This window comes from Hakea prostrata, chromosome 1 (genome assembly GCF_041222555.1).
Source record: "Hakea prostrata isolate BN-2017 chromosome 1, UWA_Hpros_2, whole genome shotgun sequence".
NCBI classification, from domain to species: domain Eukaryota; kingdom Viridiplantae; phylum Streptophyta; class Magnoliopsida; order Proteales; family Proteaceae; genus Hakea; species Hakea prostrata.
Window position 1 is genome coordinate 59,345,947 of NC_142600.1, and position 72,089 is coordinate 59,418,035.

General features: G+C 37.0%; 1 protein-coding gene across 2 annotated transcripts; it reads right to left on the reverse strand.

Moving 5' to 3' along the window:
* Positions 1-12,209: 12,209 nt before the first annotated feature.
* Positions 12,210-41,593, reverse strand: LOC149029224 (uncharacterized). 2 transcript variants are annotated; one of them, XM_089141183.1, is made up of 14 exons: positions 41,135-41,593; positions 38,832-38,993; positions 37,911-37,976; positions 37,561-37,704; positions 27,068-27,181; positions 26,619-26,720; positions 26,314-26,499; positions 24,119-24,208; positions 23,921-24,055; positions 16,331-16,453; positions 15,045-15,130; positions 14,365-14,977; positions 14,149-14,226; positions 12,210-13,802 (listed from the first exon to the last, which is right to left on the reverse strand). In XM_089141183.1, exons 1-14 carry the CDS (start codon positions 41,405-41,407, stop codon positions 12,768-12,770), a joined length of 3,207 nt encoding a protein of 1,068 aa, XP_088997309.1. In that variant the 5' UTR covers positions 41,408-41,593; the 3' UTR covers positions 12,210-12,767. The 2 variants fall into 2 exon arrangements, with proteins under 2 accessions (XP_088997309.1, XP_088997315.1); XM_089141189.1 differs by lacking the exons at positions 38,832-38,993; positions 41,135-41,593 and adding an exon at positions 38,105-38,386.
* Between the last annotated feature and the right edge of the window lie 30,496 nt (positions 41,594-72,089).

Sequence of the window (72,089 nt, forward strand, 5' to 3'; positions counted from 1 at the left end):
GTTTTAACACCTTTGGTGCTCATCTCGCAAAGTTTTATACCGAAATCGATATCTTTAGAAAAATTTCGTTTTCTCTCAAACCGCTTGAAATTTTCGCACGAGATCAAATGCTACATGCTCAAGATGACATTGTAGATAGGTCCATACAATTTGATTTAACCAATTTCAACTTTTCAAAAATCCAATTTTGACCTAAATTGCAAAATCCCCAAATTTCTTCTTGCTGAATTTTTCGCTTTAATCCAAGTTTTCGATCGATTTTCATCAAAACAACTTCATAGACATGAAATTCCAAGTATTGTGCACATGCTAGTATGTTCAAATCAAATTTCCCCCAAATTTGAAATTTTCCGAAAAATTACGAAAATACCCTTTTGGCTCAAATCTTGAAGTAGCACTAATTGGAATTGTCTCTTGTCTCTTTCACAGATACATCATGCGAGAGGGGAGGACGAGGAGGAGGTAGAGGTCGAGGTCGCATCGTAGGTGCTCTCGGGGGGCGGAGGTCGGGTTCCTTTCGAGCCCGAGAGAGGAGGTTAGGAGACCGGACCTATTTGACACACCTCGGGCCGAGTTTCGTACGAGGCCTACTTCAGCTATTGTAACATCGAGATGGGGCGTCTACTTCACTTACGCCAGCTCGTAGCCTTCGGGATCCGGCAGAGGTTCGACACCTTACGGTGGACTCACCTCTTCACCGAGGATTTGCCGGTATACCCGGGAGCTAGTGAGGTTGTTCTTCAGCAACCTTACTTACACGAGAGGAGGCTCGGGGCCGGGGACATCCACTCGGACTTGTCCTCGGGAGCGGGGTCCACCGGACTCGGATTCGCTTCTCCACCCGGACACGGCTGAGATCCTGCAGGTCCCTTACTACCCACATCGGTGTGTGTGGATACCTGCCGGAGCGGACTGGACAGCCATTCGATGCCGTACGAGCTTCGCGAGATATGCCCTACGCTATGGGATAGCCGCCGATGCTTCACACCGTGGACTAGCGGACGGATGACGGGTTCTGCACGTATTATCGGTCGCATAGTCGGCCGAAACATCATGCCGAAAGCCGGACATCACCATCGGGTCACGATGATGGAGGCCTTGGTCATTTACCGCATCTACATGGGCTTCGAGATCGACCTTTCCTACATCATTCAGCAGGTCATGCTTGGACTTAGTTCTGCGGCCTAGCATGCGGAACCTTTGCTATGGGAGGCTTCGACTTTGATCTTCGGGCATTTCGGGGTGAGTTTCGAGGATACTCCGATGGACACTAGATCACGGGGATACCCCATTGGGACTCGGACCATTCGACGGATGAGACTACATCGGTTAGAGATCTCCTGGTCCGGAGGGTGAGGATGATGATGAATCGGAGGATGAGGATGAGGGATCCGAGGATGGAGGAGAGGATATCGGTCCGATAGTGATGATCAGGCCGGAGATGATACGAGATATGCGCGAGGGTGAGCCCGTGCATCACGAGTTTCCTTCATCACACTTCGAGGCGGGTGGCCCTTCACATGCGGTTCCGGAGACTTCAGATCTTGGTGCACGAGATGAGATCGATGACTTCCATGCTAGAGAGGATGGAGGTCGCGCAGGGAGCAGATGTACGAGAGGATGGAGTCTCGACGGGACAGGATAGAGCATCGGGTGACTCGGCTAGCGAGAGGAGTTCGAGCATATAGAGATCGAGTAGATCACCTAGATAGACTGTACCTTAGGATTTTCCATTTATGCTTTTCGGATGTAATCATTGTAAAACTTTTGAAATTAATGAAGTTCATTTTGTTTCTCTTTATTTATTGTATGTTATGCACTTTTCTTTTCCTTGCATTAGTGTCATTTGTTCAAGTATAATTATGGTATGTTATTCAGAAATGTTCTGTTATGCCTCAAAGTTCAAGTTTCTAATTCAGTGTTCTATTATTCACTTCTAAGAGTAGAAGAGTCACTTCAGATCAATGACTCAGGAATGTTCAGTTGTTGCCTTTTGTGGTTAGGATCTCCCCGAACCGGGGGCGCCCCAAACCCACCCCCCCCCCCCCGGGGTGGCGCCGAAAAACGGGGCGGGGAAAGCAAAACACTACTAGACAATCCTAGATATGTCATCCAACAGTTTAGGAAGGTGTCCAGAGGGCATCTCCGGAAACATCCCATAATATTCCCGTAGTAGTCCAAGGACAGAAATGTCAAAAGGACACCTCTCCTTCCCAAACCATACGTAAGCATACACATGCATCAATTCATATCATCACATATATGGTAACTCCATATATGGAAAGAAATCAATATTTACAAACATTTGTATAACATTGGTAAGTAAATCATACATGAATCAATTCAATATGAATAAGTAATGCTACTGTAATCAAAGTTATGCAACAGTAGTATATCATTGTAAGAATCTAATTTAGGAAACATATTAATGATATTCAAATATGGAAACTAGATTCATGCTATCTATGTAATTAAGGAAATAACCATCCTTACCTTTTATAACTCGCAAAGAATCCTAAGAAATCAAGTAGGATCTTGGCAAACTTGAGAAGAAGGTCCTAAACAAGTATATACCACATATTAGGAAAGATCCCTAACAGAAAATATAGCAAAGCATCCGAAAGCAGACCAATTCGGGAGTTCTTTGTACTCATTGGTCGAGTGGATTGGTCGAGTGGTCCAGTCGACCAATCAGTCGACCAATGCGGACGATAGCTTAGAAAATCGGAGTTTTGAGATATGAAATCCGAATTTGATGGTTCAAGAGGATACTAATCAAGGGGTAGACTACATCAGTAGTATTCTAGCATATAGGGGACCTCAAAACACTAATCAAATCAAGGTATCAAGACCCAAATTAGGAAACAAAAAGTTACCATAAATAAATCAAACATGGATCTTGATGAAGTTTGAAATAGAAAACAAGGACAAGAACAATAGGAAGATGGATCATTGCTTTCGGTAATGAAAACATGAAAACATGCATAGGTCTTCATGGTATAAGGCTTAGAAGCATAAATCTAATTAAGGAAATAAAACCTACCATATATGTACTATCATGCATCATGAAGAACACATAGTAAGGTAGAAGAGAACAACTAGAATTCTATGGATTATGGATCATAGAAAGAAAACACAACCATTAACCACTAACATGATCAATGAAAGAAGATCCAAAGAGATCGAATTCAGATTAGAAGATTAACGAGAGATTAAATCATGGTTTGATCATGAATCCTTCAAAAGCTTGCAATGATCATGGTTAAGATCATTGTTCTAGCCTTTAATCCTTAGGATGATCATGAGAACATGTTCGAGAGATGTTTGCAACGAGAGGATGCAGCATCTCTTCTACTGTCTCAACTCAAAAAGGAAAGAAAAACAAAGATGTAGGAGAAGAAGAGAGAGTAGACATACCTTTTGATGCAAAAAGAAGAGTTCCGACGAAGATCCGCCAAGAAAACTCCAAGGATGCAAGAGAGATGACTTGCGAGAGGTCTTTGGTTCGTTCCGGAGGGTTTGGAGGCAGCAAATACGAAGTGGACTCGAGGTTAGGCTTAAATAGAGCAAGAATCAACCTAATTGCCAAAGACAGCACCCATTGGTCGAGTGGATTGGTCGACTGGCCGATCGACCAATCGGTCGACCAATGCGACAACGACAAGGCCAAAACAGGGAATTGAAGGCCCAGATCAAATCCAAACCTAAAGGGGTTTTGCACACAAGTCAAGTGACTTACCTAGTAGGTAGAAATGCCTTCAAACCAAGATAGAGATCACTCCAAGTCCATCAACTAATTAGATCTTCATCAGGATTCTGTTTCCATAAATAGCACCTCATCATCAACCTTCATGGATTCAAAGCCAGACACCAAGTCCTCTACTGGGATGGCCCAAAGCTGACTTCTTACTTTACTTCGGGTCATCGGACCTACAAATAACAAGGTTTCCGGGTCAAGGTTAGGGCTGGGTTTCACACCCAGAATATTTACTTATCGGCCCTATGCAGGGGATGCATCAGATGAGCTGTCCATCATGCATCTACAATATCTAAGAAAGCCCGGCGTCCTCTAGGGTTTGCCGCCTGTATAGCAACATTCATACGCTCAAGGGATGCATACAAGTGGGGCATAGTGGGTCCCCTCAAGGAAGAGTCCACCATACGCAAGACCTTTACAATAGGCTCTAAGGTCTACAACACCATAGTAACACTTCTCCAGAGCTCATCAGATGATATTGTGTATTGTGCCTAGCATTGGGCGTGCTGAATTATCACAAAGTCATTAAGTCAATAGACACTAGATAACTAGATACAAGATAATCATAAACTCATAATATAAAATTTAATAATTTATAAGATGAAATAGTAGATAGTTATCTTACTTGGATCCAACCCAATCAAACCACTCCTGCGATGCAAAACATGGATCTGAGGCCCAACTTCTTATCTTGCATGCTGCTTAAGGCGACGAAATTTGTCGCAAATCTTGTCGGACTAGGTCGCACCAACTCACCTCCACATGATCTCCTCATCATTGCCAAAGCAGTGCTATGGTTGTAGATGAAGTTGGTTACCTGTCTTGCCCTTTCAACTGTGTTGTGGACAATGTTGTTTTTCCAATGTCCTTCAGCATTATGTCAATTGAATGAGCTGCACAAGGCGTCCAGAAAAGATGATAATCAGGTGAAGCCATCAACACTTCACCGGCCTTCTTAAAGTTGGAGCCATTGTCAGTGACAATTTGCACCACATTTTTCCTACCAACCTCATCTATGACATCCTGTAGGAGACCCATGATATATATATGGTCTTTAATATGACCAGTAGCATCCACTAATTTCAAAAAATTGGTTCTCCAATCACTATATACCATAAAGTTGATGATGGACTTTCTTGTCGGGCCGGTCCATCCATCAGACATGATGGTGCATCCATAAGTTTCCCAATGGGGTCTCATATCATCAATATACTTTTGCAACTCTTGCTTCTCCTCCTGAAGGAGGGTGGTCATCAACTCTGTAGGGTTGGGACCATCATATCCAGGGCCGGCGTCTGCAATAGTATCAATCATATGCTTGTAGCCTGTGTTGTGTTTGCTGGGATGTGATTGAAATATATCCACTTTGATACTGCTTTTTTTTACCTTCTTTGCCATACCTTTCCATGCACTAGATATCTTGGGCTTCTTGACCCCCTTCCTCCTAAATATATCAGGATCCTGCTCCATGATTGGGTCTCGACGGCGTGGATAATCAGATGGTGGCCGCGGTGGCACTGAACCTGATGTATGAGGGGGCCGCTGACTCTGTGATCTGCCAAACATGCCAGATACACCACCCCTCCCCCCCCCAGAATTAGAAGGTCTAGCCCCTACAAGCCTAGAGGGACCAGCTCCTGAAGCTCTAGCTCTGCCATATCCTGCTCCTGATGGTGTAATCGCCTGCTCTCTGCCATGGCCAGCCGCTTGTCTCTCTCATCCTGATCTCTATCCACATCAACAGGATCAACATCCCTATCATCATCTAAATCATTTAATCCATATGATGACGGTCCCCGCACTGCATCATTTAGTGCTCTATTGACTCTCCTTCAATCATCTTTCTTCTTCCCCTTCTATTTTTGTAAATCCCTAAGTGCCTTCACTACATCTGGTGTCACATCCACCCAGCCGGTACCCTATCTGGCATACCCGAGTGTGTGAACCACAGTCCACAAGATCCAGTAGTTAGTAAAATCAACCTCCCACATTCACAACAATATAATCAAGAACAAGACTAAATCTATGTTAACAATATTATTCAAATGAATCATAGTTAAGTAATGAGATAATCAACAGAGTGCGGAAATGATACCAATAGATATATAAATCAAAAGTAGAGTGAGGCGGAATCTCACTCCACGAGTACAGCGGAATGTAGTTCGAAAGGGATTACAACTGATTCTAAAGACAAGAAAGAACGGTATATTCTAACTAAGCTAGAGTCTTTTCTACTTTATAAAGGATGTCTTCATAAACATAGACTTCATCGATTATGCTCAAATGCTCCCACTCCACAGTAGGGCTAATCTTGGTAACAAGAGAGACCACTCGAGGGATCCTCAATGTAATCTTTGTAGTCGCCAACACTTTGCGTATGGTACGCTTCTTCATCTTGCGCTTCCTCATATTGTGCTTCATAGCCATCAAGACTTGTAGAATAATCTAACAAACGATATTGTACAAAAAGGAGCGAGTTTCAAAAGAAACTCAACAAGGCAAGTTATTCCATAATAGCATAAATAACATAGTAACACAAACAAAGCATAAGATGATATAATATGAGACAAACAATGTATGTATGAGTCTAAATCTATGTATGCTGGTCTCTATAGGCAGACATGCTTTAAGTCATGGCACCATACTTCTTTGGGTAGGTCAATCACTCCCCCTCAGCCATCTTAGCATCTTGGGTCTGCCAGTGGTAGTTGGGTCTTGCATCCTTCTTGGACATTCCTTGGTTGGGGGTTAAGTCACCTCTCTCTCACATCACCATTGGTCTAAGTATTGGCGCATGTCAGGGTAAAGCCTAGCCCAATGCAAGTCTTCTACTTAGTTACATCAACTCAAATCCAAATACGTCCATTCCTCGCCCCTGGCGATCCTTTCCGATATCCTTCACACTAGAGTCAGCATAGTCCCAGACTACGGACTCTTCAACCCTATAGGTCATCCACATATAGTAAACGGGAAGCTCTCATGTCTTCTCACGGGTTGGTTACCGGTCTTGAACGCCCATGAGCCCAAGTCTATCCATATGCAACTCTACCCATAAATGGCCCCCACAATGCGATTCATGTCCCCTCACGGGTTGGTTACCGGTCTTGAGTGCCCATAAATCCCCATTGCTACCACAGGTCTTTCGGTCTCAATACCCTTCCGAATCGGGTCTGATATAACAGGATATAACCTAGCCAAACACTGCTAGACAAGTCTTAGGTATGACAACAAATAATCCGGGAAAGCGTCAAAGGGCAACATTGGAAATATTCTATACTACTCCCAATGAGGTCCAAAGACAGAAATGTCAAAAGGACATTCACCAATCCCAAATCATACCTAAACAATCACAATCATAATTCAGTCATATCATCCACGATAGATATCTCATCATATGAAAGAGTATAATAAGACAGATTAAATAAATAAGAAACATACATGAGTAAGTATTCATACATAATCAAGTACATAAAGTAAATAAGGAAATAAGATCCTAATGTACTTGCAGCATTCATATCATAATAGAAACTAACATAACAGTAGCAAATCTAAGTAGTTCCCAAATTAGAAACTAAATCTATGCAATCTATGTTAATATGGTAACAACTTCCTTACCTTAAATAGATTGGAATGTATTCCGGACGGACAAGAGGATGAATCCAAAGTTCGCAAATAAACCCTAGAATAGCATCACACAATCATTAGGAAGTAGTCCTAAAAGAATAAGCATCAATCGAATCAAATCGGACGAAGAAATCAAATTCTGCTGTTGCGGGTTGATTGGCTTGGTTGACTGAGCCAGTCGACCCAGGCAGTCTGCCCAAGAGCAAATCCGAATTCAAGAATAGAATCTTGATCCGAAACCTATACTACACAATCCGGAATGTGACGAAACTTGGAGAGAATGTCTAACACAGTATTCTAAGACTAAAAAGCATAATTTAGACATCAAACAACCATTAAAACCATTACTTACTAATTTGAAATCATAGTTTCTATTTTGGTAAAAATCATGGTTTTCATTGGAAACATGCTATGAATGAAAGAGATGAACTAGAGATGATAAGATCTCATTCTAGTACAAGAACACAGTAGATCAAAGGTATGAACAATCATAGAGAAGTATCTATAATGCTAGAATAAATCAAAATAGGAATATGATCATAGTTTAAGAAGAAATCATAAGAATCATGTTAAGAATGAATGAGATGATCATGGCATAAGAGAATGAAAAGAGATTGTAAAGATATGACTACAAGGTTGCAGCATCTTCATCATAATCTCAGTTCAAAGATGAGAGTGATCATGGAAAGAATGAATCAAGAATAAAAAAGATTGAATACTAACATTTAATTGAAGAACAAGAGAAAGAACTTGCAAGTTTGCAAGGTTGGATCTTCTTCTTCACTCTTGGAGGCTTGGAGATGGTTTCCCTTCGTTCTCTAAGTGTTTTGGAGGCTAGGGATACTAAAATCACGAAGTCATGGGGGTATATATAGCAAGATACTCAAAACAGAAGATTCTGTTCGAGTTCAGCATCTCTGGGTCGATTGGCTGGGTAGCATGGCCCAGTCGACCCAAGCAGTCGACCCAGGCAGACAGCAAATCCAAAGACAGGGATTTGAGGGTCTTCCACTACTTGGAATCAAACGAAACTTTAAACACATATCTATAACATACCTAGCATGGAAAAATGGCTTTAAATCATATTCCACCAAGCTCTAAGGTCATCAACTAATCTTCTCTTCATCAAGGCGTAATCTCTTCTCTATATCCAACATTGTCTTCAAGTATGGGGCATCATCTTCAATCTCCATAGGTTCGGAGTCGAACACTATATCTTCTACCAATATGGCCCATAGTTGACTTTCACTTCTACTTCGGGTCTTCGGACCTACAGACAAAAGAGTATCCGGGTTAAGGTTAGGGCCGGATTTCACATCTGGATGGGCCTCTGTGCATGTAGTCACATCCTTTGAACTCCTAGTGATATGACCCTTGAACCTACTGATGCCACCTGAGTATATTCTCTTCCCACAAACATTACACTCTGTTTTATTTTTGTCTCCATCAATAGCCACACAGTATTGCCATGCTGGGTCAGTCCTCCCTCCTACTGCTGATCTCTAAGGCTGTCCCTGTGGCTATGGCTGTCCCCGTCCCTGTGGCTGTCCCCGTCCACCCTGGGAAGGCCCTGCTCCCCTCTGACTCCCACTAGCAGACATGATGACTGTTGCATTCAAAATGATGGCATAATCACGTAAGTCATTAACAAATAACAACATCAAAATAATTTTTTATACACAAATAAAAAATCATATATGAAATTATGAATATTGCATGTATGATGTAAATATGTAATCATGTACTTTATAAGTATATAACTATTAAGTTTTAAATACTAACTATTAAGTGTTAAGTATTAACTAGCAATTCTTCATCTTACTTTTAAAATACAAAATGAATTTTTACAAATTTTCTCCGCAAAAAAAATAGGCTGCCCATATCAAAACCTGCAATGAAGCCACATGGGCAACACAGCCAACAGTTGAAAAATACTTACATAATTATTCCATAATTTTCAAAACAATTTTCCCCATTTTCCCCTATTTTTTCCATTTTCATAATTATTGATATTTTTATTAATATTTTCATAATTTTTGAAAAATAAAATAATTATTTATTGAGTCAAAAAATATTTTGACTCCGTGAGTCCGTAGATCAACTCACGGAGTTCCACATATGTTTTTGTCTATCATCATACAACATTTATTTCACTTAAAAAGTAATCATACAAGATAATCAAAATATAATTTTTTACTCACAAAAATAAAAAATAAATTACTTTGCGGAAAAAAATTCCAACTCCATGAGATCGTAGATCGGCTCATGGTATTCAACATATATTAATTTCATAATCATCCAACATCATTATAGCATGCATTTTGTCAAAAATTACTTGGAGAAGAATGGTTACTTATTTGATGAAAAAACTCTCAGATCTGTGAGAAACCCCGCCTGATCGACAAAAACAATGTGATATCCGACAATAATGAAGCAAGATGTACTCATAGATGTCAAAGATCGGACCAAGATATGGTGAAAAAGTGCGAAAAATGAGAGAGAGAAGCTCTAGAGAAGTGAGATAGGAGAGAGAAATTGTAAAAAAATCAAGTGGGAAATTCGGGCGAAATTCGCCCGAATCCCCCTATTTATCGCCAGAAGTTGGCAATATATCGCCAACTATTTGTAATGTCGGTGTCGCTAGGGGGTATCGTGTCGCCCCCCAGCAACACCTCAAAATTTCGCCCCGTGTCGGCAATTTATCGCCGACATGAGGTACCATGCATGAGAGAGAGAGGGTCTCGTTTGATTGGAGCCGGTTGAATGGCTGGTTTGATCGCCCCTACCCGGGTGCAGGGCAGACTCGGCATTTTGAGCCAAAAACCCTATTTTAAGCTCCTAACTCCTCATAACATATTTTTTAGTGCTAGAGTGGGGTTTAGGGCTTGGAAGAGGAGAAATCCAAGGAGCTTGGTGGATTCCTTCCACGCGGTGTCACATCGAAGCTCGAATCATCACGATAACTCATAGAAATGTTAAGAAGAATCATATAGATAAACTCGGAGCAGAAAGAGGAGCAAGATGGAGAGGGCAAAACTAGGATGGATAAGATAAGAAACGATCAATAGAGTGGCCGGGAGTCTCCATAAGTGATAAGCTTAAGAAAGTCGTTGAGGGGCAGGCCCGTCAACGGAGACCTATAAATGCTCGCTCGGAGAAGTGAATAACCATATTGAAGGAACTAGAAGAGCTAGGGGTAGACCTAAGATAACCTTAGGAGAAGTGGTGAGAAAGGATATGTATAGCTTAGGCCTTGTATCTAGCATGGCCTTGAACAGAACCGATTGGAGGGCAAGAATCCATGTAGCCGACCCCATTTAGTTGGAAAAAGGCTTATTGTTGTTGTTGTTGTTGTTGTTGTTGTTTCATGGTATTTATTAGCTTTGAATGTTATGTGGTGGTTGTTGGTGTTGTTGAGTTGTATTGAATACTCCCCCTTGTTTCTCTTTATGGCTCCCAACATCCTTGAGAGTTGATTTGTGCAATCTTTACATTCGAAACCATTTCGAACCTCTCTAACGCCCGCAAGGCACACAGAGAGCCAATTTGAGGCTTTTCATTTGAGACCGAATTGGGATGTTTGGATGGTACTTTGGGGACCCTAATACTGTTAAATTGAAGACCCCAAAGTCCCATTTCGAATTGGAGTTGAAATCGAAGAGTTTGCCCAAGACCATAACAGGCGGGGGGGTTGACTGTCCAGTCAACCGGTCCTGTAGACCTATCCAACTGCACCTATGTTGGGTGTGTGTTTTGTCCCTCTTTTTGACCCCCGACCGATCTTCGATCATTACTTATTTTCTTATTTACATAGGGTTATTTTGGCCTAATTGCACTCTCTTTGGTGAATCTTTCAAGACTTTGAAGAGCATTTTTTTACTTTAAAAGGTGAGAGGAAAACACTTAACCATATCTTGTGTATTTGTTGGTGCTATTTGAATATTCATTTATCTATATCTTGTGTATTTGTTTGTGCTATTTGAATATTCATTTATGTTGCTATCTATATCTTGTGTGTGACTTTGAGCGAATAGGTAATGTTATTCTATATATGTTTGTTTCTACTTTCAAATTTCATGAATTGTGATATGGGAATGATGTGAATGTATAGTTTTGATGGTGAGACTCATTCCTCTTCTATGTATATGCCAATTAGGGTTGTGAGTTGCCGCCCATTACCATATATATATATATATGCACTTAGACCTAAGTGCATGGATACTATGTGTCTAACTATGTTGGCTAGATAACCCCATGAGTGCTAATACCCTTCCAGCAGGGGTATCAAAAAGGGTTGTTGATAAGGTAGTAATTAAACTATAATACATAGGTCATCAATAATTATAATGAAGTGCAAAATGGATATATATCCAACCTTAACAAACTGTTACACTACTAATTTCATAAAGAATAGAATTTAATTAGTAATTAAACTATGATACACGAGGGGTAACAATAATTGTCCCGATCCAATTTTATGAGTGGACTATTATATCTAAAGATTGACGTTAGATGATTAAAAAGGCATTTTTCCTACCATAATCGTCTCACAAGCACAAGTTACAATATAAGCTAGTGACACAAAGTAGTCTGGCACTGTCAAGCACCAAGCTTCAATCGAATCAACCATATCACACGTTAAATAAAGAACTTCAAAATTGAATGAAGACATTAAAATAGTCTCATAGATGGTTCATTACAATCAAAAGCGTAGTTGGAAAAAAACATTTCTTCAGTCCAATCAGACACTTGAGCCCTAAAATGAGTCAATACCAACATTACTTTGACCATTTTACCCTCTATCTTCTTTTTCTTTTTTTTTTTTTTTTTTTTCTTTGGGAGGGAGGGGGGTAAACATTTTACTCTGTCTGTACTTTATCACCGATTGTATCCATCACATACTGATATCAGTATAACTTGAGATAGTCTCTCTGCACAGGTTAAAAACGGTAGGCCAAGATACAAACTTGGGTATTTAACTTTATAATTCCTCTCTATACCTTTCTACAAACACAACACAATCTTGCATATAGACTTCACTGGATCTCCCTTTCCATTCAAGACAAGCTGATGTGTGAAGGCTAGGAATAATGGTGACGAAGTGAAACTATCCTGTACCACTTGTAGCAATCATCTATTCTCAAATGAACCATTCAGGAAGACCGAGCAAGCAATGTACACAAACATTCTGGGCCCACAAACTAAACATAGTATAAAGTAATGAAGCTAATCAACCCTCTGTATCACACATCATACTGTAATGCGGGATGCTTCCTAAAATGATCCCCATTTGCAGAAACTCAACTCCTCCAAAGCATAAGCTGATACATCAGTGACTGGGATATTACAGCATCGTCCTGTACAATGTCTAAACTAGAGTCTGCTTCTATTTCCGTAGGACATGTTTTTCATATAGAGCTAGCATTTCCTTCTTATTGGGATTCCTCAACGGAAACACCTCTGCCCCAAAACCGTGTTTAGTGAGCTCCTGCCTCAGTTTCAGCACGGTGAACTTGGTATAATCCTCTGAGTCATTTTGCTGAGTGTGATTGTTATCATCATCAACCTTAAAAATTGAACCCCTATCTGATGATTGTGTCACCTTCAGAGGACTAGTTGTGCTCTTTGACCTTTTGCTTTCTCTGGTTACATTGTCAACTCCCATATCCTGGACAGATTCAACTGCATAGTCTTCGATCCTCACACGTTTCCCATGTGATGTAGTCTTGAGCTTACTATCCAACGCTGTTTCATTCAGGCGAACCGATGTCAACTCTTGCTGGAGAAGATCTAATTTACCCTGGGTGGATTGTAGCTGTACTGATAGGGCTTCAGCCCGTCGGCTTGCCTCTGCTCTTGCTGCTCTTTCATTCTCCAGAAGGTTCTCAAGAACTTGAACAGTACTTACCCTCTGCTCATTATTTGATTTCAAAAGTGACTCAATTTCCTTCTCCCTCTCCTCAACTCTGGCCTCTAGTAGAGCAACTTTGGACAGGGCATCTTTCTCAGAGACACGGAACTTGTCTACTTCATCCACCAGGTCAGCTTTCTGTCTTTCCAGGCTCTCAATGTTCCTTCGCGCCCTCTCAATCTGGGCCACTTGTTCCATTGCTAACTTCTGAGATTCACTCTTTTCCTTTTGAGCAGTGACCGCATCTGCTCGTGCTTGATCAGCGATCTCAGTCGCTCTCTTAGCCTCCTTCTCAGCAATTTTGCACCTTTCCTGGACTTCTTCAAATATTTTCAACTTGGATGAATACTTTTGCTCCAGGTGGTTCTTTTCTTGTTCCAGTATCCCTACTTCTCTCTCATATGATTGCGCAGCAGCAGTCACTGTATCTAGCTTCTCAGACAAGTCTTTGATTTGAAGTTTTAATGCTGATGATTCCAAATCATAGTTCTTCAGTTTTGACTCTGCAGCCTGTGCATAGACACAAAACATCAGTATCTTTTTTAGTGCACATGCAAACATAGGAGCACAAAGCCACTAGAGCAGGAGAGAGAAAGAGACTGTTCACCACAGAGTATATTGCTTGCAGAATAATTGAATGGATCCTATGAGAACAGTCATTTTTCCCGGTCAATAGAATGAATATGATCCAAAATCTCAAGAGGGTCAGTTATACTTGCATCCACTCAGACGTAAATCCATTTACCTTTAGAAATCCTAGAAAGGATGGAACCTATTTAAAATGAAAATGAAATGCTAACAATTGATATGGTATAGTACAACTATGGGTTGAACATGCAATGCCTTAAAAACAAACCTTCAACTCTAAATTCAATGTAGTCAATCGCTGCTCAGCATATTCAATCTTTACTATCTTGTCATTTATTTCCTCTTCCTGTGATCAAGAATGATATCATCATTAATATTTTCAATCCTCAAGAACTGAAAAGTTTAAGCCAGTAGAATAAAAGGAACAAGAGAGCAACAAAGACACACACACACAGACACACACAGCGGGTGGGAAATGCTTCACCTTTTCAGCCAAAGTGGCTGAAAATTCTTCCCTCAGACTATCCTCCCTTTGTTGTGTCTGCTTATTTGTCCGTTCCTGCACTGCCGCTGCTTTCTCCAGTGCAGCCTTTGTCTCTCTAACAGCAATGTCAAACTTCCGTTTCCACTCCTCGGCCTCCTCCTGAGCAGACTGAGCATGTTCACGAGCAGCAGCAAGTCTCGCTTCAGCAGCACTGGTCCTGGACCTAAGAACAGATATTTCTGAATTGGCTTGGTTTTCCTCAGTTTTTTGCTTTGCAGATATTGCATCGTACTTTCTTTTCCATTCCAAGGATTCTAGGCTGGTGGAATCCAAATTTCTTGATAAACTTGAACACCTCTCCTCCAGTGAGCTACACTTGCTCTGTAAATTTGTAATGCGACTCGTATATTCATCAGCAAGCTTCTTCTTATCATTGATGGCATCCTCATAACGCCTCAGATAGTCAGCTTTGTGCCTCTCACTTGCTTCCAGTTGCTTGTTAAGCAACCCTAACTTGTCCTCAATTGTGTAGCATTTCAATGTGAGAGCACTCTTCTCCGATCCAATTTGGTTCAGCTGCTTCTTCACAAGGTCATGTATTGGACCCTCCAGACTAGAAAGTAAATATCATCAGATAAAATCAGTGGTATAAAGTGGAGGGAGAAAAGGTTGAGACAAACCTCTGCTGTAAGAAGCTAGCCAGCTTCTGCCACTTTCCAGGGCCATGAACTGCCTTCCCATAGTCTGATAGCAGGTCATCAAGAAGCTGCAGGAATACTAATCAATAAACAGATACACTGAAACAAAGTTAAAAAGCGGCTCAACATTAATGCCACAGCAGCCCACCCAATTTTATCAAACTGGAAGATGAGTCAACAGCCCACAACCATATGGATAGATAATGTCCATCTTATACCAGGCACATGTAAAATTTGTTGTCAAATCAATCACGCAGGCCCACTTGAATCAGACTATTCCTTCATTCAACGGTCAGTTTATTTTGCTCTTATCTCCAATTTGCAAACAACCTTTTTACTTTGTGTTTCTTTCCTCAGACAAAACTCAGAATATACCAATATTTTATTGGAAAGGTGAGGCAAAGTTTGAGTGCGATAGACAAACCTCATTGCAGATATAAATGGGTTGCCATACCAACCTTGCTATAATGGCCATTGTGCTACACCTTTCCCTTAATAAATACAAATAACAATAACAAGAAACACAGAAGTTTTGAGAAGCAACAATGCTCACTGCCAGACAGATATGTACCAGTATCCAAAATATCATCTATGGTAACTTTGAATAAGGGTGTTCAGCATGAACTGGTTCAGTAGACAAAAACTGACTGGTTCAATTCAGACCAAACAGAACCCTTATTTTTTTGGTCTGGGTTGGGTTTTGAAGCTGGTAGAAACCAAAACAAACATGACCAACTAAATGCACCCACCAGACCACACAGAAAAAGGAAAAGGGGAGGAGGGAAGTGGAGTGACCAAGACAATAAGAAACCTATAACCCAAGAAACCAGAATGTACCCATTGATTTGCTTATGTATGCATGTTAAGCCAAAATCGGCCAGAGCAAACCCGATAGCTCCTGATTACAAACTGATGAGCAACCAAAAGTGAAGTGACAGACAGAAAATCTTAGTTTTGAACATCCACTACAATATATGCATAAAATCAAAATATCTCACAAAATAATCTTGAGTTTCTACACAAATAAACATTTTATAAGAGATATATATAAAGCTTACTCTTAGAATACTGATTTAGACTAGCAATTCTGCAGATGGGTCTGAAACTGCATCAAACTAGATCTCTGGTCTCTCGAATTGCAAAATCTCACCATAAAAGGGCAAAAAACATTACAAGCATTCTAAACATAGAAGTATCAGAAGACAGAATAAACCAAATTATTAAGTATATTAATGCCCAAAAAGGAAAATCCAATTGAAAGAGCTTACCTTGATTACGTGATCAATTTTTGCATCAGGAATATGACAAGCAGCTCGTAATTTCTTTTCCAGGTTTTGTAAAGTTTCTGAACATTTCAAATCAGCCTCCATAAATGTGTTCTTTTTGTAGTCCTGGATCAGTGATCAATTATTAATCAGCACCAGCAACTCAATATCTTGTTTATATGCACGTGTGATTTGATAAAACAGGCAGAAGAAGATAAGATACAAACCCAACTGAGAAGGTATTCTGATTAACAAACAATATCTGATTAAAGTTTTGAATACACAGAATTTAGGAAAGCATATCTGCTTCATACATCCTTTTTTTTTTGGAGGAACACGATCTTTTCTCTATATAAATTTCTTTTTTTAACACTTCTGATCTTTTCAAGTAAAGCTTGGGAAGCTTGTAAGCGATCTGATCTCCTGTGGAAGCTTGTCAATATTAAGATCAAGTGTTCCAAACATAAGAACCAGCAAGTTCTCAACTTAAAACAAACAATCACTCCTAAAGAATAAGCTAGCAGCCAATGGTATGACTCACAAGCCTTACATGTAAAATGTACCAAGTGTTTGATAAAATATCCCAAAGATGTGCTATTTACATTTATGCCATTTACAATACGAGGATGCCTTGAGGCAGGGGAGATGATGTGTCCCCCACTTGGTGTGGTAGATTTGATGAGGTGTCCTAAAGAAGTGCCACATAGATGATGTCATGGGCTTTAACAGTTTGTACACCTTGATAGGAGTGCATTATGTATGCATGCTATAATACACAAGGTCTGAAAATTTGTCTTGATTTGCCATCTCAACCAGGTTGAGATTCTCAAAATCTCTAGATGTTAGAGAGATGCTGCTTTTGTGATTTTGTGTGGGGCCATTGTGGTGGGGGGTTGGGTGGGTTTGGGAGTTTGAATAGTTTCAGTTTCAGTGGTCAAATAGGGATGCCTGGTTTCAAAACTTCAAGGGAAGCCTCAATTTAGCGATTTGGAATTGAGATCTTGGTTGGCAATTAAGCCAACACCCTCATTGTAAACATGTAATATGGCACACCTACACCTAGCTTCAAACCTTGAATGATATGAAGCATAACTATTAAGTAACCTAGGCACTAATATTGACAAATAAAACATAAATTAAAGATTTGAAAGTTCCTACCATAAAACACTAACACGTTTCGAACAATACTTGTGCCAAAATTACATACTACCAAACTAGAAGACAAGCACAAGGCCATTGGGGCTGTAGGAACAACCCATACATCCTCTCTTCTTTTCCCCTTGATAATTTTGCTTTTGGAAATCCCCCTTCACACAAATCCACTCCCATCTTATTTCACCGTAGAAATTAATCCAAAACTACCCAAAGCCTCCATACTTTGTCCCCTAAATTCGATCCTAGCTGATGCCCAAGATTTCCATTAAAACCCAATTTTATTCAAGTTTGAACAGGCTGCAGGATTAAAAAAATCAACTATTTTCTAGAAGAATAAGCAAGGTGTTTTTAAGGAGAATACCCAACCCAGTCGAAGTGTCAAACTATGAATCTTCAATCCCTTTGGACCATGTCATTCCCATACCTGACAAAATACTCGAATCTGGTTTCAATCCCAAAAACCTAGACTTCACCTTACCGTTTTCTATTGGGAAGATCCATGTTTCCGATTTATCATTCTACCCATCAGTTGTGGCCTATCTTGGATAGGACTTTCCTGCCCCACATGGAGACAAAAGCCAAAACCCAGTGTTTACAAGAAATAGGGAAGACAGATCTGGGTTCTAATCCTAGGCACTTTCGCCAAAAGTGGCCCCCACAAAACTTCCTACCATTACATCAATCGAGCCAGATAACATGGGATTGGACCGCTGAGTTTGTTTGAGAGCACCAATTCAACCAGACTCTCTATATCTTCAACTTCTGATGCAGTTGGACCGGATAATAATTCTCAAACACACAGCATCTCCAGCCCACCTGAATTAACCACAGATTGAAAAACTGAACCGCTTAGTTTTCATTTTTTTTCTTTTCATAAAGCACTTAGTTCATTTCAAGCTAGCTGTAAGTGAACCAAAAATGTCATAACTTCAATTTGCGAAGGTACTAGAATAGATAACTGATTGTTAAACAAATAGAGGTTTTCCAATCTACTTAAATTAGCCAGAGGGACCACTGAATCTCTGTTACCCTAGTCCCAAGCCAATTACATTATCTATATCTCTAATATCTGAAGGCATCAGAGCAAATAATTGACTCTTGAACAAATATGGCACCTCTAGCCTACTTAAATAAGCCAGAGAACATGAGATTGGACCAGTCGTTGATTTAAAGATAGTGCTAAGCAATCAGATTTTCTATATCTTCAGTTTTGAAAGGCATTAGACTGGAATATCCATTATCATGCAAATAAGCATCTACGAACTACATAACTTACCTAGAAAATCATCTATTGGACCACTGAGTTTGTCCTAAGCTAACTCTAATCCAACCAGGTTTTCCAGATCTCCAAATTTTGAAGGTATTGAATAACTGAAATCTATCCTGAGTTAAAGGGATTAACTTAGACAAGTCCAATAATAAAGCAAATAAATCTCAGGGCCAACATGTTTGAACCCGTAGATCCATAATCAAACTCTAAACCAGCAACCAATTAGTCGAAAGATCTACTTTTCTCTATCCCATCTCATTGCACCTTCCATGCTTTGATTGCAGTCCATTAGCTCAAGCTTCTTGACGAATTCCTGAAAAGCCATGATCAATAGTTACCAATGCGAACTTTTTGTAACAGAGGCCCAGCCAGCATTGCTGGTAACATAATCTACCATCACATATAGGAATTGGATTATCCATGAAGGCAAAACTAGAATAAGGAAGATATGGCCCCCCACCACAGCTAGCTCAAGCAAACTCAGTGATCCAGCCACTCATTTTCCAAGCAACTAGAGAGGCTCTAATAGCTTGAGAATGAATACTCTGGTCCAATGCCTTCAGATATTCGAAAAACAAAAAATAAGATGAACTTGGCTCCATCTCTATACGAACTCCACAGTCCAATACCACATTCTTTTGCTCATTCACATAGACTAGAGGTGCCAAATTCGCTTGAGAATTAACTGTGTCCTAGTGCCTTAAGAAACTAGAGAAACAGAATTTTGGTTGACTTGTAACCAGGTCAAGCAAACTCAGTTTTATATGAGAAAGAATATTTTGGTCCAGTGCATTCAGAAATTAGAAATATACAAATTAGGTGGACTGGGCACTATCTCTAACCAAACTCTAACAATCCAATCCCCCAATCTTGGGAAAACCTAAGTAACAAGGGGGGTATGTATCTTTGAGAACTAATTATCTATTCCCATCATGGTCAGAGATCTCGATTTTTGGCCTCACGAATTAAGATCCCAGGCGATACCAGAAAATGTATAGAACTGGACTGAGATCTCTGTTTGACTTGAGATCTCGGTCCCACAAGGTTTTTTTTCTTACAAAAGTCGATCCAGTCTCGTCTTGATTGTATCTCACTGCTCTCGCCAATGAGCTTCCAATCTTCATTTTTTGCCAGATTTTTCGCCTGATTCTCACCAGATTTTCACCTGCAACACTCCTAAGGAAGGTTTAGCACATCTACATTAAGAAAACAAGATCAAACAAAGCCATTTGAAGGAGTTCTTCAAGCAAGGTAACATTTTCCCCTAAATTTATTTTTTCAAAAACTATGCTTTAGAGTAGGTCATTGAGTGTGGATTAAACATACGTTTAACATCTTGCTCTAATCTACACTTTCATGGAATTTTTTTTTTTTTCTGTTATTAACTAATTGTTTGAATTTGGATTTAAAAAGTACATTTACTAAGAAATAATAGTTAAAAAGTATTGACCACCCATAGGGATACACCCAGGTGCCTTATTGTCCCTAATTTTGTGAGGGATGATATTTTTTACCACCTCATTGAGTTGGCTAAACGACATAGAGTGGCCAGTAGAGGATTTACAGGACGTGGTCATGGTGCCATTGGGGCTTGATAGATAGTTGATTGATTCATTTCACCTTGTTCAATTGTTCTTATGAGTTATGGACATATGATGCTACTACTACTGTATTCTCGTGAGTTGAGAGTTGAGACTGATGATTTGTATTCTTCAATTGAGTACTGGTGGATGACCATTTTATGTTAGTTTATGTATCTTATCACTTAGTTTTCATTTATATCAATTAACAGTTTTACATTCATGTTTTATAATACTGCATGTTCGTGCCTACAGCATTTTGATTTCAAACTTAAGGTCGAGTTGGAAACTCATTCATAAGGGTGATCTCTCACAAATCTGAGCCCACTAGTGTGTTGAGACCCCCCCCCCCCCAAGATGGGTCCTCGAGTTCACTTGATTTGGCCCTCAAAATTTTACCATATCTTGACGACTCGAGCAAGATCTCAGTTTTTCTCAAGGGCGAGATGACCCTCAAGAGTGAGATCTTGAACCATGATCTTAATGCCTTAAGAGATTAGATATATGGACTATTTGTTGACTTGTGACTAGGTCAAAACAAACTAAGTGGTCTAACCCCTATTCTTTGTTTGATTGAAGCTGTCTATTTGTTTAAGAATCAATTGTCCAGTCTAGTGTCCCTAGAAATTGAAGAAATGGAAAATCTGATTCATTTGCAGCTAGCTTAAAACAAACTAAGAAATCTAATTCCTCATTCTCTAGCTAATTTAAGTAGACTAGGGAAGCTCTATCATTTGAGAAACTGCTATTACAAAAAACCAATTGGTTTTACGCTAGGAAGATCTACAACGCAAGCTATTTAATTAATTAATAAGAAGGTGATGTGAACCAGATTTTACCCTTGGTCAAAAACCTAAGTGCGCCCACAAAATACACCTAGGAAGCCTCCCTAGGCCAGCCGAACACCTATGGAGGGTATTTGAGCATTCTCAGCCCAACTTAGTTGCTGGAATTTAATTCCAGAAATTCAGTTCTAATTTTAGAGTCCAATTTTGTCTTAATTTGGGCTAATAGTTGAGTGTCCTAAGGAATTCTTTTCCAAGTGAAATTCCTTTAGCTTAGAGTTTTAAGTTACTTAGAAGTTTATTTCAGCATATGTCAATTAGGGTCCATTAGATCTTTTAGTTTTATTTGAACGGTTGTGACTAATATGGTGGGTCCTAATCCATAAAGAAATCCCACTTGTAGTTAAGGTCATTTAGTAGGCTATAAATAGCGTATTCTTTATTTGTATTATTTAAGTCTGATTATTGAATAAGAAAATTGTGCTTGAGGATCATAGTTCCTGTTTGAGGGGGCCACAGCAGATTTCCAGTAAAGTTCTTCAATATCAAAATCCTTCAGTGTAGCACCATGATTCAGAAATCTCAGCAAGCTCTCAAGGTTTTCAAGTAAGTTTCACCAATCCCTGCCCCTTCCTCCTTCTCCTCTCCCATCACAAAGATCGCCAACCCCTTCCCCTTCAATCACAACCCCTCACCCACCTCCCCTAAGCCCCTGGCAGCCCTTCCCTCCCCTCCCCTGTTCTGTGCAGGTATTCCCACCCCCTCCCCCTGCAGCTTGGCGGCAAGCATCCCAGTCCCCCACAAGAGTCCCAGCCCCTCCCCTTCCCCCCAACCCTATGGTATCCTCCTTCCCTCTCTATACCCCCTCAGCCCCCCCCCCCTTCTGTCTCTGCCTCTTCTTTTTGCAGCAGAACCAGTAAAACAGAAAAAAGAAGAAAGAAAGAAAGAAAGAAGGAAAAGATCCAAGGAAGATTGCTCAAGATCCAACCCATATTGATCAATCCCTAACTCTTAATTATCCAAATTATTTCATCCTATTTAAATTCCATCTTTATTATCTGTCTCCATTATTTTTGTTACATCCTGTAAGGACTGAAAACCCTAATTTTATCTTTCTTCCCATTTTTGTTTCGTAGTCTTTCCCATTTCCATCTATCCATAGGTTCTCATAAAATTATTGGAACTATTTGCTGGAAGATTCTGGGCGAACCCCAAATTTTAGGAAATTTATCTTAGAAATCCTACCATAGAATCGGGTTCACATCAAAAGGATCTCTAAGTGGTCTTTGTTGACCTAGAAAAAGGCTATGATAAAATCCCCAAAGAGTTTTTTTGGCAAGTATTAGAGGAGAAATGTCTCAAGTAAATATATGGACATAGTTAAGGATATGTAAGATGGTTAATGACAACTATAAGAAAGTGAGGGGCCAAGGCGGTGAATTCCCGATTAAGATTAGGTTGCATCAGGGATCAACTTTAAGCCTTTATTTATTTGCACTTATCATAGATGATTTAACTAGAGATATTCAAGATGAGGCTCCTTAAATGAGACACAAGCAAGGATTAATGCCAAGTTAGAGATATGGAGATCAACTTTGGAGTCAAAAAGTTATAAACTAAGTAGAACAAAGACAGAATATCTAATGTGTAACTTTGGGCATGCTCAAACAAATAATGAGGTGATAAAACTTGACAAGAAGGAAATCCCACAAAGCAATTATTTTAGTTACCTTGGCTAAATTATAAATAAAAATTAAGAATGTGACATACAAGATGATTTTTCCAAGAGAATTAAAATAGGATGGATGAAGCGGAGAGGTACATCCAAGTTTTCATGTGACACATTCATTCAAAAGGAAAAAGGAAAAATTTATAGGACCATTCTACAACTAGCTATGATTCATGGTGCAGAGTGTTAGTCTAACACCCACACCCCAAAATTCTTGTCTAATTGAACTTTTGATTTTTAGTTAATGAACCAGTTCAAATTGATGAACCACCAATCGACATCTTCGAATCGGCAAGTGAACCACCTAAAACCCTGAATTGGAGAGTCATCTAGAAGAGGTATGATTTAAGTAACTAAAAGAGCTAGTGACAAACCTAAGATAAACTTAGAAGTGGTGAGAAAAATATGCATAACTTAGGCCTTGAAAAGATCTAATTGGAAGAAGGCAAGGATCCATGTAGCTGACCCCATTTAGTTGGGATAAAACTTGTGTTGTTCTGTAGTAGAGAAGCTGTATTGTAAAGAACCAAAATTATGGCACAATGGCATCTTATGCTACAGATATTGAAATCTGGTTTATTTCGTGCTCTCTAAGAACAAACTCAGCTATCAGATCCTCATTTTTGGCTAAATGATTAAAGTTAGCTTATACCATAATCAAATAGAATACCCCATAAATACGCATTATCATCATCCAATTTCCCACATAGAAGCTTTTGAGACATAAAATTCTCCTTGAGATCCATAGTCCTACTAGAAATAAGAATCTCCAATGCTTCACACTTTTAACACTTTTTGAGGATGCATTTGCAAGAAGCTAGAAGAACTCCGAATGTCTCAAACCTCCTCTAAAATTGGATGAAGCCCTAGGAGTTAAAAGAATCTTTTTCATGTGCATGATGAAATGTCTTTGACACACTACTTCAATATAATGAAGCAAGAATTTAAAGGGAATTACAACGCAGAGCATATGTGACTCCATATACCACAACTCAACAGACGTATATGCATATCCAGAAACACTGCCAATGTAAAATATAATTATAATAATAGAAATGGAAAATAAATAATTACCTCAAAAGCCTTTCTCAAGAAGTTGTGAAGAAGCTTCTCATACTTCTGTCTTGCTGAGCCAGCTCCAACAGCACTGGCATTAAATGAAGCAAGTGCTTTTTGAACCGCTTCCTCATGTGCTTCCCTTAGAGCAACCTACAATACCTAAAATTAGGGCAGAATAATTATTACAAAAAAGTTGTCCAAAAGTTCACTTACTTCCTCGGGAGGCCTTGAGCGGTCAAAAGAAGACATATAGACCTCAGTTGCTGAATCAAACGCTCTACGACATTCTGCTTCTTCAACACTCTGCAAAAGAAGGTCTGCTCAAACACTTCATGTGCAGATAAGCACATAGATGAACAATTTTTAATTTTTCAGAAAGGAAGAACCAATAAAGAAACCAAAAAAAAAATCGACACTTTTTACTTAAAACTAGTACAAACTCTCAGCAATAAAACAATACTGAATAACTAAGAAACTAGAACTACCCAATCCAGTTAAAAGCAGACCAGCATGGCCTAGTTCTGTTTTTTCCAAACTTTGGACTTCCCCATGCTTGCTTTTTACTGTCACATACTTGATTAAACTCATGCTAGCTTGATACTCATTATAAACGACTATATACTTAGAGTTATGCCTAATTATTAGAGCAATGGCATCTCAAAAATTATTTCCTGCTTCAAAAGAATATGACACCATCTCACAAAATCCTAACTAAATGGAGTCAGCTACATGGATCTGGAAGAGACTGAGACAGTAATAGGAATAAGAAACGTAAGAAACAAGCAAAACAGAAGTAAATATACTTCACAGTTTACCCCATCTAAATCACAGACAAGCAAACATAATTCATGAGATCTCGATTTTTTTGGCTGGCCAAGATCTGGGTTGAAATGGAGATCTCTAACTATGATGAAAATGCATCTCTCAATCTCAACAAGACTTGAGAATTCAAGAGATTTCGGTATTCTGGGTTAGATGCCCTTATTTAAATTTTATATTTGATGGAAAGGACTCCGAACTTGCTGCTCTGGCCTGGAAAAGGGGAAACTCTTTTTCCTTCACTTTTTTAGCCTTTTTTCTCTCCTTACAAGATAACACTATAAAAGTGTTAGACTATCAATTTCTAAATATTTATGCGCATTCAACCATTAGGAGTCAGGGACATGGAAAACTACAATTTCTAGCTAATCTATGTTTTATCTTGATAAATTATTGATGACTGATGCCCCCAGCCCCAAACTCTGCTTGTGCGGAGGCCTTCGACACCGGGTTCGCCCTTATGCTTGGTACTTGATAGTTAGTAGGCACTTAACACTCGATAATTGAAAATTCGGTAATATGTTTTACTTTTCTATTATGTCTCAAATCATTTTAAGTCTCAAACTATGTGCAGAATATGCAACATAACATGTTTACAGTAAGGGTTTGACCAAAATTGCCCACATGCAGTTCAGATTCAAATTGCTAATTGTGTGTTCTTTTAGTTTGAAAGCTTAGGTATGTTCATAAGTGTTAAAACAAGCTTTCCCTAATGTTTCAAAACCAACTGATCCCACTTGACCACTGAAACACCGATCCAAGACCCAAATAGAAAAAGCAACAGCATGCTTCTACTTTCCTAATTGTTTAGCTTGATTCTCCAACAATCCGATAGGCTTCTCTTGTTGATAATCTACAGTCTCAATTCTGTAAGTCTTTTTAAATTCCAGCTCCAGAAAGTGCTTTTGGACTTTGGAGTTCCATATTTCCACTGATTTTAAATTTCTCATTTCAAAATGGAAAATTTTCAACTCTGTTTCCTAAAAATTTGCTACTCTTCAAACCATATTATAACCAAAATCATCCCCTGAATCTTGCCATTGATTTCAGCAAATCCATCAACATATGATTTTAAAATCTGTCATGAATTCTGTTTTTTCAATTTTTGATTTAAGGATTTAAGATCTTCTTACTAAGTTAAACCATTAAGATCAGATCATTATAGGTATCAGTGTGAACCACTGAAAATTCTTCCATTCAATTCTTAAGCTTCAATGAACATTCCAATTTCCTACTCCGACTGGGAGATCTTCATATCTGCGGATCTAGCCATTGGATTACCATCTGGTTTTACAGGAAAATTGATCTGTCAAAATTGGGCATTCAAATCATATTTCTGGCCCCGTATGAATTATTGACTGCGATTGATTTTGTCTTGAGTCTTGAATATGGTTTCTTAACCTTTCACAGCAATTCTAGTTTTTTATTGGATCTCTAAACCCTGTCTTTGAGTGATTTAGATTCTTCACCAGAAGCAGGTCACAGATGATTAGTTATCCTAACAAATTGAGTTACAACATAATAGAAAAGCATATCAGCATGAATTAAGAGGGGGAAAAGTGGAAAGATGCTCCAGATATATAACTGACCTGCCATGAGGAAGATATTGTAGGCACTGCGCCATTATTAATAGCATCCAAAAAGGATTGTGTTAAACCAGAAAGAACAGGGCCAGTCATTATTGTAGCTCCCACTTGCTTGGGCCTGGTTCTCTCAAAAACGAACTTTGTCAATGCATCCAAGCCAGATCTAAATTCTGGGCGCAATTTGTCCAGCTGCATACAGAAATCAATTATCTTATTATAGTGAGAAATTGAGAACCGAATGGATTCATTGTACAAGGAAAACAAAACCTTATTTTCAATAAGACCAGATGCACGTCAAAATAACTCACAGAGATTTGGTCAAGTCTTTGAAGATCATTTTCTTTGTTAAGTGGCCGAACAAGGGTGAAGCATTCTCTATCTGGGAAAAGAGCACGAATTGACTCTCGGATCTATTGATAATTACATTAAGTATTAGCAACTCCAGCTGGATCTAATATAGTAAAGATAAGAGTGATGAGAAAAGAACATACTTTGACTATAGACACAAAAAATAAATAAATTAAATAACAGAAAATACAGTATGAACCTAGACCATATCATTTTAACACAACTTCAACAACAAAGTATTATCTCAAATATCTGATAAAAATATTATAAAACATCTCACACGGAAATGATTATATGCTGTACTGAAGATGATTACTTACAGCTGGTCAGTTAAGATCAATTCCCAAAAGTAAATATATGCCCATAATCCACATTTAATACAGGAAAACAAAATCATTGTAGTATATACCTCATTTTTTGCAGAAATGTCTTTTCCACTCCCTTGCATCGGCCTCAAGGCAAGCTCTAGGTAATCACGTGGTGTTATTCTCCTATCATCTTCTACTAAGTCTAAATAAAAGTCCTGTAAGTAACAAGTTAGAAAATTACAATCACATAAACTTGGCAAAGGGTACAAATCACTCAATATAATAAACATAAGAAAATCTAATGAAAACCAACAAATCAAAAGCTTTTTCATCTGGCAGCAGATACCTAAGATTGCAGATGGAAATGCACAAGTTATTTTTAACTTGATTGTCATTTATCCTGAGATACTGACATCGTGAGGAAACTTGGGCAGAATTTAATAATGCAAAGAGAAGGAATGTATTATCAATGTAATTTACTGCACTAGTGAAGGAAAAAATTCCACTCATTTCAATCACAGTTGAACACCCCTCATAGAAAAGTACACCAAATATGCAAATATATTAGGTTCCACATTATTACCCAAGTCTAGTTTTGAGGCTTTTGCATGAAATAGACTATTCAACATTTGCAGATGGAACTACAATCCTCTTTGCTCCTAATCTGCTACCTTTTTTTCTAATTATAACCTTTGTAATAACTCAGCTTTTTTACAAAACTGAGACACAGGTGGTGATGTAACCCAGGGTCTAGGGCCAGTCTTCAGGATCCTCTTTTAGAAAACCAGCAGTGATCAGGGTTTAAGCCCTGCTGTTTTGGGTCTGATCTCAGTCGAATTTTAATGGACAGCAGTAGGTGAACTCCAATTTCCCCTGCAGCTTAGGGTTCTTAGCTGAATTAGGGTTTGAAAAGTCCTGAACTTAAGTTTCTGATGTGGACAGCAGCTGTATTTGACCAAATATGCCTTGCAGATGAGCTTATTTGACTTCCAAACCTCGGGTAAAGGGTTAGGAGGTCTAGGGTTAAGAGGGGCATGGATTGGAGGTGAAGATATGGTTCAGCCAGGCTGTATTAAGGCTGAAACTAGAGAGAATTAATTCTATTTTATTGTTCTGTAATTTCAAAATTAATTCCTTAAGGCCACGGTTCAGAACTAGGTTTCCCACTTGGCTTAGGACTCTTGGTTAGGGTAGGGGGGAGGTTGAGAAGGTGTAGGAGAACATAATCCTAAAAGGGTTTACAGTTGGTTGAGAGGTTGGGGAGTTAATGAGTGTTTTAGTGAAACCAAGTTATGGGGTTCCTAAAGGAAGAAGACGAATTGCAGAAAATTCTAAAATCTAAACTAATTGGGAATTCGCAATGAAGGTTTATTGATGAAGGCGGAAGTAGGAATAATACTAGGGGAGGGTGCAATCCTAATGGAGGTTTTTAAGGTGAGAGGGGATATGGAAGGGTTTTAAGTAGGGGGAGGGTTGTTGCTGCTGCAGGAAAGGAAGGGGGATGGGATAGCTTGTGCAAGGGTTTGGGAAGGGGCATAGGGTAGGGGATGGGGCTGGGGCTGGTTTTCACTTACTTGATGGGAGAGTGGTGGTTCACTCAAGGTTGCTGTAGGTGCTGTTTCCAAGCTGCTGCAGGCTAGGAAGAAGATGGATGGAATTGTAAAATTGCAGAAACTGTTTGAGAACTCAAAACCCAGGTTGTAGGCTCTTCTCCCATGACTCCCAAGTCTTCCCTTAATACGTAATTTTTTTTAATCATTCCAAATCTAATTCGTTACATCGGGTGGTGGCTCTATCTATAGCCATATTACATTGAGGAAAAATAACTAGGACTCTGAAAGAAAAAAAAAACCAACTTGAACTCAACTTAGGCAACCCAGTATTAGAATTCCCTACTACAACCAGATTTAACTTGCTAAACTAGAAAAGGACTCTTAAGTAAGATTTCCTAAACAAATACAACTTACAAATCAACTCCAAGAAGGAATCCCACTTGAAATCGGATTCCAACTTGGACGCCTTACTCAAACAAGGACTCTAACCTTGTCCGATTGAAAAACAAAAAGTAAATGTTGGACCCTAAAATTATTCTGGGATTAACTGAAGCACTTTGGAGCCAAAAGGAGGTGGGAAAATGACCAAAATACCCCTAGGATAATTTGGCCAGCTCTTGGTGTCACATGATAGTGGGCTGAATTTGGGCCTAAAATATGAAGGGCCCCATGGTCACCAATCTTGGTTACATAAGGTGGTGACGTAGCCTCAATTGAAAGATGTCCAGATAAGCAAGATTTTGTCAAAAACAACCTCTAAAATAAACGAAAAGGGTCCCCAGTAGTTTGATTATTGTGTCCATGGGGTGAAAACAAAGAGATTTCAAAAGAGGGCCCTGCATCATCTATGGTTTTGGTGAGATTTTGTGAGATCTCAAACAATGCTTACACCTTAGTTTGGGCAGAATTACAATAAAACCCTGGAGAAATTACAACCTTAATTTGGGCAGAAATACAATAAAACCCTAGCTAAATTACACCAAAGGTTGGACCAAGTCTAACCAAAAATTAAAACTACCTAAAAATTTTAAAAACCAAAGTATGGGATATTCCCTTGCTAGTTCTAATGTGGGCAATAGCATAGCTTCTGAGCATCAGGCTCCATGTGCTGGATAGCAGGCCTAAGATCCTGCTCCTGCATCAGATTGGATATGAGTTAATATCTTGGGGATCTCAGTAATATCTTGGAATCTCGGTGAGATCTTCTAATATACTGCAATTTAATGATTGCCACTGAAACTTGGCTTCCATTCAGCCAGGGAAAAAAACAATGCACCAACTCGCCTGGATCTTTTGTCCAATGGTTTTCTGTCTAAACAACCTTGGCACTGAACCAAGTTCTTGAACCATGCATATGTACAATTAGCACACACATATAGCTGATAATACACTGATAACTGATGTAATAGCATCTTTCAATTGGACCAACCACTTCTCATTTTGTTTCTCTCAAAAGTATAACAAGAACAATTAATGCTACTGGGGTGAAACTCTTGGGTTCCCCATTATAGTGGCTTAAATTACATGGCACCCTGATAAAACCCTACTAATACTTCCCAAAATCCATACAAGAATGCAAGAAATAACAAGATAACACTGGTTTCTATGGTGCCAGTCACCCCCAACACCTCACAGTGTTCCCTCAGCCTACGGCTGTCCACAGGACTCTACAAACATTTCATCCCCTCTCCTCACTCTTCTCCCTCTATTTATTATCTCAACTAACCCTAACTAACCTTCATTCCACCTGGCCTCATCCTAGGGTCCTAACAACTACCGGCCCCTCGAAAATCACCTTGTCCTCAAGGTGATGGAAAATTTGAGGATGAGTCTCAACATGTGTGTCAGCCAACTCAGACGAACCTCCTCTTTGGATCTACAAATCAAGTCGCTCATGCGCCATATCTGCAAAGTTCCACCCCCACCAGTACTCACACAATTATCGAACACACGGACAATAGTCCACGGATCACAAGCATTCCCATGAAAGTCAACAACTTTATCCCTGTGCCCAGCATGTTGGAAGAGTAGGCCTAGAGAAGAATTTGGCATTCTTGTTCCAACACGTTCCTTCCTTTCACCAACCTTCTCATGATCCCAAATGTGTAAGAAACCATCCTCCATCGAGTTGCCAAAAACAGATGACTTGTCCTTTCCTCCCGAAAGCACACAAGGCTCAGTTGGACACATCGCAAGTGTGAATTCAGCATGATTGTGGTGTCCAGCCCATCTCAGATCTGGTCTTGAGTTTGAAGCTCCCAGGACAGCGTGACAAGTAGGTTGAGCCTCAACATCCCAACTGAGAACATCAAGACTCTCAATATGAGTTGCCACGATCCTACTATGTGGAGGCAATTCCCCGATTCGGTTCACCAGTGTCGACCGCCGCGTCTCTGCCTTGGGGTTTTGCATCAGATGCAAAGTCTTTTTCAAGAGGGAGGTAAAAATCGATGTTTTCCCCTGTTGGTGACATCATACCCCAATCGCCACAGTCCTGATGTCACCACTCTCTCTCTCGTCGTGATTTGCAAGGGTTGGAGCCGCCTCCCTTGTCGTTTTGATTTCCCGAGGTTGAAGACGATGAGTTCCTGGATTGGTTTGGTAAGTGCTTGGTTCGGGTTGGTTTGGGTTTGGTTTGTTGGTTGTAATAGTCATGAGAGGCAATGGGTTGTGGTGTAACGAATTGGGCCAGGCCCATATTTGATGTTTGACATAGGTGGGGTCCAAATATTTAAATCCATGGGTTGAAAGAGTTTGGCTTGGTATGCAATAAAATAAATGGGTTAGGCCTGAGATTAATGGAATGGACCATGTCCATAGTGGTGCTTTGAAATTGATGAAGCCTAACCACTTAAAATCATGGGCAAAAGATGTTGGGGTAATGCAATAGGATAGGCTTGGGTTTAATGAGATAGGTAGGGCCCAAGGAGAGTCTTTTAAATGGGTTAGACCTAAGCACTTAAAACTGTGGATGAAGGGGTGTGGGTTGGGTATTGGGCCATCGGAATTATTTGGGTTTAATTTAAGGCTGTGGAAGCTTGGGTTCTATGTAAACAAAATGGGCCAGGCCCAAGATATGTGTGTGATTGAGCAAATGAGGTAGACTGGGCTTGGGGTTAACGAAATGAGCTTGACCCAAGGGGGTTTCTTTGGGGGTCTAGCAGCCCAGTTTTTGTAATCGGTCCACTTGGGCTTAAGAGGCTCTAGGTTTTTTGAGCTTGAACCGAACCAATGAACTGGTTGAGATGCGGTTCGACCGAAAGAGCCTCCTTCTCCTTCTCTTCTCCTTCGACAATTTGTTGCAACCCTAGCTACCGCCTGAGGTTTTCTGCCGGCAGCAACTGAGCTCTTCTTCTTTGATTCAGCGGCAAGAGTCCTCGCTGCCCCGACGTTAATCCGGTAGGCATCGACACCCAAAACTCTCATTTGCTTCTTCTCTCTCCTCCTAGGTTGACATGGAACCATCGTGGTAATCAACTGATCGTTTCCAGCGATTTCACTTGGCGATCTTCCAATCGTTTTTACCTGGTCTCCCATTTCCACCACTGTATTAGCACCGATATCCCCTTCCTGGTTGTTTTTCAAAGTTATACTCACTTCCGCGGCATGGCCATCGCCGAATGCAGTCTGCAAGGCATCTCTGAAACTTACCCAATCCAACTTCTGCCAAAACCTTGCGTATACCCAATCCAATGCTGGAGAGCTATACCCAATCGTTGGTCATCATCGATGTGGTGTTTCCAGCAAAACAAGAGACCTACAATAGCCAACTCTGCACATCCTCTTCGCCTGAAAACATAGGCAATACCATCGCTTCTTTCCCTGGAATTGAATTGCTCTGATACCAATTGATAAAAACCTACTAATACTTCCCAAAATCCATACAAGAATGCAAGAAATAACAGGGTAACACTGGTTTCTATGGTGCCAGTCACCCCCAACACCTCACAGTGTTCCCTCAGCCTACGGCTGTCCACAAGACTCTACAAACATTCCATCCCCTCTCCTCACTCTTCTCCCTCTATTTATTATCTCAACTAACCCTAACTAACCTTCATTCCACCTAGCCTCATCCTAGGGTCCTAACACACCCACTTGCTAAATTACAAGTTACCCACCATTAGGTTTTGAACCAAGATTATGCTAAGTGAGTTGACAAATGACTATAATGCCCTTGGGCAGTAAAATGACATAATTACCTCCATTTAATACTGTGAAATCCAGCCCAAACCTAACCAGGACACCCTAATTGCTTAAAGATAAAGAAAGACATGTTTGATGTTAGACCTTAATATTAGACCTTGATTTCAGTGTTTTTATCTTTAAAAGCTTTAGGAGGTTATGTCCGACCTTTTCCTTAGAGTAAATCCAATGTCCCGAAGTGAAGGAAGAAGTCCTTGTGGGCCCTCTTTATGGAAGACATGGTGTTTGACCCGAAACCCATGGACATTGACGATGATACCCCTTACTTGGGTACATTGTCGATGTTTAGTGAAAACATGCGCACCGGGAGGGGTGAATTAGTTGAAGTACCAAATGAACTCCCGTGCTCAATCCGAAGATATTTCCCGAAACTAGACTTCTTGATGGACTTGTAGGAGAAAACCCCACTCAATTTGACCCCGTATAGCCCTCCAAATTCTTGTCCGAAGTTGCTGAACTATTTCTGGATTTTCTGCTGAAACCTGTTTTGGTCGATCCTCTTTGGTCGATGCCATTAACCAAAGAGCATCGACCAAAGTTGCTCAGATTCGAGTAAAAGATGCTGTTGGAATATTCTCTCACCTATTTAAGCTAGCCTCGCGTTTTGAGCCCTTTTACACTCATTTAGACCACTGAGAACGAGAGTGGATCTTCCCAAGGCACTCTCTTGGTATTTGTGAAGGATTCTTGCCCCCAATCATTGCAATCATTGTCTTTTGACTCCATTATCATCTTCTAAGGTATGATTCTCTCTCTTGCTCTCTATCATACCCACTTCCCTTCTTCTCTTTTCTGATGAGACCATGGCCAAGGTGCTGCAACCTTGCAAACGCCTTGCCATGAAGGTCTCTTCCCATTTACATTGATTTTCCTCCATTCTTGTTATGCCTCACTTGCATCTTGATCCTTACATATGCATTACCATGATTCCTTGCTTAGCAACTTGATTTCTTATACTAGACTGAGATGTGGAGTATGATTAGTCTAATTGTTGGCTTGCAAATGATTGTAACCTTGTTCCTAACCCATTCCCCAACTAATTCCCAAGCTTCCCTTTCAATTACATCGATTTCTCATAAATGCCAAGATTCTTGTCTTTAGAATATAGGACCTCAATTTGGGGGTTTTCATTTGGACCATTGGATTGTGATAATACTTGCTAGGTAGTGTTATTACATTATTATTAATCATCCCTCCAAGTTTCAGATCGATCCGAGCCCCGGAAGACCGATTTCGGACCAAATCACCAAAATCCAACTTGCAGTCCGAAACCACTTTTGGTCGATCCTCTTTGGTCGATGCCATCAACCAAAGTGCATCGACCAAACATGCTACTGACAGCAACCTTGCTCCGTTTTGACCCGTTCGACCTCCGATTTTCCCGATTTCTTTTCTAACATTTCATTTATGTTTGTCTAGGGTCTTAATACCATTTTTGGATCATTCTTTTGAGATTGTTGGATTATCATCATCGCAACTTAAGGTAAGGATGGTTATCACCATAAATACATAGGCTATGTGCTTATGCCTTGATATTCATAACTTAGCGAACATAGTTTCTTTATTTTTTTTGGATATCATAGGATTGTTGTACATGCTTTAGAACAGTAACATTGTGTTTATATATGTTTGTGTTAAAATGATTAGTCATTATTGTTACTTTAATATATGATGAATCATTTCGATGTTATGACTTAACTTCTATTATGATGATGTGGGAATTATTTATGGTATGATGGACTTGAGTATGTGATTGCTTAGGTATAACTTGGGATTAGGGAGTGTCCTATTGACACTTCTGTCCTTGGGCATCGGAGGGAATAGTATGGGATGTTCTCCGAAGATGCCTATCGACACTTTCCGGGTTATTGGATGACATGCATAGGATTGTCTAGTTGTTTGGCTAGGATGTCCCTGTCGTATCAGACCCAAATCGGAAGGGCATTGAGACCGAACGACCCGTGGTAGCCGTGGGGATTTGTGGGCACTCAAGACCGGTGAAATGATCCGTGAGAGGTTATAAATCTCATTGTGGGAGTCATTTATTGGTAGGGTTGCAAATGGATAGACTTGGGCTCACGGGCGCTCAAGGATTGGTGGTTCATATCCGTGAGGGGACGTGAGAGCTTCCCGTCTACTATTTGTGGATGACCAATAGGGTTGATGAGTCTGGTGGGAAATATCCGTGACTCTAGTGTGAAGGATACCGGAAAGGATCCCGGGATGGGAGGAATGGAAGTATCTGGTTCTGACATGATATGACTAAGTAGATGACTTGCATTGGGCTAGGCTTTACCGTGACATGCACCAATACTTAAACCAAATGGTGATGTGAGAGAGCGGTGACCGAAACCCCAACCATGGATTTGTCCAAGAGGGATGCAGGACCCAATTCCCCCCGGTGATTGAGTGACTAAGACTTATCTAAAGAAGTATGGTGCTATGACTTAAAGCATGTCTACCTTAGAGACTAGCATTCATAGAGTTAGAATCATACTTGCATTATGTGTTTCATATCATATTGCATCATGTTATGATTTGTATCATATGGCTTATGTTTTATGGAATAACTGCCTTGCTGAGTTCTTTTGAACTCACTCATTTTTGCAACATCTTTTGTTAAACTCTATTGCAGGTACTACTACTGTTGACTTTGACAATCAACGCTCTGAAGACCAAGTTGATGACCCGTACCCCACTGGTCATGGTGTACAAGTTGATAAAGACTAGTAGTCTGAGATTGGGACTTATATGGAGCAGTTCAGTTTTGTACTTATGTGTTAGGGATGGGATATCGCCTCATTCCCTTTTTAACCTTTTAGTTAATTCGTTGAGACCATAGTTTAGTCTGTTCCCTGGTCATGTTGGGAACCGGTTGTAACCCTTACTTTAGTCAATTTACCTTCCGTTATTATTATAGGATGGGTTTCCCCCTTCCTTTTAACACTTTGACTATTTGTCCTAATTGTATCATTTCCGCACTCTGATGTTTCTTGTGATCCTTCTAAGATCCTTTATTGACTTTTATTATTAAATTATTTGAATACAAAGAACTGTTCTTGCTTTTGATTATATTATTGTGCTAAGTGACTATGATCGTTCCTAAACTTGATCGGCGGGACCGTAATTCACTCCCTTGGGTAATCCAAATAGGGTACCCCCTTGGTGGATTTAGGGCGGGATGTGACAAATACCCTCCCACACCCAACCCTTAGGTGGGTGAAGGGAGAAACTCATCTTCTTCCTACACCTTGCTAGCAACCGCCCACCACCGCTGGCAACCACCACACCCCTTCCCCTGCTGGCGACCACGGCCCCCACTTTCCCCCCTTTCTCCTACCAGAAATCAGCCGTCATCGTCCCTGTCATCCACTAAATGGATTCCCCGTCACTTTACTCCTATAATAAAGATCACAAATCAAGATCAAAGGGATTTCATTCAAACTAGATGTCAAATCTTGCTCTTTAGCAACATTATTCAAAGACGGAAGCCATAATTTCTGGCATTTTATACAAAATCCAGAAAAATCCATTTAAGACAGCAGGAGAAAGCACTATCTCCTGCTAAATCCACATTTCATTTAAGCAATCTAGTTTAGTTTGGTTAATGAGCTCATCCCATAAAAGGGTTTTTCATAAAAGGGTTTTTCACCTCTGCAATATCTGTTGATCAATTTCTCCATTAATTTCTGCTCCTTTTCTCTCCACATTTCTTGTCTCGTGGCTTCTTCTGAAAGAATTCTGGTTAAGTGGCAGTGTTGCCCACCTCGTATAAATTTGAGGCCTCCAAACTCTTTGTCATTGTGAGGTTGTGCAATTTAAGGGTCACCACCTTCTTCCTTCGGTAACCGTTTTGTTTCTATCTTTCATTTCAAGAATAAAGAAATGACTAGGGCTTAATTTTAACCACTTGTCTTCTGATTACAACTAAAAAAAAAAATGAGATTTCCCTTCCCCTCCTATCTTCCTGTTAATGGACTCTGCAATAGCTTCTTCTGCCTGCTTCACTCCATTGCCAAACCCTAATTCGTATCCTTTAAGGAGTTACAGTCACATAGAGCAAAGAATATCATTGTCACGCAGGTCCTTGAAGCTCAAATGTGTTCACAATCCCAGTCCAATTTCTTCTTCTTCATCATCGTCATTGTCTCCTCTGAAATCCAATGCCAATATCGAAAGCCCTAGCTCTTCTATCCCCTGCTCCGCTGTAGCAGAGGCTTCATTGGGAACAATTAAGCTTGCTATTTGTAAGCTTCAACGCCTTCTTTAAGGGGAGGAGGTCTGGTGGTCGCTAGCGGGGGTGGGCGGTTTCCGGCAAGGTCTAGGAAGAAGATGGATGAAGGAAGCCACCTACGGGTTGGGTATGGGAGGGTATTAAATGCGTCCTTTTATGGACCAAGGGCATTATGATCATTTCTTAACTCATTCAATAGAATGTTGGTTCAAAACCTAACTATGGGTAATTTGCAATCTAGCAAGTGGGTGACACATAATTTAAGCCACTATAGTGTGGAACCAGAGTTTCACCCCCATTATAGTGGGTGACATGTAAAAAACTTAGTAATAAAACATTGATTGCATAGTCTAGGTTTTAAGAAAGACTTGAAGTAAGGAAAGGGTGTGGAAGGAAACTCAGAAGAATTAGGACTTTTAACATGTTAACTAGACAAAAAAATGACATTAAACCTAAGAAAGAATTGAAGTAAGGAAAGGGTGTGGAAGGAAACTCAGAAATTAGGAATTAGGACTTTCAACATGTAAACAAGACAAGAAAACAACATTAAACCATAACTAAGAGTAAAATAGATGACAACATTATGAAATCAAAATTTAATCACCCTAAGAAGCCAAACAAAAACTGGGGAAAACTGCCCAAGCTCAGATGCAGTAGTCCTTCCTCCCGAAGCTCTAACACGAATGTGTTTAGTCATCTCAGTGACAAGAGATAGTCGATCAAGTGCAGCTTCATCAATACCACCCATCTAGAAGGAACAGAGATACATTAGACAGGTATAGCAAAAATACAAGGAAATCAAATTAATTAAAAAAAAAGCGCTATACAAAAAAAATGCAGGAAATGACAAACAAAACATTCACTGGATAAGCTTACGAGTGCCAAAACAACAAAGAAAATGTAGCTTGAAATGCTTCACAGAACGAATAAGGCCGAGCATGAGAAGCCACAAACCTGGTTGTAGATGAACATACTAGATAAGAGAACAGCCAAGGAGAATATCTGTGTACTGTAGGTTCCCTGTTAAGAAAACACACAGTAAAACAAATAAATAACAAATCTAAGGAGTGTAGAAGAAATAGAGTTGATAGTGTATTTTAGCAAGAAACAACTAGAATTCCAAGAACAGGTTGCATAACAAAGTGCACCTGAAAATCAGAGCAAACAGGAATCCACAGGTTAAGAGTGGATCTTACAAATGTAACCCAATCCAAAGCTTTAGCAATCATTCCTATTAAGATTTCTAACCTGGAAAAGGAAGTAAATAGACTTAAGACTACTTGTTGCCATGAAAAGTGGCAAAGGAAACCTCATTTTCGGACAAAGGACCAATGCCCAGGCACTGTTCTAATCACAATCGAAGAGTAATTTTGCCCAAACACTCTTAATGAAGGAGCATACATGGGCAAAACTGACAAGCAGTCACAGCCCATCCTGAGTGAGATGCCTAAGGACAAGTTATGATAGACAAACAGGTAAGGCTAGTGCTTAATAGATTTATTAAGATATAAGCTAAAAACCAGACCAAGGCTGATCAAGAAACAAGTCAGCACCATTATTAGGACCTAAGCGGTATTGGGGGAAAAATTGAGGACCAATAAATAAATGAAAGGTTTGAGGTTACCTCAGGACAAGCCCATGTGCAGTCCTGGGATCAAGACAAGTTCAAAACAATATGAAAGCAGACCAGATTTGCCTGACAACTAGACAGACCTGGAGGCAACTTGCAAGGAGGCCCTTAGAGGACTGACTCATCAAGGCCTCAAATTTAAAGTATATACTCATACAAAAACTGAGACTGGAACATTGCAAGAGATCGAAGAAACTATGCAAAATCAACAGCATAAAAGTTCATGACAATAAGAAGGTCCTCACCGTTTGATCATATGCATCAATGCCTTCACTATCCAAAAGTACAAGGCTATATTCTGTTCCGTCAAGTGCAGTCATCTTTAAGGGGGCACTCCACATCCAAAGTCCTTTCGTGCAAGGCCGATGGGTTGATGCAACTTGAAATCCCGTACTTCTCCCAAGAAGCTGAAAAGAACACACAGAGTTGGCAGAAACATCAGAATAAAGACATGATTATGCAAATATAGATTTGAGTTGTCTACAAATACCTATATTTGGTTTCCAGTGCATGTCTATAAAGCACATCTTTATTTTATGGCAAACAACAGAGACACGTGTAAGCCCGATGAGACAAATGCATTTATGCTTGTGTTTCTTTGAGTGACCCAGTTCCCCATGCACAAGGAGGGCAGAGAGGATGAATAAGCAGAGTTCAAAGATTTGGTTTGTCCCAGTTGATCAAACCGGGTTGATCTGTCTTGCAGTCAGCTAAACAGTTGTACATCCCATTTGGATTTCCTTGGTCCAGAATCATTCAGTAGGCCAACTAAACAACCTAGACAGTCCAGATTTGCTGGTTATCTGTCTCCATTTTTTCATATATGACTGAAAAATATTTGAAAAAATTCCTCTAGTAAGCACAAATATTAAACACTTAAAAACTGTATACCATTAATAAAACAATGGTTTACCACATGAATTACATCTACAACAGATTCTTTAAATCCTTATAGCTAACTCTTCCATGTCTTAGAAGTCAAATGCATTCTGGTCCATTTAAACCAAATGCTTGAACCGGTGACCCACTACCCAGCATCATTACTGGTCTATATGGGCAAGCAGAGTTTCAGATCATTGTAAATAAGTAAATATCAACAGCTCTATGGTCCAGTCTTTTCTCGGCAAAGAGGAAAAAGGTGGAAAAGAAAGAAGAAGAAGAAGATAGCTATCATCCACTGTTGCTTTTGTCTCCTCAAGACTGGTCATTCATATTCTTCAATCATTTTCATTTATCAACAAACCCTAAAAGGTTTTCACATTGATTTTAACAAAAGTTGCACTCTTAAATTTTCTGCATAAGGATGAAAGAAGAGTGAACTACTAGTAAATTTTCCTAGTTAGCATTCATGTTAACTTGCATGCATTCTTTCTTCTTTCTTTCTTTCTTTCTTTTTTTTTTTTTTTTTCTTCTTTTATCTTTTCTTGGGTTGGGTGTCACAGGGGGGTTGTGAGGTTGAGGGGATGAAGATTAAAAATCAACACACAGTTCCATTCAACTTAGATTCTGAAGAACAAAATTCTATATGCATGCTCATTTACATCATCTCTTTTGTGAATATCTTGCATGCACTCTGACCCACACACTACACAAATTTCCAAGTGAAATTCACGTGGAATCAGATAAAATCAGCCCTTTCATCTTTCCTTTCAAAGAAAGGAACACCTTATAAATGACTTTCCAGATATTTGAACCATAGACTGTCCAAAACTTGATGAAATCCCTACAAGGCTACTCACAGATACAGAGTTCAATCTTCTCCTTTTATCCATTTTTCCCCTTTAACCTTCCAATTAGCACATAGGATTATTGATTAAGAAAAACAAAATGATCAAATCCTACTTTAGTAACTCTAGAACACCCTACAATGCAGGATTGATAGAGTGGTAAAGACTCGTACTTCTTAGTGAAGAGGTTATGGGTTCAATCCTTGCCGACGGCATTATATAATACCCCCCATCCCCTATATATAAAACTCTCCTGCTTCAAAAAAAAAAAAAGTCTGGAACACCCACGCTTTCTCAAGGAGGCATGTTCAAAGATTCAGAACGTATTGAGAACTCTCCAGTAATGCACACAATAAAACAATTACATCCAATTGCCAACGTTGGGCACCAGAGAAGCTTATTTGTTTTTTGTAATTTATGAAATACGAAAATAGAGATCGTGTTTGCGTTCAGCATAATCCGTCTGGATAAAATGTTGAGAGACTGGTTTATGTTTTGGCTTCCTTAGTCAATTATTAAAGTTGATTTCTCTCATCATATATGAATCAATTACGAATGTATAGAACACCAATGACATTAACTTAACCAACCCTCCGGACACAGGAACCACGAGTAGAAAAACCAACTCACTAGCAGCGATTAAAATATGAAAGTAAGCAGAACCCAAGGTGAAATTCCCACAACAAATTTAGCCAAACTTCTCCATTTTTCCTCAGAATCAATCATTCTTGAACAAGAATTAAAATTCAAACCCTAAAGTACTCAGAAAAGAGACAAAGGAAACTTTGCTTTTTCTTTTCTGTATTGAGGTAGAGACAGACCTGGTTCAATATAAAGCTCTTCCCTTGACGAGCTCGACCACATACAGAGACAACACCTATAGGTCCTTTCACGAGCTGCAGTGTAGCAACGGCCTCAGGGTCCATCATGAACTTTCCCTTCTCATCGCAGTAGACGAGACGCAATGGCCTCGCAGGGCCCGCAGAGACGATAGTAGAAGAAGAAGAAGGTGAAGGAGAGTGAGAGATGGATTGTGGAGAAGTATCAATTCCGTCTGCAGAGCTAAGGCCTCTACCGAAGATTTTCTTGATCATCTTCTTTCTCTCTCAACGATCTCTTACTCTCTTCTCACAACTAAAATGCGCGAAAGTGAAAAAGAAATCTTTGGAGAGTAGAAGCTGTGTGAGGGTGGAAAGGAGGGCGAGATTTTAAAAATGGAAAGAGGGAAGGTGAAAACGATTTTGGGAATAATTTATTTGGAGGACACCCCCGCTTTGGCTTTCAAGGTAATGCTTTATTTTCGTTTTCGCTTCAAATTGCTGCAAGTATTCTTGTTTGAAAATCTTGATTGGCTGTGAGGGACTGGTGGGGGCATGACCGCCATGTGGTCATTTTAAGTAATCCTGTTGGCTCAAACCAGTCCATGTCTATCCTGGGATTGACCCGAGTCCAGCTCGACTTTATAACCCAAAGGATGGTGTGTTTCAAGGGGTGCAAGTTTGGCCTTGGCGGCCCAGAATGTGTTTGGATTACAAAAACAAGTCAAGGTTAAGTAGGGTTCGGATTTGGCCTACAAGCCAACTCTACCCAGCCCTATACAACTCGTGTAAAGGAAAATTTTCAGCGCCAACCTTTGAGTTACTCCTTAAAGTTAATGCCACCCACTAAGTAAATCAATTTATAGTCAAACCCCTTTACGGGAAAAATTAGGGGTGTCAACGGTGCGGTTTCAAGCGGTTTGGGCTGAAAAACACCTAGTCCAAACATGGCCCATTAGTAAAATAATGGTTTTGGGCCGGTTTAGATTCGGGCTAACTATCGGTTTGGGCTAGGTTTAGATTCAAGTTGACTAATGGTTTATGGTGTGTAAGAAAATGAACAAGAAGAAACAATTGAGCATTATACAACAAAAACGAAAATTATATGGAAAGCAAAGTTGCTATTGGTAAATTTTCATTAAAAAAAAAACCATCAATTCTATAGAAATCAAAAACCTAGATATTAAGTAGTAAAATGACTATTTGATCTTTGAATTTATGATTAATTTTTTTTAATTGTCTATACTAACTGCCTAATGGTAATATAATGATTCAAATACTATTTAATGTAAAATTACAAAATGGGTTGTAAACAGGTTATAACAGGTTGCGGTTCGGTTTCGAGGTTCGGTTTCGGGTTGGTGCGGGCTCCACAACCCCAGCCCAATTACGGCCCATTAAGGTTCGGTTAGGGCCGGTTCGGTTCGATTTTAAATGTTCGGATTATAAATTGACACCCCTAGGAAAAATATATAAACAATAATATCCCATGTCGTTAAGAAATAAAAGTTAAGAGTGATATAAGCAAGTTAAACTTTTCAAAAAAACAAAAAAAAACTAATCTCAAATCGTGGTCCTCTATTGTATGCAACAACTTCTCTTTTCTCATTCTTGCATTTTCCACATGATTTCTATTTTCCCATAAAGACTTTTTCCCCCTCCTCTTCCATCTTCTCTCCTATTAGGATGTGGGAGAAAAATTGAAAATAGATAAATAAAAACGTACAGATGCTGACGTCTAACTAACACATTGGATAACATAGGGTGTAGCTCTAAAAATATCCCTTTAATTAAACTAGAATTATAAAAACTTGAATAAATAAATAACAAAGTATTCACTTACCCTAATAACCTAGACGTATTCCCACTTCAATAGTTGTATGGATCTCTTCATCTGCCATTAAAGAGATTTCAATTTTCAAGTATCTCCAAGATTTCAACTGTCACTGAAGATAATTGGAAAATCTTAAATCTTCACCTTCTCAATCAATCATGCGAGATTGAAATGATGTATTACAATTCAAGTAAATAAAGAAGATCTTAGCCATGATAAAAATAAAAAATAAAAATACAAATTCGATTGGTTCTAGAATAATCTTTACAAGATAATGAGATTTTTTTGTTTTTTGGTGGGGAGGGCAGCGTGTTGGAATGTTAAACCTTCGAGTCAAACAATTCACTGTTTAAGATAGAAAGTTTGAAAATTGTTCCCAACGAGGAGCTCTCACTCTCCTCTAATTGATATATCTGTAGGTAATTCTTTAATTAAAATATAATTAGGGTTGTTAAGCATGCTTGTTATTTTATTTTCAGTAAACATCATGTAGATATGTCTAATCAGTAAGAGATAAAAATCAAAGTTCGGGTCAAGGTAAATCAAGGCTTTCTATTTACAAAAAAAAAAAATCAAGGCTTTGTGATCCTATGATTAGCATGGGTCAGGCTTAATTGGAAGAATTCTAGCAAGGTATGGTTTGGGTTGGAGATTCTTAAGTCCTAAGAGGATTGGGTTGTGGGGTTTTGTTTCAATTTATGTCTCTAGGGTGGGTGTAGGGTTTAGGCTGGTCCGACCCATTGACACCATTGTCGGAGACATTTTGATATTCGTTTTCAAAAATTAAATATTAGCTTCTACGCCAACGCAGAGTTGTTCTAGTGGTGAAACTAACACCTCTTAGTGAAGAGGTCGTGGGATCGACTTTTGCTGAGACATATTAATATCCCTATCCCCGGCTTAATAAAGTCCCATTGTACCAATATATATATATATATATATATATATATATATATATACTATATAATAAAAGCATGTACTACCTTTTTCGGCAAATCTTTTTCTTTCCTTTCTGTCCTTAGAATTTTTCTAAATACCAATAATGTTGTACTATTTGTTATTTCTTTAGTTATTTTTGCAAGGATAATTTGGACATTGTAGTCATGAATTATTATGAATTTATCCTTAATTTTAATCCCGATTTCTCTCTTGACCTCTTTCAATCTCTCTCAAACTCTGTCGCTCTATCCCTCTCCCTCTCCCTCTCGATGCCTCTCTCTCTCTCTCTCTCTTCGAATCTCCCTGTCGACTTGCTTGTCCCTCGTTCCTCTATGTTATTTGTTCACTCATTGTAGAGAGGGATCGAAAAAAAAAAAAAAAATATAATATATATATATATATATATATATATATATATAAAATATACAAGGTTCTCTGGGGATTGAGAGGTTCGAGAGAGAGATCAAGAGAGAGATCCGAGAGATCGAGCGATTGCTGATTTAGTGAGAGATTCAGAGAGAGTTATGTTTCCGCCTACCTCTTGTCATCGTCATCAAACACTGCGTGAAAAGAGATCGCCGAAAAACACTTGACAACCCGCTTTATTTTCTTGGTATATCCTTAGCAATGCATGAGGAAGAACCATCACTATCAGAAATCAGAAACCATTATCGATCCATCTTCCTTCTTCCCCCATCGTCCTTCTTCCCCCATCGTCCTTCTTCTCACCATCGTTCGGCTTCTTTGCAATGAGTGAACAAATACATAGATTCAGAGAGATCGAGAGGGATTCAGAGCGAGTTCGAGAGGGAGACGGATATAGAGAGCGAGAGATTGAGATTGAGAGAGGTCGTCAAAGATAGTGGTGATTTAGAGAGAGATTCAGAGAGAGTTCGAGAGGGAGAGGGATATAGAGAGCGAGAGACTGAGATTGAGAGAGGTCATCAGAGATAGTGGTGATTTAGAGAGAGATTTAGAGAGAGTTCAAGAGGGAGAGGGATAGAGCGATAGAGTTTGAGAGAGATTGAAAGAGGTCAAGAGAGAAATCGGGATTAAAATTAAGGATAAATTCATAATAATTCATGACTACAATGTCCAAATTATCCTTGCAAAAATAACTAAAGAAATAACAAATAGTACAACATTATTGGTATTTAGAAAAATTCTAAGGACAGAAAAGGATAGAAAAAGATTTGCGAAAAAGGTAGAGTACATGCTTTTATTATAGTAGTATGATAGTATGATATATTCGATCCCTCTCTCCATATTCATTGTTTTGATTGAAATCCATTGCTATTTTGTTTAAGAACTTATTCAATATTCTCATAGAATAAGACACCAAAGAAGAACACAACATCGGCGGCAAAGAAGACGTTGCAGTGCAGAGGATTTAAAAAAAAAGTTCAATGATGGAGAAGTTGTTGAGTGCTCTCCCTCCTCTATTTCCTAATTCCCGCTTCATTAGCTTTCTGATTTCTTTCTCTTCAAATAGAGGATTTTTGTTGAGAAGTGGTTCCTATTCTTCACTTAATTCCTTGTTTTTGAACGTCAATATCTCATTAAAGCAATAGTCCACAACCAAATCCAAGACAGTTGCAATTTCATCTCCTCAAGAATGTCCGATTAGCTACAACCTAAGATTTTGGTAACTGAGAGATAAAATCTTAATCTAACCTTGGATACAAATGCCTGTGCTTTTCTTTCTATGAGTTGTGTTTGTGAACTTTGCTGTCAATCTGTTTTTGTGAATGTCTTTGTGAGGCTGTTAGCAGTCCAAATATTTCTCCTCCAATTGCAATTGATCTATAATCAACACAACTTCAATATTTCGTTATTAATGTTCAATTTTAGTCAGGTGCAGTATTGGATGAAGTAGCTTTGACTTGAATGTGTGAATTTGCATAATCTACCCCTCAAGATTCTCCACCATTTTTGTAGACCTGTTAAGGACCTTATAGTGGTGTGGATGTGGTTATTTTTTGATGGATTTTACTATGGTTCATATAAGCCCAATCAAGAAGCATGAAATAATATTTACAAAGGTCATCAGTTTCAACCATTACTACTTCGTTATTTTCTTTATTAGTTATTAATTTAATGCTTCAAGGTACAAAGCCACCATTAGTTTCAGCGGTTTCTACTTTTTGCTCCTAAATATATATTGGGATATGGTCATATGTTGATTGATTGATTCAACATTTTTGAAAAGCATTGATAGTGAAAATGAAAATTTAAAGAAAGGATATTCAAAGCATATTACATTTTGGTTATGTGTTGGATCCAGTACATTGCTTTATTTCCAATTGCAGAAGAAGAAGAAATTACAGAACATATCAAGAATCATGAGTCTTCAGTGTTACTCTTAGTTGAGCATATCGACATGGGCTTGGAGGATATGACCGAGGTAACTTCCTTGTTTCATCAATAATCAGCTTCATTTTTATTATTTATTTATTATTATTATTTTTTTGTTATTATTAAGAAATTGCAGAACGGAACAGGAATCATGAGTGGTCAATGTTACTTTTAGTTGAGCATATCAACATGGGCTTTGAGAATATGACCGAGGTAAGTTCCTGGTCTCATTATTAATCAACTTCAACTTTTGTAACATTGTAAAACTTCCACATTTGATGACATTCTCTTTTTGACATTGTCCTTTATGTTTCTTTTTTCTTCTAACATTGTATCTACTACTCATTTAAATTTACAGATTCAACCTAGCTCAATTCCACCACTAATAGAAGGAAGGATGTTCTTGAACCTGCAAGTACAAATACTAGAAAAACCCTTGTTTTCCTTGTACCAGCCTTTGAAATGTTGTATCACATTTGTTTTACTCTCTCATATTGGTATTGACATTGTTGTTATTTGCCCAACAAAGAGGATACACGTTAGATATTTGCTTCTTTAAATCAAAACCTAAAATTTTCTTACATAAATTGTTTTAAAATCAAATATAAGTTTTCTTACATAAATTGTTATAAATTGTTTTAATCAGAATATGAATTTGGTTGGGCTTTTCTTCTTCTTCTTTGTGCATTTGACTGTTGGACTCTTTACGAAGGGAGGAAGAAGAACAAAATTGAGTATTTCGCCATTAAGAGTGTTGATAAGTCACAGAAAAACAATGTTCTTCGAGAAGTAAGCATTTTTTTGTCCTCTTTCAGTGCATTGCACAATATTGTTGCTTTGAGTTCTTAGTGAAGCGAAAAAGTTTCTAAGTTAGTTATTTTCCCATTTTTTGGATTCTGCATCTAAAAGATTGTGTTTGTGAAGCTTATGATCGAGTGGCTAATTACTTGATTGATAGCCATATGTTTGAACGTTTACTCAAGTGTTTGGGTCAGTTAAGAAGTCTTCAATGGTAGCCAATAAATTTGGAAGTTTAGGATAGTTTAGACTTCTGACTATTTCACTTAAGGTCCAATATCATAAATATGTGATGCCTTATACCATCCATATGATTTGATTAATCAAAGAACTTTTGGTCGGATTTGGGTTATGGATTCCAGACTACTCTTGTGCAATTCAAGAGTGTTTTTCTATGGTTCAGAGGTATATTTGCTAGAAGTGTTCTTCTGGGATTCAAAAGCACATCTACTAGATTTTAGATTGTTAATCAAGTGGTTCCCTAAGTGCACCTCTCATTTATTGTTCTTCTTTCTTCCAAAATTATATTACCGGTTCGAATATTTTACACATGTATTTTGATTTTTTGATGATAAACTATAGTTTCTTAGTAAAGTTCTTGCATCTTTCTAACTTCATTTTTAGAATTGCACTCCAATAGGATTACTCCATTATAAAGAATCTGATCTTCAAATTTCTATGGGACTTTGAAGAGCTGTTCTACCATAAGATCAAACCCTTCAACCAAATGTCAAATTTTGTTAGCTATTTAAGTGGTTTTGTAGAAAATCTAAAAGCGGGGGGATCTTTTTTTCATAGTGTTTCCTACCCATTTCCTAGATAGGTTATCTATAGCTTTGGCTTCACAAATCATCCAGAGGAACGCCACCAAACTCTTCTCTTTGACAAAAGTGCTATTTAGTGGTTTAAGAATGTATCCAATATGTAGATGCTTGAATAACATTTTATGAATTTTTAATTTGCAAAAAGCCTTTTCTTCTAATCATCTTCGTAATTCTTATACGGGTTTTGATCTATTGTGTTCCATCTGAGATCTCTAATATTTAATATAAATCTTGGTTGTTTGCATTCTTCCTGAAAATTAAGATTCTTTATTGGAAGAGAAAAAAGGGAGAACTTTATTTGGACTTTTGCTTATGATTCTTGGTATTTATCATGTATTCAAGGTTCATTTCATGTAGTTCTTAAGGAGAATTATTTTTATTAATTTGAAACTTTATGGTGCTTTGATGTGATACTTGCTGAATCTTGTAGGGATTAAATGAAGACAAACAGCTTCAGCCTCCCCTAGCCAAGAAATTTACTTTTGGTAAAGCCCCACAATCTCCTTTGCACACAACAAGAATTATCTCTCTTTACTAATTCTGGCCTCTCTGAAGTCCCATTCTAGATTGTTAACTTCAGTCTCCCCTATATATATATATAGACATATGATGGTATCAGAGCGTTGTTTTAATCGATCATTTCATCGCATTTCATTAAGATATTATGAAGGTCATCTATTCCCTTAAAATCAAACTCTGGGAGTCTCTTGACAGTTTCCTTAGGAATGCATTCCCTTGCCCAAAAGAAAATTCTATCACTAAGACTTTGATGAGCGAGCTTGGCTATAAGTCTAGGTCTAATGAATAGAAGGAGCCCTGTAGGCTTGGTGTTTTGCGCCTTTGGATGTTCGACAAGTTGACTGAAAAAGCCAGTAATGACCACGGGAAACGTAAACCCTTCGATATCTTTGCATTCACTTAGTTTAAATTTGCATCAGGCCAAAATTAGCGAATTTTATCCACATAGGTAGTACTAAGTAGGAATACACAATCATCGTTCTTTCACGTTTCACTGTTCACTATTCACATGTACTATTCATTCTACTATTCACCTGCCACTAGTAAGTTTACATTTCTGAATTTTAGTTAATTTTCTTTACTGTTTTTATAAACTCTATATAATGAAGGAAGTAGTAGATAATTTTACTGTTTATATTCATCTTTTACATAATTGTAATACTTTTTCACAAATAAAAGATGTATTTTGCAGTTTGCTTGAATATTACAAAACAATTGTGAATATTATAGAACTTCCAAGACCATATGTTGAACAAGGATTAACTCTTCCAATAGAGATCCGCAAACTTATCTTTGATAAGTTAACATCTTCTATTAAACCAACCAATACTGTAGTACAAAAAGAACAATTAAGAAATAAGTTTAAAAATCAAAGACAAATATATGTGATATATTTAGCAGTAAAACATTTTGACAAAAAAGAAACAGAATTACCTTGGTATGATCTTATAAAAGGAATAAAATATAAAAGTCTCACATCAATGGGATTTGATCCTTATACATATGAATTACTCATGTCTGAAACATTAGAAATAAAAAAACATGAACTTAAAATAGATATTTTACACCAAAGAAATATTGATGATGAACTTGTTTATCTAAGAAAAAAAATTCAACAAAATTATAACAGAATCCATAATATTATGAGTAAAGATCAAGTATTAATAGGTAAAAAAGATAGAAAACATATGAATAAAAGAAATAATCATAAATTATTTGAACAAATTAAGAATTTATGGAAATATTAAACAATATATGGAGCCTAAACAAAATGAATTAAATACAACAATTTATAATGAAGATAGTGATAATTACGAATTAGAATAATTATGCAAAAACTAGTAGAAACATACACAGTATATATAGCTGCTTTACAAAATAGTCATACAAATAACGGAAAGAAAATAGCTTTTTGTAGCCTATTAGAATATTTTAAACATGCAGTAAATATTATTGAACTCCCTGAAGAAACTATTATTCAAAGAATAACTTTACTCAGTGAAATAAGGGAACTCATATTTGATAAATTAGTGTCATCCATAGAATCTACAAATTCAAAATTATTATCACAATTTACACAATTAAAAGAAGACACAAGATCAAAAAGACAAAAATATTGTATACATAGGTTTTCAAGTTATTTCGATCAACCTGATGAAGAACTCCCTTGGTATAAAAATATAGAAAATATGAAAATGAAATTAGCTATATCTTACGGATATGAACCATTTGATAGAAGTTTAACTTTAATCGAAACAATAAATATAAAAACTCAAGAAATGAAAATAGAAATCCAAAAACAAAAAGATATAAGTGATCACTACAACAAAAAGGGCATATAACCGCGGAATTTTCCGTAGTAAAATGTATCGAAATCCGTATATAGCCTACGATTACATGCGGTTTATTACCTAGGCTCCGCAACCAAGGCTCCATAAACTGATGTACAAGGTTGTCCATAGCTATGGTTTTTTAGTTACAGGTATTTCTGTAGCTATATCTATAACTACGGATTGTTAGATACAGATGTTTCCACATCCAACTTCTAGCTACACATATTGAAGCGATGGATATTTTTGTGGTTATATATCATCTAGCTGCGGAAAAATAACGCGGATGTTTCACGACTACCCTATAGCTACGAAAAATATAACCGTGGATATTTCCGCATCTAACTCTACCTACACATATTGTAACGCAGATAATTCCATGGTTATAAATCCTCTATCTGCGGAAAGTATAACTACATATGTTACCGCTACCCTATAGCTACGAAAACTATAAGCGTGGATATTCGGGCTAACTCAACACACATATTGTAACGACAGATGTTTCCATGGCTATATATCTTTTAGCCTGCGGATGTTTTTGCATCTCACTTTTTGGTATACACATGTAAGATATTCGGGCTAATATATAGCTACGATACATAAACTACGAAGGCATAATGCTTTAGGTGTGAAATTTATTTGTAGGTATTTCATCCACAATGAAGATGTGCAAGATTTTATTCTACAATTGTATCGGTCATCTATTGATATACATTCTCAACAAATATATAGAAACAAAATATATATCGAATTGATATTATCAAATCCATACACATCAATTAAAAATAAAAAGAAAGTTACTTGATCCAACCGACTCAAACTAGAATAATTACAAATTAAAATTTAATTTTAGATAAAGGGAGTCTAAAGTTCCAAGTGTACTTGAAGAAAAAAAAAAAAAACACTAGAATCAACTAGTCGATCCAACCGTGCTTATGTATGTGGAACCAATCTTGAACACCTAATAAATTATCCCAATCAATATAAAATTAAATAAATAAATAACAATTAACAATATTATAACAAAATTTCAAAGAAGCCCATACTAGAGTATTACATTAAGGAGAACAAGATGCATCATTGCTCCTAGAAGAGTGATTTCCTCATGACTATAAAATTGATTAAGCCCCTATTACAAGGATACAATATTTCAAAATTAATAACAAGAAGAATCATACATTTTAGGAATAGAATAAGCTTTAGAGATTGATAAAATTTTAGTAACATACCTGTCCCCGTTGAAAAATCTCTATCGACAACTGGATTTGATTGCTTAACAATCAAGAAAATCTTGGTGCTTGAGCTTCTAACATATTAACTTTATTTTCAGAAAGCAACTCAGGATCATCTCTCTTGTTCCTTAGAGGCAAGCCTAGCTCCCAATCCTAGCCCTTGAATCGCTACGTTATCTTTCTTTAATACGAGAAAAGATGTCGTGTCCCAATTATTACTCTCGCCATTACCTTGAGAGGCACAATTCGCTCTTTCCTTGATTTTTTCCCAATTAACATATAAAATATACATATCATACATATTTATTATGCTTATTAATTTTATTTGGAAACAAAAAAGTAGTCAATGTATTTTAATTCAAAAATAAATAAAAAATAAAGGAAAACATACAATTGTTTTTGTGCAATCTCATCAATTGGAGTCCATCCGCATGTTCATGAGTGATTATGTACAAACAACACGGTCTAGTTGTACTCAGCTTCTTCAAACTGTTTAACATTATAAATATCATAGTTAAATATTTGATACTATAACATTTATAAATATATAAAATGTAAAGTTCTATAGTTACGTCAAATATTACCTTCATGCAAATTGCAAAACTCTTCGACCAGATGTGGTGCAATCAGACACATACAAAAACAACACACTACTACCATGACAAATGAAAGAAATGAAAATGAAAAGTGGTGCAATCAACACATATACCAATGATTAGAAACAGAAAACATTGAGGATATGTATGGTTGAGACTCCATGAAATGAAACACAACAAAAGGCAAAACTAAAAAGTGACAATTTTACCTTAAATATCACCGTATTTAAGAAAGTGTGTAAATGCAAATAAATGGTCTTGGAAAGTGAGCAATGTAGTGAATTTTGTGAGATTCAATGGGATTAAGAACATATTATACATACATCTCCATGTTCTCTCAAAAAGAATATAATAAAGGCAAAGTAAAGACGAAAACAATATTATATTTATACATATTAAAAAAAAACGCCTTTTGTGGTTTACCCAAACCCCGATTAAACCCCTTTTGGAACAAGCATGAAGATAAGATTTAAGCAAGAGACATAGTAAGAGAGACAGAGAAGAGAGAGAGAGAGAGAGAGAGAGAGAGAGAGAGAGAGAGAGAGAGAGAGAGAGAGGGACCGAAGTGTGCAAATTGTAACAGAGAGGGGGAATGAGAGGTTATTCTCTTCTCTTCTCTCACTCTCTCACCTAAGTCACAATCACGACCTCCCCATTTCCAACCTTGTAGCTAGAATAATCAAAAAAAAAATCTAAACACATTGTTTCATTTTAATACATTAGAGAGGGATCAATTTACCAAAAACAATGAAAGAGATCAAAAAAAGCACCGACCGATCTTGCCTCCACATCAAACCTATGTCCCAACTATTGTTTACTTGCACCATCTATCACAAAGAGGAGAAGAGATGGCGGGAAAAGGAGGGAACGGGTTGCTAGGAAACGGGGGTTTTTCTTTTTGTAGGAGGAAACTGGGTTTTGGGTGTGAAAATGTTGATCTTTTCAAAGAAAACGATTTCTCCCCAAAAAAATCGGTTAAAACCGAATCCAAATATAACTTCTTCCATTTTATTGGTAAAAGAATCCAAATATACCTCTTTAAATCCAAAATATTACATAAAATCCAAGTTTCTTCTCCTTAATGTTTCAATAATTTTTCCTTATAAATACATTTTGTTTCTTTATTATAATTCTTTCGTACTAGCAAGATTTACGTTTAAATATTTTGGGGTTTTTGTTAAATAAATTAAATCATCAAATATTTTCATTTTAGGGGAAACATTGTTTCTAGAAAACTATTGTTTATTTTTTGTTTAATGTTGATGTTTCATGGTTTTCCTCCTTTCATAGATCATTATAAAAAATTTAATTTAATACAATTCCATAATTCAAAAAAAATAAAAGTTGATGTAGAAAGAAAGGAGACTCGAATACTAATAAACTCTAATTTTTGAATTTGATTATCATCCATTTCAGAGAAAAAAATGTTGTATACTTACTCTATCCGGATATTATCCAATAGGATAAGCAATTATCCGAATCCGAATCCGGTTGCTAGTAGACGACACCGATATTTCGGATACATACCCTTAAACAAATATGAATGCGATTTCGCTATCCATTTACGGTCTAGAAAAGGAGAAATCTATATCTCCCATGGGTGAAGCTACATTGGGGCAAGAGGACCATCCCCCCCCCCCCCCCCAAAAAAAAAAAACCCAATGTTTTGAATATCCTCCACCTTATAAAAATTAAAATTTCCCTGACCCTCTCCATGTATGAAATATAGGGGTGTCAATAAACCCTACCCACCTAACCCCCACAAACGAAGCAGTTAGGTTAGAAAATAGATCCGAAATGGATTGATACACAAGATCCAATCCTACAAAACGCTATCAATCCTAATAACAGAAATTTAGAGAAGCACAATCAAACAACTATCGAAATTCGATAATAATCATCCATAAACTATCCGATTATTGATTGTATTGTCTATTTTATTTACAATTTCTTATCGAACCAACAATCATATCAACCCAGAAAATTCTAAATACTTACTCACAGATAAATTCATTATCGATACTAATATCGTTCAAACCGATATCATCTATCAAAAAAGATGTTGAATACATCTAATCAGATATTATCCGATCCGATAGGCAATTATGAATCAATCGTGTAACGGACGGATATGGATATTTCGTAAAAAAATAAATACGACACAAACGAATATGAATGTGAATGATGAAAAATAGCTATCCATACAGGCTATTACAAAATACTGACCTTGGTAGGGTTTGGTTGGCTGGTTCCACCTCGACAGTACTAGTATAAAGTTAAAAAACTCAATTTCTACATTATTAATTACCAACAATATGTTCATATTACTAAATCTAATTAGTGTTGTTTCGTAGTTATTATTTTTTTATTTAATTGTTGTGGTTTAAATACTATAATCTAAAATATCTTAAATTACAACAATACATAACTTTAATAATATTCTAAAGTTAGAGGGAATATGTTTACTACCATTTAACATTCCAACTAAAAAGAAATTTTACTACATTTAAATATTACACTATTACATAAATTGTATTACACAACAAATTGAGCATTATAGCCAAAAAAGTTGACATTGTTACACTAATCATAGTAATAAGTTAATTACTACACAGTTGTAGTTTGTTATGTCTTTTATTACTATGGTTTTAATATCGTAGTTAAAAATATTTTAAATTATTACAATACATAATGAGTTATTAGTACCAAAAAATTGACATTGTTACACTTTAATCCATAGTAATAAGTTCATATATTACTAACTTTAGTTTAGTTTTGTAAAGAGTGTTTTATACTATGTTTAATACGATTAAAAATATTTTAAATTACTACAATAGATAACAGTTATATTTTTGCAATTAAAGGAATATATTAATCGGTTTAAAGAGTAAAAGGTTTTATATTACTACACTTTTAGTATAATTTTACAAGCACATCTATAAATATATTTGTTAGTCGGGCACATGTTGAATAATATTTAATATTACTACACATGGAAAAACTGTAGTTAGAAGAGACTAGTAGCGTTAAAAAAGCGTAGTTAATTATCTGTAGCTATAAGGGGTTTTTGTTGTAGTGGATGAGATAGTAATATTGAAACAACAAATCAGAAATAATTATGATAGTATACATAGATTAACTGCTCCAAGATATTTAGGTCCACAAGGCCCTACCCTAGAAGAAAGAGAACTTCTAAAAAAATTTAGACAACAAAATAATGAATTATTTGAAAAAATTGAAATATTATTAAAACAGTTTGAACAAATAATTAGAGTAAATGAAGAAAATGACAGCTTATTTGAAGATTATCATAATTCAGAAGAATACTACTAAATGGACAAAGAAAATAAAAATTATAAAAATGAACTAATAATACTTAGACAAAATCAAGATTACATAAAAAGTGAATTAGAACAAATTATGTCTGTGACAAACCAATTAAAATTACAACAATTACCAATAAGTGAAGATATACATAAACTAATCTTTTTCTTTGGACAAGAGAAAAATAGACATATAATTATAAATAAATATTTAATTTATTAAACGAAGGATGTGATAAAGTAAATATTAGATGTGATCAAATAATGGAAAAATTAGAATATTTAGAAAAGATAATTAAACAAATAGGATATTAAGCTATTAAGTATGGAAGACAACCTTATATATCAACAAATTTTACAACAAGCCAAAGAATATCACCCAGAAACGGAAGGTTTACCAAAATATGATCCAGGATAACCCACTGATAAAATTCTCCTTAAACAAAATAATATAATGATACTATTACATTTAAAACTCCTAAATAATATAGAACAATTACACAAAGATTTACTTTTATTACAAGATTCAATACCAAAGAAAACAACAGTAAATGATATATTATCTCAAATGGAAAATCTAAATATTAATAAGACAACAAGAATTGATAGACTCAAACAACCAAAACCCTTAGCTAAATTTTACGTACAAAAATCATAAGTAAAATGATAAGACAATTCTCTAATAATAAAATGATAGGACAATCATCAAGAACAACTGAAAGTCCACAAGATAATAAAATAATAGAGATCGTTGATATAAATGAAAACATAGAAATTTTTAGGAACAATGCCTTAAACCTATTAAATCCTAAATGTTTATATAATACAGCTAAATTCCCTAGAAATACAGTTTTTATAAAGCATAAAAATGAAGAAATAATTAGTTGCCTAGAAGGACAAATAGTAAAACTATCTATGGTAGATAGAGAACTTAAATTACTACTAAAACCTAAAGATATTAAATTAATACACACTGGAATATTTGTAGTTGGAATAAAATCCCTTACTCGAAAACATTTAGGCACTAAAGCCCTTGGTAACAATATATGATTCTAGATGGAAAAACATAAATTCAATAATACAATTAATGGAAATAGATATGAACAATAATGTAGGATTAGTATTCTTCACCCTGATATGTTAATTGATAAAGAATCTTTTATAAATAATATACAGATAGGAATACAAACTAAAGGATATGAAGGATTTACTGGAAACAATCTTATAATTTGTACATGATTTTTAGGAGCCGGAATACAAAATTCAACCATTAATTATAAAATAAATATAAAAGATATAGTAGAAAGTATGGCTAGTAAAGGAGTAAAAGCCATAATACCTCCTAAAATAGACTCTTTTGAATATGCAACATTACCATGGAACATTTCTCAAATAGTGCAAAACGATAAACAAATGACAATACCTCCATCTGATCACTCAATGTATCAAACAGCTAAAGGAGAGACATTAATAAAATTTATAAATTATAAAATCCTAGCTCAACCTAAGACAGACATTGATACTGAATCAATTAGTGATTAAACAAAACAAAATGGATATAAAAAATACTTTAAAATAAATGCACCAATCAATAGATAAATTAACAAATAATATAGCAATGATTACCAAATTAGTAGAAGAATAATGTAAAAAAAAATAAGTTAGAACAAGAAAACAAATTAAAGGCTATAGAAAAACAGAAAGAACTTGTTATAACACCCGATACAAATACTACCTATGAATCTGACATAGAATTCGAATAAAAAATATCAAATATTATTAATACGGAATATGTTATAGATCCAGAACGTGAGTATATACAAGAAATTATAGATAATATAAATAATGAATATATGGAATCACAAGAATCTAGAGCTAGTGCTTCAAATCCACCTCAAAATACTCACATACGAGATACAACAATGAATACTGAAGATGGATCATCAGGAATGAATATACCTAGACCATTTGCACAACATAGATATATATTTTGGTTACCGAAAAATACCAACAATTTTAATCATAATACACAATGGAAATCTAGAGGACAAAGATACCTTACAGATGAACCGAAAATACTCCAGAATCATGAACAAGGAGCTATATTAAATATAACACATCATGATCCACAAAAATGGAATACTATTATATCTATTTGGAAAAAAAGAGTTACTAATGATATTAATAAAAATTTTAATGTAGAAAATTTAACAACAGAAGAATTATTTGCTAGATTAGAAACATATTTAGGTGACTCAGTTAAAGTGATATGTGAAAAATTTAAACAAGAATATCAACCCACATATCAATATTTAATAAATCTAGGAAATAATCCATTCAATTTTTTAAATTATGTAAGACAATTAGTCACTGGAAAAGACCTGAATTTAGGAAACACTACAAAACAGGATGATGCCCTAAAAACATTAGAACAAATGTCTTTAACAGACTATCGATATATTAAACAATTTTGCAATGATTACATGTATTATGGAATAAAATATGGATTATATTTTAATAAAGAAATAAGTGACAAACTATTTTTAAAATTACCCCGAATATTAGGACAACAAATACTCGAAGCTTGTAATAATTTTTTAAAAGACAAGGCTGAGCTTATAAATAAAGCAGATATGCACGGCCTCGGTATAAAAGTACAATTTATAATGGAAACACTCAAAGCTAAATGTGCAGACCAATTAGTACAAAAACAATTAAAGGGTGATAATAGCTATTGCGATATAATGTATATCCCACAACAATACAATAGAAATCTACACTTTTATAGAAAATAAGCTAAACAAAATAGATATTATTAGAATCAAAAATACAATACAAATTCCACTAAAGGCCAAAATAACTATACTAGTAAACCTCGAAAAACAAATTCAAATTACTCTATCCGAAAATCTACAGCTAGAAAACCATTTTTATCTCAAGAAAAACATGTTAGAAGATATGATCCTAGAAGGACATATAAACAACAATTAAAATGTTATACCTGCGGCAATACAGGACATTTTAGTATAATTGCCCAAATTTACAAAATACATATACTCAGAATGCTTATTTAGTACAAAATACAAATCAAGCGTTATTAGAAATTGACAAAGATGTTTCAGTACAGAAAACATTTATAGTATAATTACTATACATGATAGGGAAGATATAGAACAAGAAGATTTTGAACAAAAACCAATAGAAGAATTATTCCACAACATCAATTTAAACCATATTTATTAAATGACAAGTTGTTCTCATAATTGGATAAACAACAAAGGCAAACTATAAATAGGATGTCTCTACTGTGGCTTTTGGCCATCTTTACAAAACAGATATCAATGTAACAAATATTATAAAGAAGCCTGTAAATCTTGCCTTACTGGCAAAACCTCTCCATTTTTACAAACACCCGAATATTCAAATATAATTCTTATCTCACCTACCTCAACCCAAAACACACCTGTTATACAAACTACAACTGTACTTTCTGATCTTAGATTAACACAAATTGAATCAAATTCTTGCCAACATAATGCACAATTTCAAACTTGCGTTTCAGCCCTCGAATCTGATATAGTCACTATTAAATCTGATATTCAAACTATGCACACAACCCTAAATACTTTAACATCACATGTACAATATAGTACTGAACTATTAAAATTAAAACAACAGTCTCAATCACAGCCTAACGAGCTATATAACACTGAATTTTCCACAAACTTTGACCCCACTCCATTTCCTACTTTCCAATGTTTACTTCAACCAACTTTAAATACTCTTTTGGTCAAAGTCAAACTAACAATTCTTTCCACTAACAAAGAGATATTTCTTATCGCCCATGTTGACACAGGATGTACAAAAAACCTCATTTCTTCCCATTTTATCTCTGAACATGATACTCAGTCTATATCTGACCCACAAACCACGATCAGTTATGGTATTGATAATATTCCACATATATATACTCATCAACTCAAACCTTCCACAATTGCTTTTCGCAACCATTGTAAACAATATTCTCTTTCCTACCCCCTTGACACCGTTTATATCAAAACCGACATGCCCCCTTCTATCGATATGCTTTTAGGATTAAATTTCCTTTTAAATCTCAATGCGGGTCTTCTTATCACCAAAGAGGCCCTTCTTCTCTTTGATGGTTCTACCCTTACACCCATGGTTTCTACCAATGAATATAGAGCGTCACGCCGTTGCATCACCCAATTAGAGTCGGCAACTTCGCGTGGTGGCATCATTAAGATGACTTCCAAAACTCAAAAAACAAAACCTATTAACATTTCTTCAAACACATGCACATGTACACTAAATCAATGTGGATTACCTCCACTTCCACTTCAATTACAATATAATGAACATATTGCAGAAACTTCTGAAAAAGGAACAATGAATGACTTCTGCATAATAGAACCTGGACATTTTGAATATCTGATTACAGGAAAATCTTTATACTATAGTCTTGATTCAAACAATGAAATCCAATAGATAATTAGAAATTTAGAAAAACTAGAAATCATAGCAAATGATAATCCACTCAAACATTAGAATGTTACAAAACCAATTTGTAAATTAGAAATAATTAATCTTGAAATGAGAATAGATACAGGACAAACGAAATATACACCTAAAGATAATGAAGAATTTCTATTACACATGAAAGAATTATTAGAATATAAATTAATACAAAAATCAAATTCTAGACATTCTAGTGCAGCCTTCATTGTAAATAATCATGCTGAACAAATTAGAGGAAAAACTAGAATGGTAATAAATTATAAAAGATTAAATGATAATACACATGAAGATTCTTACAAAATACCTGAATGCGATTATTTGCTAAGTTATATACAAGATTGTACAATATTTAGCAAATTTGATTGTAAATCAGGTTTTCACCAAATAAAAATGCATAAATACTCGATAGAATGGACAGCCTTTTCTACAACCTTAGGACATTTCGAGTGGTTAGTAATGCCCTTTGGATTAAAAAACGCTCCATCGTCTTTCAAAGACGAATGGATGATATATTTTTAAAACACATGAAATTTGCTATAGTCTATATAGATGATATTTTAGTCTATAGTAAAACCTCAAGAACATATAAGTCATTTGAAAATAATATTTGCCGAATTTATGAATAATGGTATAATTATTTTTAAAAAGAAAATGGAAATTGGTAAACAATACATTATAAATTCTTAGGAATGGAATTAGGCAATGGTACTATGTTACAACCCCATATTGCCAAAAAAATAAAAGACTTTCCTGATAAATTAACATCAATAACACAAATTCGATCATTTTTAGGCCTAGCTAATCAAGCTAGACATTTTATACAAAACTTAGGAAAATATTTAGGACCTTTATACCATAAGACTTCATCTAATGGAGAACATAGATGGAATAATCAAGATATTCTTCTTGTACAAAAAATTAAAAATCTTTTCTTAAATATTCCCTCATTAAGATTACCTACAGATAAGGATTATCGAATAATAGAAACTAACGGTTGTGAAGATGGCTGGGGAGCCATTTTAAAAATTAAACCATCAGAACAACACCCTAAATCAACTGAAGAAATCAGTAGGTATAACTCAGGAAAATTTAGTATAAAAACATTGACTTCTGTTGAATACGAAATTGAGGCCTTATTAAAAGGACTTGATTGTATGGAAATATTCCTAACAAATTGACCATTTACAATTCGAATTGACTGTGAAGCCATAGTCAAAGCATATAATAATTTAAATGAAAGGAAAATACAACATAGGAGATGGGTTCTTTTAAGAAACCATTTTTATAATAGAGGATATAAAATTACAATTGAACACATAAAAGGATCTGATAACAAAACAGCCGACTTATTATCTAGAATACATCAGATTCTACAAGATCCAGGCTAAACTATGTTTTGTTTACAAGAGGATGATATGCTTCGTGATATCATACAAAGAAGCCATACAGACCCTGAACAATCTTCCACTGCTTCTCCTCTTGTTACTCCATCACAAATATTGAACAATACACCTTCTCTAGTAACAAGGCGTTTACATGCCAGTATAATGGGAACTTTTGGTAATTCAAATACCAGTACAAACAATAGGTTCCCTTCTCTTTCTTCACAAAGAGCCCCCTCTCCCCCTGAAACAATAAAGTTTGGACATCATATTTTTTTCAAGCATTGCCACATGAAATTTGAAAATTTCAATAATTATATGATAAATGATGAAGAACAAATTTGCCTCGACAACATCTGGTACAATGCCAACAGAAGTGTCTCAGCACAAAAGATAATTCTTGGAATGGCTAATGCGATACATGCAGCAGCCTTCCTGAATGGACAATTGAGAACAAAGAAGGGTAAGGCCAAATTCTACGTGGTCTACCAAGGAAACAATACTGGAATCTTCCTTGACTAGGAAGATGTCATTGAAGCTACAAAGGACATCCTAGCCCCCTGTTTAAGGGCTATGAAACCCTCAAACAAGCACAAATCTTCGCCAAAACAATGATCGGCGCAACATATTACATGGATCCAAAGCTGAGAAATGCTCCTCCTCAACAACCTTCTTTCTCCAACATGGCTCAGCAAAACACAACATGCTTACAATGTGCACTCTTCAAGAACAAAAATAAAGAATTACAGGATCAAATTGCTAATTCCTCAATGAGAATTAGCAAGCTTCTATCAGAGAGCGCGACAAAAGAAAGGATAATTCAACGACTTGAAGCAACAAACAAAAGTCTTCAGGCTGAGTTACAACTATACAAAACCCAAGGAACTCCTTCCACTAATAGTACCCAACAAATTGCACAAAATTCTACTCTAGCATCCAGTTCTGGCCCCTCCATGGCTGCCTTCAAAATGCAGAAATAATGGGCGACTTAGATACACTTCTACAGCAACGATTGGCACAATTTGGTAGCGGAAGCTATCGTGGGCCCATAAACCCACAGGACTTACAAGAAGGAACAATATCTCCACCTGGTCAGACCGAGGAAGCTGACCCAGATTTTGAAATAGTTCAAAGGCGACACAGAGGAAAATCTCCCTCATCCTCATCATAATGTAGATTGAACAAAGGGGTGATTCCCTAACCATCCGTCTCACACCCAAACGACGTTAAACTTAGGGATGGTTTTTGTGGACCTTAACAAAACCACAAGGATTTTGGCCCAATCCATAAAGGACCACATGGTTCATAGGACAACCATGTAAAACTACATAATTGTCCTTAACCCTCGATCCGGGCTACAACAGGATCCATGCTAGTACCAAGCATGAAAAACATTGGGTAAACTAGGTTAGGCTAGTATAAAACCGGCTAACCCTAAACACGGGTTACAAAACATAGTGTTTACCACACTTGAGCATGCTAAGGATAAAAGTATGCTAGGCAAGAACCCTGTCTGTAAAATATGGGTTACCCACCTGAACCAAACCAATGTGGAAAACAATAGTTTTATACTACATGGAATGCCACGGGGTGGTTCTTGAAGAAATACCAAATCTACGGTCCCTCAGATTATACTAATTTGCATGCGTAAAGGGTGTTGCATGGAATCATTCCTTTAATCATTAAAGTGACACCTCAGTGGACAAAGTTGTAAATAGTAAAAAGGGCTAAGGGTATTCTAATACCCTGAAAAATGTACCTTAGTCCTTTTACTTCCATCTTTGTTATAACTTGACAAGTGTAATAGCACAATATATCTTAGTTTGTAATGGTGACATGTGTACTTAGAAATAATACTCTCCCTTTGTCTATAAATAGAAGTATCTAGTGTGAAATAGAGAGGTAATAGAGAAGTGTGAAGTTTCTTTCTCTTCTTGGCTCTCCTAGTGTAATGGTGTTCACTCTTGTAACAAGTTCTTACTTTGTAACATTCTCTTGAGGAAATAAAGACAAGCTTTCGTAATGGTATGTTTTGTTCTTTTCTCTACTTAGTATTTAGTTAGCACTTCGGGGATCCCGAAAGGGAACCCTAAGTGGTTAAGATGTAGCTTATCTTGAGCCTCTGTTTGTATATATTTTTTTTCTATTTTTTCTATTAATTTCTTAGAGGAAGGATTTGAGGATGAAAGCCTAAAGTCGTGCTTCTATCATCTCTCCTAGGCCCCTCTAAAATTTGACATCATGCATCATCTGCACTTCATATGTATATTCACTTCTTAACTTTTATTTCTTTCTATCAATTTCTTAGAGGAAGGATTTGAGGATGAAAGCCTACAGTCGTGCTTCTATCATCTCTCTTAGGCCCCTCTAAAATTTGACATCAGCATCATCCGCACTTCATATGTATATTCACTCTTAATTTTTATTTTCTATTTTATCACAAATTTCAAAGGAAGTTTTATCTTTGTTACCGGGATGAATCTCGCATAAATTCCCTATAAGACCTCTGTACTAATTAACTTGAGCACTACATGATCTGATGTGCTAGTCCTAAAGTCCTGCAAGTAAGTCCTGCCTGCTATGTGCTTTAGGGCAACGTAGGTAGTGGCTGGGCATCTTGATTGTGTAAGATTAATTAATATGGAAAAGGCATGTGGTGCACCGAAGGATTCGGAGTAACAATGATTTAATTAAATCTGAGATTTGAGAAAAATTTTATTGTCACCACAACAGTCCTGGTCACTTGACCCTCACGTCTTTCAGGCAGAACCCAGTTCTGTTAATCACCGAAAGACAAGTGCATGGCACTCACACACACTGTGGTAAAAAAAAAAAAAAAAAAAAATCAAATCACGTGATCAACGGTGAGGAGATTAAACGATTTGTTTGCTCCCACCCGTGTGTGGCTCTCGCATACGCGCTATGTCACCCACACACTTATGATGGTATCTATATATATATACACAATTGCAAATGCAAAGCCAACTCGGAAAGGGGCAGCCTAGATAGAGAGTTTACCGCTGATTTAGCAGATCTAGGAACATAGGAAAAAAAAATTACATTGATCAAATGTTTTCTTAAGACCCAATCTATCTTCCAAATTTACCAAACCATCCATTGATGAGTGCAGAATCCAACATGACCACCTTCAACAGATCCGAATAGTCCATGTGGGTGGAGGATATGGGTTCATGGTAAATACTCATTGTTGGTCTAAATAACCACCACAGCTATCAGTATATGCCCGCTAAGCTCCAATTGTTTCTAATAGAATTCAATCGCTAGAGTTGATCTCTCATCATCCTTGTATCATCTAAACGGTGTTTAGTTGTCTACATGTATCAAGGCCTTGAGCCCATTAACTCCAAGAGGCCCAAAACCAAGACAACTCCAACCAATGCCATACGTATTCTAAAAACCACCCCCAAAAATCCAAATATCCAAATAACTTGAAGGGCAATCTCTCTAGTGTCTAATGATGCAAATTGTGCAATAGATTATATGTCCAGGTTGATCTTATCAGTTAAGCTCCTGATTAAGCGGTCTTTGTCTAATCCTTAGCTGTTGCAATTGTGTAAGCCAGATATCATTGCTTGTATGAGCTCTTGTTTATAATGATCTTTTTTCTTACCCAAAAAAAAAAAGTGATGCGGCAATCTTTCTCCCAAAGATTCTCTTGGTCGAAGTTTCTTTGGTGAAAAGGATTTATATACTTGTTTACATTTCGTCTCAACTTAACAATGCTTTGGAAGGGGAATTTTAGGGATGAAGGAAGGATTAGTGCAATGCGTGGTGGCAGGTTTGATCATGTAATAGTGGAGTTTGGCTATTCATACCCTTTTTAATGCTATTAATATCAAAAATGATATCATGCTGGCTATCAAGAGTGTTGGGGTAATCTGGGTATTTCATGTATTTATCTGGTTTGTTATTGAACCGATTGGTTCATGTGTTTGTATAAGGCATAGTTGGGCTGGTTTATTTTATTCATGTATGCAAACAGTGTCGAGGGTTTTGCTCTGTGATTTGGGGTTTGAGCTCTGGCGATTCTGGAGATTCGGAGATGGCTATTCTTCTTCCTGCTCTTCATCTTCTACCTTCGTTCGATGGTTGATTCTTGTGGTACTTTGAGGCAAAGTGCTTGGCAAAGGAAGGGAATCACTCAGTGGTGTTCTTGAGTGATTCGGTGATGGCTTGGAGTTGTTCTTGATGTTCTGATCTCACTCTGTGTTTGATTCTTTGAGGCGATACCAGAGGGCTTTCATTCCTCATATGAAGAGGAAGACTCGATGTTGATTTGAGCATCAACTACTGCCATATACGGTCATCTTTGTATCCTTATTCTTCCTTGTTTATCTGTAATCTCTCAAGCTATAGTAGATTGGACTCTATCCAGAGTCCGGAGACGTAGGCTCGCAAGAGCCGAACTCCGTCATCAAACGCCTGTGTTTCTCTTGTCTTCTTGCTTCTGATTTCTAGGTAAATCACACGACCGATTGGCTTGTTAGGTTAGGGTTTATAGGTTACGTTTCTTTCTTGATTCAATTGATAATTCATATGAGTTAATCACCTAATGCGAACATGAGTTAAGACCTGGGAACATCAAATTGGCATCAGAGCTGAGGTTAGCCCATGTTTCGGTGATTTGGGTGATTCGATGGTGGAACCATATTGGGTTCCTATGTGTTTTCTGCTGGTTCATATGATTTCATATAGTAATTAGGTTTGATCATTGAATTGATTTGGTTATAGACTTATACTGACGTCGCTATTGGTTACTTAAAATATATATATATATATATATATATATATATATATATATATATATATATATATATATATATATATATATATATATATATATATATATGCATGATTCTGTATGATGCTATTGTCACTGCTGGTTACAGAATGTCCATCTTGTATTCGGTTTTAATGCTTCTATAAATCTGTGATTTTGTAATTGATAACCTGTATGAAATATTATTCTGTTTTTATTATCTGTTAACCTGTTAGCCTGTGTTAGCCAGTTAATCTGGTTAGAAGGTGGTGTTTGATCTCATACAGTTCTTAGGCTTTTACATATACCTGATTTTGCTGCCTTGATCATATTCGGTCCTATACTTGTTAATTTTTTTTTTAATTAGTGTAATGGAATAAGCCTATGTATGAGAAGATATTCTGATATGGTTAATGTTTAATTAATCACTGTTATATATTTTTTGCTAAAATATTCTTGTATAAAATTGCATTATTATATTAGGTTGTTAATTTTGGCACTTTACTTGGTTTGTAATGGCCTGTTGTGTTAACATCTAATTAAATAAATGCTGATGGTTTTGTTTTGAATGATATTAGCAAACAAAGTGTGATTAATTGATGCTTGATTAGTTTAATCTTTTTCTTCAGAATTGTTTATATCAGTATTGTGATTTAATTCCAATATATATACTGATTGTGTGTGATTTACCTGCTTCAAAGTGGAGTCAAGCAAGGAATTTTGTCTACCAGGGGAGGGCACTCCTCCCAGTGTGGTCAGTGGAGTTACCACAGGCTCGAGTAGAGCAGTAGGTCTAGGGGGAAATCCTAGTTACCTAGGTTTGGATACTCCTATGGGGGGTTCCAGGGTAGATATTGAGAAGTTTGATGGGACAGGAGACTTTGGGATTTAGAAGAGAAAGGTCCGGGCTTTAATGGCACAACAGAAACTCCTAAGATCCATAGATGACCCAGTTGCTTTCTTTGAAAGCATTGACCTAGTCTTGAGGACTGAAGTGATGGAGAATGCAATTGGTTGCATGCTCTGGAACATCACTGATGGTGTTATCAGGTGTTTGGAAGATGATGACAATACCCCTATTAAAGTGTGGAATAAGCTTGAACAAATCTACCAGAAAAAAAATCTAGGTAATAAAATTTATCTAAAAGAAAGATTGTATGGGTTTAAGATGGACCTTACAATCAGCCTTGATAAGAACCTAGATGTGTTTAAGAAGTTGATTCAAGACTTAGCCAGTACTGGGGAAAATACCAAATTGGAAAACCAAGACCTGTCTATTATCCTATTGAATTCCCTTCATAATGACTATCTTGTTGTTAAGAATTCAATTAAGTATGCTTGTCAAAACATTTCTCTAGAACAATTGATTGATGCTTTAAAGAATAGGGAGTCAGAACTGTTGGCTTCTGGTAAGTCTAAAGGCAGTGGGGACAATTTATTTGTTAAGGACAAGGGCTCCTACAAACATGGGAAGTCCAAAGGGAAGGGTAAAGTGTATGACAATCATGAAAATAATAACAAAAACAATTATGGGAATAATAAGACTGATTCTAACACCAGGAGATGTTATTTTTGTAATAAAGTGGTCATATCAAGAAACATTGTTTTGCATATAAGAAGAAACTGCAAGAAGGTGAGACATCTAACAATAATGTGCCTAATTTTGGTGAAATAAACATGTTTGAGGTCCTTTGATGTCCTAGGTGCTTTCTGTGTTAGCATAGACCTTGTTTTAAGACCTGGTTATTTGGGTTTCCATTGGATGCATACTTTGGTTTATCCTATTTTGTTCCTTTGTTAAAGGGAGGTGGTCTATTTATCTTTAAGGTGATATGCTTGTGTAAGGAAGCTGTTTATTTTAATAAATCTGAGACAACAAGTTTTGTACTCTCATGGATGCTTTTATTTGCATTGATATACATGTCTGACTGAGTTTTTATGCTAGAGTGGTTATAGGTGGTGTTGAGACTGTTTAGTACAGTTGGTTACACATATGAGGATTCCTATTTCACTTGGTATAGCATTAGGTATATCCCTGGTGTTTGGAGAGATATAGTCTCCATGTTCAGCATGAGTGCTGGTTTTGGCACATGTGTTGTCAAGTGTTTGGAGAGTTTGGTCTCCAAGGGGAGAGGTTTGTTTTCCAATTCAGCATTGGTGTTGGTCTTGACACAGGAATTGTCAAGAGGGTGTGTTCTCACAGGTGTTGGGGTTCACATGATATTCAAGGGATATGGTCTGTCAGCTTGTATGGTTTTGATTTGGGAGTATTTATTGTCAGATTTATGGAGTTGTCTGGTAAGATGACTTGCACCAGTTTTATTGGTTAGGTTATGTCTTGTTTGCAGTTAGATTTTTATGTGGTCATTGAGTCTGGTCTTGTAGGTTAGAGTTGTTAAGTCTTATTGAGTTTACTTCTTTTATCTTTGGTTTGGTTTCTACTCTAGGTGACCTGGATGTGTCTAGTTGTGACTTGTGCCCGTCATGTGTGGTGAGTGGGTGAAGAGGTCCTGGTTTGAGTAGTGGTAGTAAACCAGTGATGGATTGAGGAGTGTTATTACCTATTTGGGTTTGTCTAGAATATTTCCATCTTGTTGGTTAAATGTAAGGCTATTAGAATGTTTGCTATCCTGAGTTACTCTCTTTATTATTTTAATGGGTAATTGGATACTTGTTGTCTTTCTTTACTTTAATGTAGAAGAAAGAATGATTTGCAACTTCTTTAGACATTTTAAAAACTGAGTTTGAAAATATGACTTGTTAATGAATCCTGTTGTGATTTAATTTGAATACCCTTGGCATTGATATATAAGACTTGATGTTTGAGTTTTTTGCATTGTATTTGCATTTTAGGTTGACAGTTGCCTCTAATTTCTCATTTCGTTTTCCGAGTCTTATATTTGCCTTTATGTGGTCTATATATTGATTGCATGATTGTATTCCTTAGGAAAGTTTTTTTAAATAAGAATTTGAAATGAAAGTACTTGGATTTGTTAGGAATTTCCTAAGTTTTGGGATCTATTGATTGAGGGGGAGAGATTTATGTTTATGTTTTATATATTTGAATTGTTCAATCTCTCTTCTCTAGGTTGGTTAAGTTCTCTTATGTATCATGTGATATGTTTTAGACTTGACTTGGCTTATATTGTAAGCATTTGTAGATTCATGGGCTGTGTTGGCATTGTCAATTATGTCTAGATCCATGTTGTTCATATGTTGATGTTTGTGAGGTTCTGTTAATCTAGGTTGGTTTTGGATATCACCATGGATTTCTTGAAGTTTATACTAGTCTCTTGTTTAAAGTCTTACTTATTTTAATTCATATATTTATTATGCTTTGGTTGGCATGAGTAAGTCTATGTGATGGGTTATTGCCTTTTGTGGAGATTGTATACCTTGTTTTCATTTATCTATGGTGTGGTGATGTCCAGGTATGTCTTGTGTTTGTTTATCAGGTTTGCATATGTTGCAGTTTTAGGGGAGATGCTGCCCAAATTTTTATGACTCTTGTTCTATTTGTCTCTGTTATGAGATATATGCCTGGTGTGTGCATATGTACTCTCCATGTTGATTTGGTTGAGTTGTGAACTAGGAGTTGTTATTGATTATGGGTTTCTCTACCTGTTGCATTTGTTGCATGGTGTGCCTGCTGTGAGTCCTTTAGTGTTGCATGGTTAGTGCATGTCTAGGTGCTTTGCATATTTTTTGTTTGCTTTGTACTGTGGTCTCTTTTCTTTTGTTTGTGCAGGTACACTTGGACGATGACGGTTGAAACCCAGTCTACTATGGTTGTTGTGTAGAATTACAGAATAAGGGGGAGATTGTTGGGGTAATCTGGGTATTTCATGTATTTACCTGGTTTGTTATTGAACCGACTGGTTCATGTGTTTGTATAAGGCATAGTTGGGCTGGTTTATTTTATTCATGTATGCAAACAGTGTCGAGGGTTTTGCTCTGTGATTTGGGGTTTGAGCTCTGGCGATTCTGGAGATTCGGAGATGGCTATTCTTCTTCCTGCTCTTCATCTTCTACCTTCGTTCGATGGTTGATTCTTGTGGTACTTTGAGGCAAAGTGCTTGGCAAAGGAAGGGAATCACTCAGTGGTGTTCTTGAGTGATTCGGTGATGGCTTGGAGTTGTTCTTGATGTTCTGATCTCACTCTGTGTTTGATTCTTTGAGGCGATACCAGAGGGCTTTCATTCCTCATATGAAGAGGAAGACTCGATGTTGATTTGAGTATCAACTACTGCCATATACGGTCATCTCTGTATTCTTATTCTTCCCTGTTTATCTGTAATCTCTCAAGCTATAGTAGATTGGACTCTATCCAGAGTCCCGGAGACGTAGGCTCGCAAGAGCCGAACTCCGTCATCAAACGCCTGTGTTTCTCTTGTCTTCTTGCTTCTGATTTCTAGGTAAATCACACGACCGATTGGCTTGTTAGGTTAGGGTTTATAGGTTACGTTTCTTTCTTGATTCAATTGATAATTCATATGAGTTAATCACCTAATGCGAACATGAGTTAAGACCTGGGAACATCTAGGAGTACAATGGAGGATATCGTTCTTATAGAAAATAGACATGTATCTTGGTTGTTCTCTTTTTCTCCAAGGGAGGGTAACAATTGTGTTGGTTCCCTTGTTAGGATGGTTCTCCTTGTAGAGTAGGAACGCCTGATCTACTTCCTCACCTTAAATTTCAATGTTATGTAACTTGATTTATTGTGTTTCAGGTATTTACCCTCTTGACATCAGATTAATTATATGTACTGACGTAACTGCTTATAATGGATTAAGATTTCTGCCCCCAATCTGACTGTGCCCCCATAATGCCCCATGTGGGGTCCACATTCTGTCAGGTCTGCTGGTATCAAGTCAGGTAGAGTGAACCCCACTATTATGTGAGTGTAGGGGCCCAACGGCCGGGTCACTTGGGAATAAAGGATCTCGATGCCCTTACAATAGAGATCTAATCTACAAAAAATACAGTCCGTTGACCTTGTTGGTTACTTTTCAAATAATATTTTGCCATATGACCCCCTTTAAATGGGCAATAAAACCATTTTACTCTTAGGCACTTAATACGCAATTGGGGCTGTCAATCATCCTGCAGAGCCCAACTTAGAAAAAAAAAGAAAAAGAATTACACATTTAGAATTTCCCATCTCCAGCAAGCAACATCTCTCAACTCTCTTCCTTTTTTATTTTCCTTCTGCAATCCGAAAAGCTCTAGAGAATCAGTCAACTTGATCCCACTCGTGCTGGTTCTATTGAATGCATGGAGCTTTCCTTCAGAAATCGAATCAGGGTAATTGAATGTTGCAATCACATTGGTTTTGTTTATCCAAAAAAAAAAAAAAAAAAAAAAAAAAAAAAATCAAATCAATTTTGCGTGGGTATCTCAAAGCGGCTTACATTGTCAATGCCTGTTTGAGGTGGGGTTGGGGATGAAAGGTACCACATGTCCACAACTTAGTTTTATGAGAACTTTAAAGTATGTGTATGTGGTGACTACCATGCGAATAGGGTTCCCCCACGATATCGGGTTTATTCCTTCCTGAGTTAGGGCTTTTTCCTATGGTGCTGGACCAACAACCTCACCGGATTCTCACAGTTGAGTGTTGTTGTTTGTTTCCCCCGTAATAGTTTAGATTTCCCATCCATTTTGGGGTATTCCCTACCGTGAGGGGTTTTTCCTTTTTCTCTATCTCCCATCCCCATCTTCCCCTCTTTGGTTAAATCTTTGCATTTTCTATGATCTTCTCCTCTTTCTCTTGTTTCTCCGATGGTTTTCTCTTGATAACTGACGGGATTTTATGTTTTCCACTTCTATTTTTTCGTAGTTGCTACTATTAACTTCCGTAGGAATTTTTCTCTCCTCTTCTACTTCTCCCTTTCCCATAATTTCACTTCTATTTTTTCTTAGAAATTCATTCAACTGTTTTTTTATTTTAGGTATTTTCAAACATTTCTTAGTGGCAGGCTGCTTTAATCGTAGAAGTTTTCATCTCT

Bases quoted from the DNA above. Each gene is read 5' to 3' on its own strand.
- LOC149029224 (XM_089141183.1), bottom strand. From the start codon at position 41,407: ATGATCAAGAAAATCTTCGGTAGAGGCCTTAGCTCTGCAGACGGAATT. The intron at 24,209-26,313 runs GTCAGTTATATA...CTTCTTTTGCAG, and splicing joins CAATATCTTCCTCATGGCAG to AGTGTTGAAGAAGCAGAATG. The intron at 14,227-14,364 runs GTGAAGCATTTC...TCTTGATCACAG, and splicing joins CAGCCACTTTGGCTGAAAAG to GAAGAGGAAATAAATGACAA.